Source organism: Vanessa tameamea, chromosome 3 (assembly GCF_037043105.1).
Source record: "Vanessa tameamea isolate UH-Manoa-2023 chromosome 3, ilVanTame1 primary haplotype, whole genome shotgun sequence".
In the NCBI taxonomy this organism is placed as follows: Eukaryota; Metazoa; Arthropoda; class Insecta; order Lepidoptera; family Nymphalidae; genus Vanessa; species Vanessa tameamea.
Genome location: NC_087311.1, coordinates 10,382,411 through 10,454,499, shown reverse-complemented (window position 1 = coordinate 10,454,499; position 72,089 = coordinate 10,382,411). Strand labels below are relative to the sequence as shown.

The 72,089-nt window shown below is 31.1% G+C and overlaps 1 protein-coding gene across 1 annotated transcript; it reads left to right on the top strand.

The window, feature by feature from the left end:
• Positions 1 to 34,263: 34,263 nt before the first annotated feature.
• Positions 34,264 to 53,156, top strand: LOC113397228 (uncharacterized). Its single transcript, XM_026635475.2, has 6 exons — positions 34,264 to 34,495; positions 40,741 to 40,952; positions 41,447 to 41,600; positions 44,618 to 44,738; positions 49,703 to 49,872; positions 53,092 to 53,156. The coding sequence occupies exons 1-6, from the start codon at positions 34,447 to 34,449 to the stop codon at positions 53,154 to 53,156; spliced, it is 771 nt and encodes a 256-aa protein (XP_026491260.2). The 5' UTR covers positions 34,264 to 34,446.
• The last annotated feature ends 18,933 nt before the right edge of the window (positions 53,157 to 72,089 follow it).

Genomic DNA, 72,089 nt, shown 5'->3' with positions numbered 1-72,089 from the left:
GTCATATCATTAAATATAAATAAATGTATAATTAACGTAAGATAAGATATTATTATATCCCCTATATACTATCTTAAGAAATATTACTAATATACAACAATATATATCAATACTTTTAAATTTTTGTTTAAAATGTACGAGTGACATAAGTTTGTAGATACGTGTTTAAGTTTATGCGTGTAGTTTTATAAGTTAATCATGTCTTATAATTGTATTTTTACACGTTTTATACTAAAAAAAATAATCAAAAGAAAATTAAATCCCGAATTGAATTACACCTGAGCGAGTTCGTAAAGATTCATATACCCAACAATCTTACTCGCTCAAAGTCATAGAGGAAACTATTCCGAGTGAAATAGCTCACTGATTAGAAGGTACAGTTAGGTCCAGGATTCAATTAAGTTAAATGCACTCGACGGACGCACAGAGTCGAGTGTAAAATGGAACCTAATGAAGAAGCGTGGAAGCAAATTTAAATATCACATTATGTTTGCCAAGAGCACATGACGTGTATATTAAAAGGCGAAAAACGTTTTTTAATTAACTTTCCTTTGATCTCTTAGAACACTAACAGTTTATGTGTTATATGAAGTTACAAAGATACAATTATATTTTTTATAATAAAATCTTATTATAATCTTCACAATTCTTTGATTTGAACAGTTTTTAGTATTCGATAAAACAAAATGTCGCTTTAATACGAAAATAGGTTCGTAATAATTGTAATTACATGTGTATATGTATGATAGATTTTTCAGTATTTGAATGTAATATATTTAATTTAGAAAAAACTAAAAACTCTTTTGAACGTTACGTTTCAAAGGTAACATTAACAACGTTAATAAGAGTTTTCTGAAATCCTATTTTGCAATTGGTCGGATTTAATGGGACATTTTTGAATTTCGAAACGCACTCTTTTACCGTAAATGCCGTATGTAAATTACAACGAATGTTTCGTGGAATTAACTGATTTGTTGTGGATTTATTCACACCACATTTTGGCACGAAAAGCGAAATGTACTGGAATGCTTTTTTATGTCCCGTTTATATATACAGATTATTGTTTGCTTCTATAAGATCCCGTTTAAACTACAAGTATTCTTTTTATAAGCCCTGTTCATATCCATACGCTATTGTGAGACGAAAGTTTCATACGAACTATTCCTTCAAACTGACAGAGAAGTTTAAAACCTTTGAAAGAAGTCGAAGCGCTTACGGCATTTGATACAGGGAACTTTACTCGTATAAAATATTTTTTACTACATTGACAACTGACAGTAAACTGCAAATTATTAACTTTTGCTTGAATTTAAAATGACAGATAACTTTTGATTAATAATAATAAAAATAAATCGTATAATAACAAATAAGTTCCATTATATTTTATATAATTTTTAAGCTAATTAATAAACTTATAAAATTATGAATATTTCGATTTATTTAAATTTAGCTAGCGTTACATCCTTGCAAGCAAATATATTCGACGACACAAAAATGAAAACTATCATTTCCATTTAATTCAGTCAGTGACGTAATTATTGCCAATAAACAAAACATAATGATATTTAAAATCGAAGCTGTAAACGGACTTTTTTCCATTCGTTAAACAAAAATTGCTTCTGTGTGTGGAATTAATGTATTTCATTGCGACGATTGCTGTTTTATTTTCGAAGTTTTACTTGTACTACATTCTGTGAAAGCAATTAGGGTGGGTCATAAAAATGCCATCGTAGGCCGCAGTAAATTCAACAAATTCTTCTTTATATTGAGTAATTAAAGTGGATTTTCTACAAAATACGACTTGATTTTTTTTTCATATTTTTCAGTACTATTAATTTTATTATGTAATATATATCTTATTTTTACTCTATACTGTAAAGGAAGTATTCTTAGTTCTCAGAACTTGTTTTTGTTGTTATTGTAATCTATTAACTTATAAGTTGGCAAAAAATACCAGCGAGTTGTAAAAATAAACCTTTGATAGATCCTAGACCTGTAAATATCCAGCGAGAGTTTCCAGTTACTTATATATTTCGTGTTCGGAATGAATAATCAGTCTTATTATGAAAATAATGACGTAGAAATTTCATTGTTAAACGCATAAAAAAATTATAACCAAAAAATAGCAAATGTTTCCAAACTCTATAGGATTAAAGTGAAAACGGATCTTAAATGTTAATAAGAAACTTAGATCCGCATCAAAGCGAGCTTATTCTGTGAAAATACAGAAAACAAGCAGTTTCAAGGGTCGAGAAATATGATTTCCCTAACCCCGGGGCAAGCATAAAGAAACGCTAAGATGTTTTTAGACTCGTTGTACGTCTGCCCAACGGCGAGACGCAGATTTACTGTAACGATTTAAGCAAAACGCCCAGTGTTTAAAAGAAATATAATTCGTACTAAGCAAAGAATTTCCATATAATATTTTTGGAATATTAACAATAAATATATATAATAAATAAAAAAGCATTATACACACTTTGCGTAAACGTTTAGATAATTGTTAATATGTGTAATACAATTTAATCTAACATAATACAATTTCGTTATTTGCAAAGTGAAAATAAACACTTTTACAAACAAGCTTGTCATTTGAATATTTCGGAATCACCGTTATCGACATATAAATTAGGTTCAAATTACGTAAAGTAATTCGAGTGTCCCGACGCTTAGTGAAATCAGTACAAGAATTGTGCGTTTACCAACTCATCAGCCGCGTGTAACAACAATACTATTGTTTTAAAAACGAGTTGGAGTTCGGAACTTATTAGTGAAACTAATTGGCACTGCCGTGGAAATACTTATTAATAATATATAGTGGTATAATAGTATATTTATATTATTAATATAGGTACTGGTATTATGGTATGTCACCAGTATACTAATAATATAATATATTATTAGGTAGGGCTTTGTGCAAGCCCGTTTGGGTAGGTACCACCCACTCATCAGATATTCTACCGCCAAACAGCAGTACTCAGTATTTTTGTGTTCCAGTTTGAAGGCTGAGTGAGCCAGTGTAACTACAGGCACAAGGGACGTAACATCTTAGTTCCCAAGGTTGGTGGCGCATTGGTGATGTAAGGTTATAATGGTAAATATTTCTTACAACGCCATTGTCTATGGGCGGTGGTGACTACTTACCATCAGGTGGCCCATTTGCTCGTCCGTCTACGGATATATAAAATATGTATATATATATTTACATTTAAGTATATGCTTTAATGCCAAGGACACCCAGTGGTTAGAACGCTTGCATCTTAACTGATGATTACGGATTCAAATCCAGGCAAGCATCACTGAATATTTAGGTGTTTATAATTCATCATTGGTAAAGATTCGTTAAGAGATAAATTTAAAGAAATTAAAATAATGACTGTCGCTTCTCAATTTGTTTTTGATAATGTTATGTATGTACGCAAAAACATAAACGATTTTCCCAGAAATTGTGACGTACATTCTATTAACACTAGGAACAAGAATAAACTTGTTACTCCAAGTACCCGATTACACAGGGTTAGTAACTCTTTTTTGGGGCAATGTATACGTTTTTACAACAGGATCCCAGAAAACGTTCAAAATTATTCAATTATAAAATTCAAAAGAATCGTTAAAGAGCGTTTGTGTGCTAAAGGATATTACAACACTAATGACTTTTTAGTTGACTGCACATCTTGGGAATGAAATGATCGCCTCCAGGCTGTTTCAAATAACTAAAATATAATAATTATTGTACATGCAAAATGAAAAAAAAAAAAATATCCCGCTGAGTTTCTTTCGCCGGTTCTTCTCAGGTCCGAGGTGCTAAATTCCGAACCGGTGGTAGATTTTTGACAATCAATAAGCAAGTGTAAACACTTCTATATTGAATAAAGATTTTTGATTTGATTTGATTTGATTTAAAGATAAAAATCGTGAGAAAACCTACATGAATCTAATTCCAATGACATTATGCCGTGTGTACGCAATGGACCGTGGTGGAATGAGCTCAAAACTTACTCCTCGAATAGAGAGTAGACTTTAGCCTGGCGGAGACACATTTAAAGGTTGTTACTTTTTACTTCACTTTTATATACTTTACTCAGAATGTTTTCTATTCATATAGATACAAATTCACCCTCAACCACATAGTAAAAAATGACTTACTACATTGAGCAGTTGCAAAAGCCGATGGCACCCGATTCAACCATGATATTTTATTAAATGTTAAATTATATTTTTCTAATAATGTTTTTAGTTAAATAGAGTCTTTTTAATCGTTTCTTCTCCGTTTATTTCCTCCATTAAATCCATGTAGTCATTGATGGTCATAGTTTATACTTCGAAAATCAATGAATAAGTGTAAACTCTATGTATAGAATACAGGGATTGGAATTTTGATGATAACTTACAAACTTTTTAAAAGTGATTTAGTGCAATATGACCTAAAAGTACTTTATCAGCAATTAAGATAAATATAAACGTATTAAATCAAAAGATTTCATCGTGTCAAACTCACTTTTCCTTATAAAGTTACTTAGTTTTAATTAAGGAAAGGAATGGCTTTCGAATATGAATAAGTCATGGGCTGAGTCGAGTCTACGTCTAATTACTGCTTAAAAAATCTCGTTAATGAATTAGGCGTTAATAAATTAACGAGGGAATAAATTTTTGATCTAAGCCGTGCGCTAAATGACCAATAAAAAATTATTTTAATTGGGAAGCGAAATTAAGGGAAAATATTTAATGGCTCTGCGGATGCCTGAACGAAAAATTCTATATGTAGCCTTTTTATTTTTGCTTGTAACTCGAATTAGGGCGTGTTCTAAATGTACATGATATATAAATATCAATGCAATCAATGAAATACGAATTGAAATGCAGCTCCATATTTACTCTTTAACGATTAATAGATTACACTAAAGTGAAATCTTAGGAGACTTATTTTCAAATACTCTATATAGCTTTGTATAGAATATTGTGCCTTGTATGTGTATAAGTGTATGATTTGAGCTTAAGTTATACTTACAAAATTTAATGTTAATTTATCTGTTGATATTTTATACAAGAATAACTTCCTTTTGTAAAATGTATCGACTTTATGGAGCATTTTTTTTAGCACATCAGAGTAAGTGTTTAATTGATGAAGATTAAAATTTTAATGTCCCAGCTAAAAAAATAAAATAATTTACAAAGGTATAAAATAATTGATACTTTCAATGTATACATAAATATTTCAACAGTGCTATTTTGTAAGAATCCATTTCATACCTCATTCGTGAGATGTTAATTACTGACTCAAGGGGAAACGCTATTTTGGTAGCTATAAATTTTGTAATTATTATAGAAAATGTCGCATAATACATTCTGACATTTAACGCTCGTGTTCTGCGGTAAGTATCAAGTTTCTTTTAGCAGAATGTCTCTACTATGCGCAAATATTTTGAGTAATTCAGCCATAGTACTAAATATTGGATTAAAAAAAAATATATACTGACAAAAATACTGCGTTCGTTTAAAAAACATGTACTTGGTATATAAAGTGAAGTGTCAAGAGCGTAAAAGTTAACAGGCCCTCTCCTCATTCTTCTACCCTTATTCAAATTTATTCCATTCCATGACTTCTTCCATACTTTTCGGTTTGACGTTAACTCACAAGTAACATTATTTCTAGCCATATCGTCTTTCACACAATCCATCTATCGTTTCTTTGGTCGTCCGCTACTTCTATATCCATCCACATCCATGCTCAAGACCTTCCTCACAACCTGGTTCTCATTCATGGTTAACAGGCCGTCTAGCGATGAAAAAATACTTGCAGGTTCGATCACCCTAACCTGACCCAATGGGCTATTGTCACACCTTCTCCTAGCACAAGCTTTAAGCTTAACTAGAGGAGTAAATAGGAATCTTAATAATTCCTTATATTGAGGCATTGCTACTTTTTAGGTTTCCGTAGCCAAATGGCAAAAAAACGGAACCCTTAGAGATTCGTCACGTCTGTCACTCTGTCCGTCCGTCCGTATGTCACAGCTACTTTTTTCCGAAACTATAAGAATTATACTGTTGATACTTGGTAAGTAGACGTATTCTGTGAACCGCATTAATATTTTCAGGCAAAAATATAAAAAAAAAACAATTAATTTTGGGGGTTACTTACTTACTTACCATACTTGAACTGAAACTCAAAAATTGTTTGACGAATACTTTGCGCGAGATACACTTCCAAAGTGGTAAAATGTGTGTACTGTAACTTCGAAAATAAGAGAATGATAAAACTAAAAAAAATATATGATGTACATTACCATGCAAACTTCCACCGAAAAATGGTTTGAACGAAATCTAGTAAGTTGTTTTTTTTAATACGTCATAAATCGTAAACCGCAATTTACCTTTCATTCAATCAACTGAAATACAAAAATAAAAAATTGAATTTCACAAACATAAACCTTGTTAGTTGCTGCTACGGAACCCTTCATGGGCGATTCGACTCGCACCTGGCCGCTTTTTTTTTAACTAGTTAGTTAATCTCCCAATATTTAACTCAACCTAAAACACTAAAATTAGACAACCTGGACTTTGGATTCCATTTATATCAGATAGACATATTAGGTACATAGCAAGGGTGCTATATAATATATCTATCTCTATAATATCGTTAGACCCATTTTCTTACTATTTTTAAATAAATGGATAATAAATTTCTAATAGACAAAATAACAACTGAATTAATTCACACTTATCTCTATACAGCACGGTAACCTTAAATATCAAACAAAACGATCAAGTACCGTGAAGAAGAATGCTCAGCAATTTTTAAACATGAATAAACAAAGCAAAAGACGTAAAAGCCGGTGAATTGCTTAAAAAAGCAATAAATAACAACCTCAAAATATAAAGGATATAAGGCATTTTCTATGGGCGTGGCTTGATTCTGTTGGGGACAATTTTAATGCGATATTACTTAGCATATAAATCATTTAGTTTAAGCCATGAGATGAAGCGATTTGCGAATGAAGCTTAATTTTTTTTTTAATGTTGTCTCCATTTAAATTAATTTTATGTTACGAATCATGCAGATTACCCTTTGAAATGTCTTCGATTGGGATCTATTTTTCGTGGTGAATTTCTCTCATGCTCAAGGGTTAGTCCGTTACTTTTGATGAGATGTGAAAATAACATTATGAATCTCGTAGAATAACTTAATGTTCTTTTTTCTCTCTCACAGTTGCTTTCTTACTTTGTGTTAGGATTTTGTGCGAGCTCATCTGGACAGGTACCACCCACTCACCAGATATTCTACCCCCAAACAGCAATATTTGGTATTGTTGTGTTCCGGCTTAAAGGGTTAATGACCCAGTGTAACTACAGGCACAAAAGACATGACATCTTAGCTCCCAAGTTTGATGGCGCATTAAATATCCAATGGTTAATATTTCTTACAGCGCCAATGTCTATGGGCGGTGGCGGTGAACACTTACCACCAGGTGGCCCATTTGCTCGTCTACCTACGTAATATATAACAAAACATTTCTATACCACCTCTCTCATAATCGGATACCATAAAAAGATCAAGTGCAGAACCAATAACGCTTACAATATTATATATGTACATATGTCTATCAAACTCGTTCTATATGCGAACCATTATAACATATATATATATATACAGTAGGTTTAGTAATTGAATCGCTACCGCTTGTAGCTTCGGACAAACTAAGGCTAGTATGCGCCTCGCGTGCTCCAGCCGTTATTTTAGTCCTTAATATGCGCACGAATGAAGAGATTTTCAATTTTAAGCACTCAATTAAAACTGTAATTTAACTCGCTGCATTAAATAGCATCCAATTACCTACTCGCTTTTGTAAGTACCATAATTACGTTCACAAGTACGTCAGTACAATCTATAACCATAATTCTACGGGGTCCCCTTGTGTGTATCAAAGTTATTCGCCGTTAATGGTTATGTAGACACCCTAGTTCGGGTGTTAGTTTGGGAAACTTCGTATAAAAATTAAAAGTATTATAATTAATTTATTATTATTAGTGTAACCTTTATTTGATATTTTCAAGATTTTTCAAGATCATCGTATTATGAACTCGGAAAGTAGTTTCCGAACCAGCACAGAGCAGAGAAATCTATTTAGAGCAGAATAATTGCACTTGTTAGATTTTTTATAGAGACTCAATATATTATGTCAAGATAATTTCTATTTCTTTATTATTTTATTATATTTTAAGGTTTTTCAGACAATAAAAGATTATATATGAAACACAAATATTTATTTAACCATTATAATAGCTGTAGTAATCGTAATATTGTATCAATTAATAATTAATAATATTAATAATTGCAACAACAATAACAATTATACTATATCACAAAATTATATCGTACCTTAAATGTTAGCACCTTTCTGCTCCAGAAAGAGTAAAGTGTCAAATCAAGTGTTCTGTACCGAGCTTCCATCACTTATATAAGCCTCACTACAAATCACGTGACTCACAATACTGAACAGAAAAGTCAAAGTACCCTCTTATTTAATATCAATGTTATCAACACAATTCAAAAATAACTTAAATTTAATTATTATTATTACAGAATTTATTAAAACATTCAATAAATAAAGTAAGCGTTTTTGTAATCATCTAATTATTTAATAATTTCTAACTTAATCTGACACACTCAATTGTACAAGAAGCTTATATTAATATCACAAGAAAAAATATTTACTAAAATATTGAAATATTTAAGTTATATACCTTTATTAGCCTTTATCAACCTATAACTTTAAGTTTGTAATCCAGGGAAATAGACAAAATTGTTTATTTTCGATCGGACTTTTGATTCGTACTGAAATCTTACCTTAAATAAGAGTTACTAATTATCGTGTCTTATTTCTAATTCATTTAATCAAAGTATCGTTTGAAAATGTTTTACTGCAGCGCTCCAGTTTTATGAACGACAATTAAATCATTTACTCCTCTTCAATTAAATTACTGTTATAAAATATAACAAAATCGGCTAATTGCTAAAAAACACACTAATGTCTGGAGGTTACCCAGGTAATATTTAATAAATATATACGAAGACAACTAAGGTACTAATGTTCATAAAAATGACGTTTTCTTAAATACAGTAAAAGTATTTTTTTGTGATGTTTGTGTAATAATTACGCATTTTTGCAAATAATTATTATTGGATCTACATCATTCGTATTCATATTCATACGTTGCATTTGCTTTTAGAGAACAATATATCTTGTTTCATGGCAAAAATAATAGTTGTATTTAAAAAGTCTTTACTGTATATCCTTTCGCATTGTATATTATATTTGTCGAATTTGCGTCTTGTTATATTGTTATAGAAATGTAAAGGTATGTTTAAATAACTAAACTATCTATCATAATTTTCATTCCGACTAAGCTGTGTCTGAACACGCTAAAAGCAACATACTAATTTAATAATCATTCTTGGTATGGCGTACTGTACCTTTGCCAAATTTTGTTTCATAATAGTATCTAACCAATCGTATACTTGGTACTAATATATTTTTTACACATATTTGTGACTGACTTACGTATTTAGAACTAATTTTAGATATGGAGGTTAAATATTCTCTTTTTGAATGTCCGATATATGTACAGTCTAGATAAAATCAAACATGTTTATTGAGTGTTCGGTACAAAGTTAATACAAAGAACAAGTCGAACTAAAAGTATTTTAAATAGCAAATAATATTCTGAACTTCCCCTGGAAGTTGGAAATTTCAAAAATAATGTCTTACATTATAAAACTTTCTAGACTATTTTTTTTTTGGGCAGTTTTTTTTTAGTGAATGAGAACAAACGATTTTATAAGTATACACTATCGAAACAGATAGATAGTGTTGAATATTCTAGTGTTTAGTGTTAAATAATCTACATTTAATTTAGCGCACAAAAAATCGTTGAATTTGATTATTGAAACATTGGCAAAAGAAATAAGAGGACGTGGTCTCCTAGAATACGCTTTTAATTGCGCTAATGTCGAATAAAAGTGACGCCATTTTCCATATACAATATGAACTATGCTCATCATATAAAGAGGTAAAATTTGTTTGTATGTTTCTAGGAGATGATTTTCGCAACTAATGATCCAGTTTTAAAAATCTTTTCACTTGTAGAAAACTATAAAAGGTATTATATTAAGTACTATAAATTATATCTGTATCATATTATTTTATTTATTAATAAATTGCATCCATGCGAAGCCGGGGCTGGTCGCTAGTATTATAAATCGTTTTATTATATCCATATTATAGTGTCAGGTTCGTTTTATCAATGAATAATTAATTAGTCGTATTAGTTTTTAAAAATTTATAGAAAATATAATTTTCATATATAGCGGGTCCTTGAAATTGTAAATGTTTGATGAGAAATAGCCAATAAAAAGAAAATAAAGTGACAGCATTCATATAAATACATAAATTCACATAAATGCTGTCACTTCACACTTCACACAAGGAGAGTCGGCTCTCCTTTTTGAATCGCTAGATACTCATCCGCCACATGCAGGTCGCCTCACGATGTTTCTTCACTATCGAGCACGAGATTAATTATTATAAACACATATTAAGCGCATGAAAATTCAGCTGTGCTTGCCCGGCTTCGATCTCGAAATCATCGGTTAAGATTGACGTCTTCATTAAAACCAATGGGTAATATATATTTATATCAATTTTAAGGGTTACAAGGTTTCCCTACCAGTCTGTAATTGTATATAATTATAATATGATGGTATTCTATTGAACCAATACACATAAAACTTCCATTCAGAAGACATAACGCTTTTCGCAGATGGTTTTATTAAATAATATAATATTATAAATAGTTGCGCTTTGCGAGTTAGCCCGCTTTAAACTTCGAGAATTTCATATTATCATTAACAAATAAATACAAAATATTTAAACGGGACTACTTCTATATATTATGTTAAGTAATTTATACGCCAAGCGCTTGACAAAAAATCTTCAAATGTGGCTAGTTCGTAACTTTAAATGGCTATTAAGGAAGTTGTTTACTGTTAGCCGCAAGCGAGTTACTTGTCGCTTTCTGAAACTATTTTTATCTTGAAATATTAAAATGGACCCAACAACAAAGGTTCGGATCTTCCATGAAACGATTTTTCCATAAAGTATCTAAGTTCAAGAAGTTAAGTCTGCTTCATTGATTCGGAAATATCAAACAAATGGGCCAATCGAATATACTTAATTTTTTTTTTTTTTAATATATAGCTGCGCGGACGAGCATATGTATAATAACGATGTGATGGTAAGTGGTCACCACCGAACATGCCGCTGTAAGAAACATTAATCCTTCCATACACCGCAAATGCGCCACCAACCTTGGGAAGTGGTAGTTACACTGGCTCACTCACCCTTCAAAACGGAACACAACAATACTGGGTACTGGCAGTAGAGTAATGAGTGGGTGCGAATTTATTAATATTTATACAGTTTTATTAATATTACATTCATTAAAAAACCAATTCTTATAAATTATTCCGGTACGTTATTCTTCAAATTTTAACTCTCCATGCAGCATAGTAAATAAAGACTGTGTAACCTTTCTGTTCTATGTGTAATTACATAAAATTATCTTTTACATAATAATATAGATCCACTAGTTTATATATTGAAATAAGCGTTACGTATATCTGGAAACCAATTCTATTCACGTCTCCTCCATCATACGATATTCGTAACACAACCGGTAGTACCGTTAGCATTATCCTTATCGGTATTTTTTATATTGACAGCTGTATATATATATATTTGTTATGTAATATATTACATTTAAAAATACTACTTAGAGCCGAGATGGTCAAGTGGTTAGAACACGTGCATCTTAATCGATGATTTCGGGTTCAAACCCAGGCAGGCACGACTGAATTTTCATGTGCTTAATTTGTGTTTATAATTCATCTCGTGCTCGGCGGTGAAGGAAAACATCGTGAGGAAACCTGCATGTGTCTAATTTCAACGAAATTCTGCCACATGTGTATTCCACCAAACCGCATTGGAGCAGCGTGGTGGAATATGCTCCAAACCTTCTCCTCAAAGGGAGAGGAGGCCTTAGCCCAGCAGTGGGAAATTTACAGTCTGCTAATGTAATGTATGTAATGTAAAAATACTACATAACGTAATACTAGAAACCACTTATACTGTATAGGATTTCAAGCAACTATGTGATACCTCTGTCATGTTAAACCTCATCTATATTGTGATGGGTATTAATACAACGTGTCGTTTCGATTAGGATTAGTATTTAGTTAGATTACTTAATCCCTATTACTCTGATGGACTTAGATGTACCTAGTCATGGTTTAATAACAAAGATCTTATTATATATATTTGTTTGACAAAATATGTCAATTGTGATATATATTTATATTTGATGTTATGTAAGTTGTGTCGCCATTTTTTGAGGACCATGTTGTGAGAAAGGTTTTGAGAATGGATATGGATCGATATAGAGGTAGGGGACGACCCAAGAAACGATGGTTGGATTGTGTGAAAGACGATATGGTTAGAAAGAATGTTACTTGTGAGATGACGTCCGACAGAGAAGTATGGAAGAAGAAGACATGCTGCGCCGACCCCAAGTAAAATTGGGATAAGGACAGGAGGATGATGATGTAAGTTGTGTCGCATCGTTATTAAAAACTCACTCATACACCTACTGATTAAAGATTTGAAATAGAAATTTCAAAGATTTTTATTGTTACGTACTCGGATCTATGTGTCTTATTATTACTTTATAATAATTTTGTAATAAAACAGTTCTTATTCGATCATATCCTGCTAGTGGTTGGATATATGACTGTACTAGCGTGGAAATTAAATATAATTACAGATTAACTTAAAATATTACGTTAATTTAAGACCTCATCGTAAGACCACATTGGTGTGTATTTCACTTATTCCAGCCCTCATTTTTAATCAGTAGCCCAAAAATAAAGTTTCATGCTTCTAACTTCGAAAGTGGCAGACTTCCAGACTAACCTATATACGAAATGTCAACCCTTATTTCACCCCCTCAGGGGTAGAATATCCAGAAACGCTTTAACAGGTATCTACTCATTTTTATCAGTATCCCAAAAATTAAGTTTAATGTTTATAAATTAAAAAATGATGGACTTCCATAAAACTTTCAAACCCTATTTCACCCCCATAGGGACAGAATTTCCAAAATTCTATGTATGAATGTCTACTCAATAAAACGATCCTACTTACCAAATTTCATGGCCCTAACTTTAATAGTATACGCTAGGCGATGATGAAACAGTCAGACAGGGCATGTTATTTTGTAAGTATAGATTAAAGATTTGATAAATATTCTGACAATGTTACGTATTACAGACATTGGTACACAACAGTTCCAAATTCAAATTATTTTCAATTTTATTTTGATATTAAATTCTATTCTATTCTAAAAGTGATTATGCGTGACATCTCACTAGTTATAAAGTTTCGATGAAATTCGACAAAAAGTAGCTAATTTAAATTTCGCTATAAAAATTATTATGATTTTCACATGCTCCGACAATATCGTACTTACTGTACGCATTATTCAGTGATAGACGGACGTCCTTGTAATATATTATTTTAATTCCTCTAAAGACTATAAAGCTAACGCACTGTGAATTCTGTAGAAATTTCTAAATTATCTTTTATTCCCGTTCTGATGATATGCCGTATTGTTATAGCATTGTTTGTAGGTAAAATCTACATGTTCTAAAGAATTGAGTACTTTTCCCAAATAGATAAATAAATAATGTATTCCCGTGTTTTCTTAATCAAACAACTTACGATGTAATTTCTGTTCGAAGTGAACTGAACACGAAGGTAAATTTCCCAATAGTGGACCCTAAACACTTGAAAGTTTAACGTTCTCGGACCAAATTTCGACAGAGGCCATGCAATTTAGTGAGGCGTTGGCCTTTCGTGTGGTTATATCAACAGTAGTGACGATTACCCTTCAAAAAAATATATTTATACAAATCAAATTCTATTTCCATTTGATTAACTTTATATTACTAAAATATTATATACTATTATATTAATATATTATGAGAGGAGATTATTTCCTTATAAAAGTAAACTGACAATCTCTTAATGTCCCACTTCTGGGTTAAGTCCACCTATACTTTCCAAAAAAAGGGGTTTTGGAGCTCATTCCACTGCGTTTACTCCATTAAGCATTGGTGGATGTAGCTGATTTACATCCGACACGTAATTATAAATATATTTCCATTTTATGTTATTCATTTGTAATCAAGACTAATTGTTTAGATTTCTGATATAAGCAGAAATTATTTTCTGAGTTTCTTATGAATTCTTCTCCGTAGCATTTACTTTCCGTCGGTATCTTTACCGTTAATTCAATACTGTAAGGTGATAATTCAAAAGTTCTTATATGAGCTACTTAAATAAAGAATATTTTGATTCGATTCGATATATTTTAGGTTCACTATTTTTCTTAACCGTTAAGCTCTTTATAAACCCAAATAGCATGGTTCTGACTTATGAACTTCGGTAAACAACCAATTTAAGTAAAAAGTGTATTAAATGAAGTTCTGTAATATAAAATCAAAATTTCCTGACTTATAAAAATGATAAAATAATATGATATTATTAGGTACATCATCATATATAAAGAGTTTCGTGACTGTTCTATAATAATTACATTTCTTAAAATGACTTATGTGCCCAATATCTGTTCGTGACAACGATTTGTGAACGGCAATGTCGAAAAACAACTCTTAAATATAATACAATAAAGTTGAATATTAAACTTGGGGAGATTCAAACATATTTTATACGAATAAAGACTATATTAAAACAACATCAATCATATTTATTATTTCTAAAAAAAATACAATTTCTTTTAAGTATTATTTTAGAATAAGCAGAATCTGCTGCTCATTGTCTTTGTTTCTTCATTGGTATATTTTCCTTCTTAAAAATAATGTAAAAATATAGATATACCAATCATAATCGTAACGCGCCCGAAGGCTGGTGTTATAATATTCGAGTCCAATATTCGAATGGAATTGATTTAAATGTTTCCTCGTTTAAAGATTCTTGTTATGTAAAACTAGGCGTTTTAAAATCTTTCATTAGAAAAAAATTTACCGGACCAAACCATGCCTAAACCTTTAGAGCTTAATTCATTATGAGCTCGCCAGTAAACTAATGAAGCAATAAAATTAGCAAATAATATATTAAAAAATATCCAACCTAAAATTATAGCACAAAATACGTAAAAACTTAGTTAAACATAAGTAATATAATATCAAATTTAAAGACGAAACTGGATATCAATCAAAAAATAAATTCACAAATTAGTTATATATATAATATATATGCAAATACTCTAATATAAAAGATTCTAGAATTAAAGGATTGATGTTACTGCTACTAAAATCCTTGTTCAAGTCTATACATGTCTTACCGAACAGTCGGTTAGGGTACGGCTTCATAGTAATCGGGTCGATTATAAAGACATATCGGAAATCTGTCACGGGGGCGTCATATCCGCGACATGTGTTTAAAATCGCAATATACTGGATAAAGGGGAGTTTACATTACATATTTATGACGAGATTGATGGGATAAATTATCCTTGTAGGCATTATTCGTGTACATTTTATATTAAAAAATGGTCGATATGCACTTGGGTCAATGTAACATTCATGAACGGTTTTATTTACGTTCTTATTTTTAACGGTTCGGTCATCGAAGAATATTTTGTGAGACTAGAGTATCAATAATTTTGATGAAAATCGTGAACTGTAAGAGAGGCTATAACTATCGTTCGTATAATGAGTTATAGAACTATGTTGAAGTATTTATTAATTACTCGTAAAAACGAGTTCAGAAAATAAGACGAAGAAATGCAATAAAAGATAAATATTATCAATTCCATTTTAAGCTTCAAATTATGATTTTTTTTTATCATCCGTCTACATTCAATACTAATAAAGAACACGAAAATACGTAATAGTTACAAGAATGCTAAAATCGTTAGTCAATTAAATTACAATTCCAAATACATGGAAAGAATGATCCAACAGAATAAAAAAAATAACTAAAGGCAATTTTAGACTATTATAATCTTTTTCACGTTATTAGTCTTTCCACAAGGACAGCTTGAAACGAAGCCGGAGACACTTTGAGAGCTGTCTCCGGCTATAATATAAAAAGAAAAACTTTTAAGTTACCGCCAAACATCAGTATTTGGTATTACTTAGTTGAATACCATCTTTATGACGTAATCTTAAATGAGAAAGCTAAAAAGTCGAAGGCAGTACAAGTAAAGTATGGTTATATAAAAAGGACCAACTTTTTTATGTAGATGTAACCAGGTTTAGGTTTCCATTTGCCTTTAAAATAAAACTTAACATTTACGAATACCACCTACAAGTTATTGAAAAACACTCGCGGTCAGATGAATGTCCAATTTTAATAATATTTTTGATTTACAGCCGACATATCAAACTTTTGACGAAGGATAGTAATTACATAAAATATCCACGTTATACATCATCAGATATTGAATTAAATCTTTAGATATGTATTTAATGTTTCAATAAAGATTTCCCTAATATTTCTTAAAAGGGTAAATAAATACGTAAAGAGTTCGCTTGTCAAGCCTTGGTTTTGTGCAAGACCATCTAGGTAGGTACCTACCACTCATCAGATATTCTATCGCCAAACAACAACACTCAGTACTATTGTGTTCCAGTTTAAAGGGTGATTGAATCCATGTCAATACAGGCACAAGAGAATCGTAGTTCCCAAGGTTGACAATGCACCGGCGATATGAGGAATGATTTATAAATATAAACATTCACAGATAAATACAATGCTTACCACATCAAAATAAATTCATATTTTTCTCAATTAAAAATAATACATGAATTTACTGATTATTTATTATTATATATGAAGTAGATAACATCAAACTAACCGCAGAATATGAGCGTGATAAAAGCAGATCAGAATGTTTTGTGCAACGTAGACTAAAATAGTTATAAAGTTAGTAGGACAAACAAACGCAGGGTCAGAAGTTTAATTTAATATTGATTTAATATTTATAAATGATGTGCCTTATTCACGTAACTTCATTTCTTTTCACGCTATAAAAATTTACTGTTAGTTGATTGTTATATAATTATTATAAATAATATCTTTTATCATCAGCATTTTCAGATTACAATGCTCGGCGTATCATTGTAAGTTTTATCCACCAGGATGGTTTGAAATCAAAAGATGGGACTCTAAGATGTAGGTACTAAGATTTAGTAGATTAATAACAACTTATTTATCAAAATATAATAAGTAACTTGCAAACTACAAAGTAGAGCTCAAGCAAATAACATTAATTCTCAAATCATATACTTCAACTACAATGCTCAAGTAAAACCATATTATATTTTACGAAAATTTCAGACAAGCGCAATAATCTGAAGTTGAAAAATCACAATATTAAACATTCCTATATTAAGCCTATAACCGTAAAAAAAACTTCTCCAAGTCCAATAAAAATCTTGGGCATTTCTCCTCTGACGGCAATAAAAAGTTTTTGATTGTGAGTTTTGTAAATACTCTTTTTACGACAAAATTGTTTCATAATTCATTCAATAACGACGTACATCCAAACATAAAGAGATAAATAATATTTTATTAATGGCAGAGCTTCTTGCAGGCCTGCTTGGGTGTGTACTACCTATACGTCAGTAATTTTACCACCGATTATTACTACTTTTTATAATACCTTTTCCGCTGATAACGTATAAAAATTGCGAATAGGTCTTTGTACAAGCTCTCGTTGTACGAACTACTCTAGACATTCATCAGTAAATTTATTATAAAGCCAAACATTAATAATTTATATAAATGTCTTCTGAATTGAATGATGAGTGAGCTAAGAAAAGAAGAAAGCGACATCTCAGTTCCATTTACTCATCTGATTTCATAAAAATAAAATGAAATAACATTAAATTTTGCATTACGCATTTAGAGTGTTTATCCTACTGAACTTCAGCAGTGTTGAATTGAGTCTTCAAATCAAACTTCATCTGTCTTTACAGCGGTGGTGAACCAATATCTAAAAACAGCATACTAAATGATAATGAGCTTTTTATGACAGCGTTAACCCCAAACACACATATATTTGTAAGGCAAACAAAGATAACGAAATATTATATTTAAAATCGTCTTCGAAGATGTGTTGTCCGTAACGTTGTTGTCTCTTTTTCCTATCGGTCTTCATCGGATACCGGATTTAAAGTCTTATCTGGATGGTTGTCAGTCAGCCTGTCCATAATAATTCATCTATCTTCATTTTGATATTCTAAATAACGTTAGCTCATACAATATTTACTTGTAAATCCAGTTACTGCGATTAATCGTTATACAAGTTTAAAAAAGTACTATTAACAAACAAAGAATATTAAATGTCATAAACATTGAATATATACATAATATATAGCTGACTGTACTCCCTCACCCTCAAGTCTAAAGTCAAATAATAGTTCCGTTAGTTTGTTCAAGTGATTATATCTTGTTGAAGCGAACTCGTGATTTTGCCTTAATATAATTGATTTATTGTTCGGCGGTTGATTGTTTTACTATTGATTTAATATATTCTACAAAGAATTTTATATAAATCTCGATTGCGTAAATAGAACATTTATAATACACGTGATTACAAGAATGATTTTAATCATATTTATTTTACTCGGTGCTATAAAATATCATCATCAGGAAGGATGATATAATTTTTATGATAAATTCTGACACATATAAATAATCATTACATAGTATAAAACAAAGTCGCTTACCGCCGTCTGTCCCTATGTATGCTTAGATCTTTAAAATTACACAACAGATTTTGATGCGGTTTTTTTAATAGATATATTGATTCAAGAGGAAGGTTTATATCTATAAAACATGCACAAAATAGAAGAGAAACACTGATAATTTTATGTACCTTAAATACATTGTGCATTTAATATAGACCAATATGGCGCTTTACAGCATGTAATTTAAATGAATATTTTCCAAGATATTACAGATTGAAAACGTAGGGTCAAAGCGGTTTATATTGTCTAACGACTGAAAAACTGTGAACGTTGTAAGTCATTCTGTAGTATATTTATTTTAAATTTTGATTCGAATTATTTTTATTACTTAATTCTATTTTTCAATTCGTTTCTATGAAACTTCTCATTCTTTCTAGAAGTAAGTTCGTAATCTCGTTTCTAAATTCTTCATAACTAAAAATATTTTTTTACCTTCTATTGGTACATTTAGGAAATTTTATGAGAAAATTTCGGACGTTTACGAGTACAGTTATGTACTTGTAAAAAATTCATCTATATTATACAAAATAAAAGGTAACCATGGGTAGCGAAAATATTATCTGAAACGATGATCCCCATGGGTCATTTTCGACTAATAACTTTTTTAAATATCGTCAGAATCGCTGTTTTCAATAAAATACGGCAATGGTTTTTTCCTTCTCCTTTACAGATAAAGATTAACTGACATTAAAAAATAGACTAACAGCATATATAGGAGTGTGTACCTTAAAGTGATAAATAAGATAATGGAATATTACAAGAAAAAATAATAATATCATGTAAAAATACTCGGAAATCGCTGCAAATCAAAAACATAAATCAAACGTGTAATTAATAAACATTTATCTCAATTATCCTTTTATCAATACTATCATATTATCTTGATACTAATACCGAGAAAAATAATGATATTATATGTACAATAGAAATAAAAGTTTCAAATAAGTTCAGAAATCTTAAATGAACTCATTCTTGCAATTATTGATAGATTGATTTCCTGACCGACAGGGAACCTTAAAAGGCATTTTATATTTTAAATATTAATTGACTGATATAAAACATAAAATTACTATACGACGATTTATTTTGGCAATGGAATTGTTAGAAGACTATGATTAAAAAATATTTCATCGTCATAAAGTTTAAGCAGATGTTAATTTATTAAAAAATACACTTCTATAAAAAATTACTAAGCCATTATACAAGCCCTCTTATAGGCACGTGCTCACAAGAGTCCCTGATTAAATCGGAAACCTTAAAGAATCATCGGTTAAACGATATTTGATCCTGCCCTTATTAAAACCACGGCATAAACGTGTGTGGTTGTTGACATAATGAAATTTTTAAAAGGATTGACTACCAGGAAAAATACTCTTTTATTTCTTACAGGAAGGTTGACGTAACCAATTTGTTATTACATTATTACTCAAGAAAAGTAATAGAATAATAATTTTCCTTGACGATTTAGAATGTGAATAAGTTAACAGTAAAATTTTTAGTGTAAAAGATTTTTTTTTCTTTTCAGCGCATTTAAATAAAAACTTGTTTTAAAATTTTTTTTTTTTTTTAATTTATATATGGTAACATTGTTTTCTGTACATTCATTTTACCCTCATATGCCTTACACACAATATAACAAAATATACGCGTGACATCAGCTTTCCAACTGGAAATAATTTATGGTGCACACTCGACACCAAAGTCACATTATTGCTCTCCGCGAATCTGTCCAACATTGTGAATGCAGCCCGAATAAAGACCTTTGTTATTTGTTTACACTAAATCAAGTTTATATCTATCAAGCGTGAATTATTGATGTTGATGATTTAGTTCGAGCCTTTGAATTACACCGTATTATTGCTAGACTACATCAGATTTCGAATATCTAATGACTTAAAAGTACGTATTACGTAATTGATGTCTTCTGTGTTTAAATAGAAGTTTGTTTTAAATTCTCTTGTATTTTCTTTGATCAATAACTCAGCAACCGTTGGAGGAACAAATTTTCATAGGCAATGGCAACCTCCCGTTTACTATTTACGAGTTTATTATTATAATTGAAGGTCAATTCGGAACTTCGACTGCCAACTCTACCAGTTTCACAGTTAATAAATTCCCAAGTAATTTTTATTTAGTCATGTGTATTGTTAATTTTATTTTGTATAATTAACGATTTTGTCATAATCACATAGTCATTTAGGTTGCTCAAATAGCTGTATATAATTAAAAAATAATTTATTATGATGATCAAGTAAGGCTAGCGTAACATCATCTATGTAGAAAGAATTTATGAAATTGACGATACGCTCGACTGTCATTCTATCTAATAAGCATACGGTATCTAACTTAATCTAAATCTATCGTTATATATGGGTACTTTGTACAAATTTTCGTGTACCTAAATATAGGGACGGCCCTGTGAAAAAAAAAGTATTCAAGTGTGAAATGCAGCTTTAATTTGACACATTGAGACGTACGAGTCAGTCACTTTTCTATCATTATTCATCATTAATATTTATCAGTAAATAGCAAACATAATTTTACTATTAAGTTAGTTACTCAATCCCTATTACAAATGTCTTAAGCCATCGACAGATTAATTAATACCGTTGCTCAGAACCAAAATGCACTCTGTTTTTACTTAGAGATTATACAATGAGATATTGGTATTACAAATGCCCGTGTACTAGTATTTCCTTTGTTAGAACTGACAACATCACTATGAACAAAGATACAAAGCCCAAATCGGATCAAATATTTACCCTGTGCGACCAATCGACTGAACCTAAGCGCGGGTATTTAGTGCGGCTAAACGGTGAAATTAGACCAGTGAACTGAATATTCGTTAATTATTATACACTAGCTGACTGAAGTATTTGGGTCGCTGTTTGGTGTTTAAATTTCTCATATTTAATTTACATTTTTTTTTAAAGATACTAATTGAGAAAAATGTCAAAAAAGATTCAAAGTCAAATTGATTGGAACGTTCTGTACATAATTTGAAAACGGTCTAACACAAACAGCTTCTGCTCTTGACAAATTTTATAAATAGAATGTAGAGTTAAAGAGGATTATCTTCGTGTATATATAACTATAATAATATAACTAACCTTAAAATGTAGTAAATTTATTTAGTACTAGTGGTGTTTAGAGGGCGTAAATTATAGGAACACGCTAGTCACTGACATATTGGTCACTTAACAATTTGTTCAAATCCTGTTAAGAGTTGGAACTTAAACTGCAACTATAAAATGTCATTATTTCATCCAAACAAACTATTAAAACATGCATTGATAGATTGCTTATAGGAAATAATAGCTAAATCGTTGTGAGCGCCGCGAATTTCATAGCGCTTACGCTTTTCATTCAACGTAGTGTTACAATAATTATGTCATCCCTGTAGATATGACAGATTGTAAGTTGGTGTGGTCTTTGAATGTACATTTTTATTCTATTTTAATATTATACTAATATTAGCTAGGTATTTAATAAACATTCTGGAAATTTATCAATCCCATATTTCATACATTTCGGTAGACAATTTTTCGTGTGAAGATTCATATGGGATACTTCCGTTACTCGTCACAGAGTTTACCAACTAATTATTTATTTATTTTAGTTTATATAAAAAATGGATATCGAGTAAGGGGACGACCAAAGGCGATGGATGGATTGTATGAAAGATGGATGGAAAGAATTTTAGATGATATCAGACAGAGAAGTGTGGAAGAAGAAGACATGCTGCCCCGACCCCAAATAAAAATGAGATAAGGGCAGGAGGATGGTGTGATGGGAGTTTATATAAAAATTCTAAATAAACTATATACGATACTGATACGAAATATAATTATTTTTGCCTATTCCTTTTCAAATAAGGTGTGAAAATCAGTTTTTCAGTAAATCCTAGCATTTCATGCATCAATATCGTGGCTAAATAAAATTACTCTCAACGCCGAGTTGATAAGATAATTATATTTATTAGCAGTAATGGCTGGCAGCTTAAATGAGCTTAGAGTTATTAGTCGGTTTGCTTCCAAAATCATTAGCCATCAATCTCAATTTGTCTAGACAATATTTTAGATTAGGTTAGACAGACGAGCATTTGGACCAACTTACGATAAATAAAACCTTCTTAATATACACAAGCATCAATACGAGTACAAGGTACGCAGCCCAGTTCTTACAAAGTCAATGCACCAGCAACCCTGAGATACTTTCCTTGTACCTCTGCACTCGATCACTCATCAAACTACAACAATACGTCAATACAAATTATCGGTTTTCGGTGCTTAAGTGATATTTTTGAGTGCGATGATAAGGAACCGAGGGGTCAGTGCCATATCCATGGATGACTACTGTCTAGTTATCAGGTGTGTTTGAAAGCTGTCATGCTGGATAAGACTCGTCATCTTTTTTAGTGTCTAAGACAAAAGTTCTTTTAGAATGGGTGGTAATCATTTAAACCCACAATTTATCTTTATGGAGAGACATCTTTAAGGTATTTTTTTATTTAAACCTCACTATTTTATTATTTTTTGTATGTATTTTTTTTATATCGACCGCACTGTTTAATAAATTTCGTGATTACTTCACCTAACGTGACATTAGCAAATTAATCTATATCCTGCTAGCACAACTTAAAGCCACTTTGCATGAATTTAATTAAACATTACATCTGCAATTCCAACTTTCAAATTAATGGATAAACTTACAGACAACATCGTGTCTCAGTATTGAAATATACTTTTGGACAGCAATGTCTCAAACATAATATACCAATAATGAAAATTTGGAATATTCTATCATTAATATTTTAAACACATTATATATCTAAGCATTAAGTTTTTTCGCTAAGTGAACTGTTATAACAAAGCAAGTGTGCAGAGCTAGGTGATAAAGTATTTTTATAATATGTACGTTTCCTCGTAGATAGATGGACCATTGACCTTACTAAGCTGGTGCGATCCAATTGGATGAAGAAAGCATAGAACCAGGAACTTCGAAGCTTTGATGTATCTTGAGAAAGAGGCTATGTCGATTAATGGACTGCGTTTAGTAATGATCAATGCTGATCAGGGTGGTATCTATTGTTAACACTTGCGGGTTTTATGAAAATAAAACACAGTCTAATAATTGGTACACTTCAATTTATAATATTCGGACAGCGTAACGTTGTGCCAGGAATTATTAAAACAATCGAATGTGCTCCTTTGGCGCGTCCTACCTTCTTTATACAAAAATAATCGGAAGTCAGTTTACGAACTAGTAAGGTTAAATTATTGTTCACAGCGTATCATATCATTGAGAATAGTTATTATATGCCAAAAAAGCTGGGCGTCTATGTACTACTTGTTAACACTATCTAACAGAGCACAAAAATATACAATTAAAAGATAAGTAAGATTTCATTACTTTTTATTATAAAACCTTTCCCGGTAATAATTATTCCAATTCCATTATTTGTTTTCAATCACACTTAATCTAATCATAAGTAAGGCTATTTACCGTTAACATTGTCATAATTAAAAACAATACTAAGATTTCTTTAAAAAAAAAACAATCTAAAAATGTTTCTCCCTTATTATTAAAGGGATGGCAATTTCTCATATTTAATTACAAACGGAAATTCGTCGTCCAGACTTATTAAAAATATTCTAATTGCTTAACTTCCATCAAAAGAGTATAGACCGTCTTAACACAGCCAGAAGAAAATAAAGCAAAACTATAAAATAAGAGAAAGCGCTCGGAATGGAAATTCGTTAAAGTAGTTTCCTGGCAAAGCTAAGAATATCATCAGTGGAAATAAAAGACTATTTACAAATAGCAATTAGTGTTGAGTGTCCTTTGAGATGAGCCCTGGATCCAACTAAATGGCATTATGAATGCAGCCGTCTTCTGCGCACTTAGGGCGTTGGAACAGTGATATCCTAATACTGATGTATATTCTGTGTTTTCATAATATACTTACCCTCATGCTGTCTCTTTCTTGCTCATACTCGTACTTATTAAAAAAGGATGTAATGTGTTTTGACGGTTACTATTTTAAATTAATTTATATATCTGATAGATATATATTCATGATATTATCGTCGTCAAGAGGGCCAACGACCGACGTACGAGATCTCTGGAATATCTCATTATGAGTGCGTATTAAAAGTTTTTTTTTTTTTTGTTTAATAAATATCGTGCATAGTGATAAAATCTATATCTTTCATATAATTTTATGTGATATAATCTCTATCTTTCCTTAAAAAATATTTTCAATCTAAAGCAATGAAAAACTAATTTTAATATGGTCAAACACTAAAAATCTGATTACTTTTGTAAAAAATTGATTTTTTCAAAATATAACAAACAAACAAAGGTTTCTAAAAAATCTTAAATCAACTTTAAGAATCCCAGTTAATATTTCCGTGTCATAAAGCATTTGAACTATTTTTAAAATGCAATTAGACATAAGTTTAGGCGGACGCTATCGCGATTTTCTAAGACAAATTCACCGCACAACTAATTAAAAAGAAAATTCTTTACATAAATACAGCGAAAACTGACGCAAGAGTACAAAGCCCGCTGTCTTGCTCTAAACAATATTTTACAGACAATCCTTATCTCGATATACCTTTTTTACTTATCTCGATAAGTAAGTACGGTAATAAGCGACGAGAGCAAAATAAGCATTTTTATATAATTTACGAAACAAAACTGTTTGTTAATATCCTACTGCAAAGATGGACCTTTCCCCTTTTAAGAAGTTTTGAAGCTAACTGGTGTATATGTTACTGTAAAAGCTCGAACTAAGGTAAATCTTAAGATTTTCCAGTAAAACCTAAGATTTACCGACAGGAGTTGGTAAATGTAAGTATTTATTATAAAGGGACGAATTTTTCGGACTTTTACCATTTCAACCTAACCTAACATGTAAATCCCAAGTGAATGATGGTAAAAGTTCGAATCCCAAAGTTTTATGGATATTTACCATTCATAATCGGTAAATCTTAGGTTTTACTGGAAAATCTTAAGATTTACCTTAGTTCGAGCTTTTACATTAACATATATACTTGGGAAATTATTATCATGTGCAGATATCCTCATGATATTTTCCCTCATGAGCACAAGAATATAACATAAAACATAACATAATCAGCCTGTAAATTTCCCACTGCTGGGCTAAGGCCTCCTCTCCCGTTGAGGAGAAGGTATGGAGCATATTCCACCACGCTGCTCCAATGCGGGTTGGTGGAAACTGCGGTGAAAGCGGCTGTCACAAGAATATAATAAATACAAATTAACAAAATGCAATCAGTGGTGCTTGTCCCTGTATTCACATATTGTAACCACTGAGCCATAAAAGCCGTTATCGACGATTTATAAATCAATATATTTTTTCTCTAACCAAGCTCGTATAAGTCTTTAGAATCTTTATTTTACAGTACTTCGTAACTATATTTATTATATGAAATGAATATCAACTTCACGCTGTTTTATCGTGCATATAATATAACTCAAACGCCTTTTCTCATTTAAAAACACCTAACGTTAAAAATGTCTTTGCGGAATCGGTAACATAGTATGATATAAATGTGAATTATACACGTTACGTAAATAAATAATAGATTGTTTCATATATTAACAGCAAATAGTGTTTCTATTTTCACAACATTAAGCATTATTGAAATTTATACTCGTACAATGGATATGATATATGACTAATATTTACTATGAATCATCAAATGGAAATAGCACGTTTTCGGTCGTTCTTGTTTCGAAAACATCGATGTAACATTTTTAATTTACACTATTATCAATAAAGTCTTCTTGTTTTCAGTTGATTGCTAGTGTAGCGAAAGGGTAGTTTATAAGAATGTCATCTCATTGGTTAGTTTTTAACTTATCGAATCGTAGCTTTTTTATTTATCATTCATTTACATAGAAACTCATTATATATTGTTAAAAACAAGAGGTAGCATAAATTGAAAAAAAAAACACGCAACTAATCCGTCTCTTATAGTTCAGAAACCAACACAACCGTTTAATTAATTAGAATAATTGTTACCAATTACGAAACTATTATAATTGAATTGAATGATAAAATAAAAAAGACCATGAATATGACAAAAGCAACTATCTAACGACCGCCGCTCGCAAGGCCCGCGCAAAAGTGACTCTGACGATGTCGCGATCCCTCTGACTTAGCTTCTTTCGTCAACCCGACACTGTCAAGCGTTGACAAATAATTAGAGAGTAGGAAATGCTGGCTGTCTCATATTTCCTTGCAAATTATCTAAGAATACATTAAATCCTCTATTCGTAGTATAATGTATTATCAAAATACAATATCTACATCATGGCCAACCTGCTCGATGACATTCAATCCACATAATATATATGTTTGATGTGATCTGTCCTCTCCCTTTCCTGGAACCTGTGGGAGTGATTTCGTGAAAAGGGATGGAAGGATGTAACAGGAAGCTAGGTAAGTACCTACGCGCTATTTGATTTTGACCAATGCGCGCGCGGTGTTAATGTTAGCCGTCAGATGTTACCAAAACATATGTTATTTTAATTCCAATATAATGTTAATGTTTGTTATTACCAAGGTGACATGTCGGATGTTACACATATTTTAATGCGTCTGATGTAAAGCTCGTTAATAAATTATTTATTAACTGTTGAATATTACGTGCAATAGTCATACAAATATCTAAGGTTGGTCATACTTTGTCTCTGCTAAAAGTACGTAGTATAGATGTATATTTTGTCTATGCCCTGTATCCTTTCTCCTAGATGTCGTTATGTGGGTTTAGAATACAAAAAAATCTTGATTACTATGTCTGCATTTCATTAGAAATAACATAATTAAGTATCTACATCATTTTATTTTTAATTTTTTAAGTAACACCACAAGAACTGTATTTTAGTTACCTTAAACTCCAGATTCCCTTAAATAAGACATGTTTGACAGAAGTATATATATAGCTGTTCTAAGTTTATTTAATTAAAGAATAAAAGTAAAATTCAAAAGAGATGAAAATAGTTTTAATAAGTTTTGTCTTATTTCAATATAAAGATGCCTTTGAACTCGAGCCTCGCAATATTCTATTGTAATTTGAAAATCCGTCTGCAATCAGAATCTCTTTGACTAGCGCTTAATGCAAAACATTATGCCAAGAGCACTTATTTACGTTACTTTTTCTCAACTTATACTCTTCGCATATATCTCTTTTCCAGTCTTTCTCTTTTACTCTCTTAAAGGAGCCCTAATGATGAGTTGGAATCTGTGGTTTTTGATCGTTTAAATCATACCCGAAGTACTCGAGTATAATGAGACATACTTTAACGGGGACGTTTTTAATTCAAAAGTCTGCATCTAATATCAAATCATCTAAGTAAAATTTTATACAGCTTTACCCGTAAAATTGCTGAACGTATACATTTTTTTATAAACTACCTTTTGTTCTCGGTATATAGATGTCAACGTTGATGCTAAAATATTTCATGCAAGTGTAAGAAATACACCGATAAAAATCTAACATAATATAATTAAACATTTATTGTCACTTCATCCATTAATGAGCTATGAACGCACAGATGACAGAACACCCAATCAATTAAGTCAATTAACGCAATCGCCCTTCAATACACTTGATGCGATCCATTATACTTATAATACCTACATAATTATAATATATCGAACTGCAACGCCGCCAGGCGGAATACTAGCCTGGCATATCTACATTCCAGTTAATATATTATACACAAAAAAGAAAAGATTACATAAATCACCACATTTAAAAATAAAGATGTAAATACAGATAAAAGTTTAGTGTTAATTTTTGAAATCGTACGCGTGGAAGAACTATTGTTTTATAAACTTACGGTCTCCTTAAGCGTTTAATTTACTAACCTATCTCAGACGTAAATAATACATATTATGCTTATAAGAATTTATTTTAATATATATTTATATTAGAAAGCAGATCAGTGCAAATAATTGTACCGGCTTACCTGCCCGGTAATAGGGAGCAGAAAAGTATAGGATTATAAAAATGTTAGCATGTCCATTATGCTATACAGTTTTGATTAAGTTTTCGTTCGTTAAACAAGTAAATTAATTTCAAGCATAGTACCTATAAATTTCGATAATTAAATATAATTATGCACGTATATTTATAGGCAATACAATGGTCATTTGTTTTGAAGATTATATCTGATAGAACATATATTCCATCTGGTAAGCAAATATTTAAAAAACTACCTTTTTTCGGATTTAAGACTTTGATAAATGTATATGTTTAATTAAATATTATTAAAAAATGTCTCAGCCGCGGCGGTCATTATAAAAAAAGATACTAACCTACTGTCCTAGCTTACAGCTCATTCCAATCAAAGAAAGAATAAACATATTCTATGTAATTTGCTAATACTCGTAGCTCGGCTTTATTGCGCACTGCTAACAGCTGTTCTGGATTAATATAAATATAATTATTTACAATACAACACTATCACTGAACTACTTAATTATATCTAATGTACCTAATTATACTTCTAAAGTTCCGATAACAGTTTCGTCGACATCAAAAATGTATTTTTTTTGTAAATCCTTAATAAATATTTTAAATCCTTAATAAATAAACTATTCACGCACTCGACCAATTCGATAACAAATGTTTTTTATTTGTATTTTATTTATTTTACTAACGTCAAAAATTACATGATTGTATTTTACTATATACTCGTTAAAATTATTTATAATTATCTCCATCGTGGTCCCTCTCCAGCCCTCCCCAGTCCAGCCCTGGGTACCCGTTTAATCCAATGACGAGACCGAAGAGAGTTCGTTTGCAGAAACAAACAACTTTATGCGCTTATCGAGGCACGGAGTCTAAACACTACCAAAACTCTGAATCCAAACTAATACTGACACCCAGAATTTAACAGAAATATGCCCAATAATTAAAAATTAATAACTGTCTCGTTGAATTTCTCTTCTACGTGAAATGCACGTACAGAATAAGTTTACTTGTAGAAACTGTTTCATTTTATTTAAATTCAAAAGTATAAATAATATACCTGGATAAAATTATAATCACCATTTGAATTCACGCTTTGGCTATTTTTAAATGTAATTAAAATAAAATAAATATCGGCAAAATCTGAAATTCAAAAAATCTATTTAAATCGGCCGAATATTCGAGAATGGGGTCACTTCGCTCCATTAACTGGACGATAAAATCAATATGTAAGTAAGCAAGCGAACCTTAATTGACTTGATACGGCATTACTGTTTAAAGTGATACTCGACGTTTTATTGCACAGACATTCGAAGCAATTTTTTATTTTTAAATACAGATACAAAATAATTCGTCTATAAATTGAGTATTTAAAATATTTAAGCAATTGTGTATAAAATAGTACGAACATTGAGCTAATAATTTAAGTGAAATTATGAAACGGCTTAACGTGCTCTGGGAGGACACGTGTAATATGTCAGTAACATAACTAACTCTAGCTAAACATAATTATACTAAGTTAATACACTTTATTGTACACTACAACATAAAATATAGAAATCTTAGGACATAACACGAAAAAAATTAAATAAAACAAAAATAGAAATAATACTAAATAATATAAACAAATACCTATTTGATGTATTGTACAACGGGCGGACTTATGGCTAATTAACCATCCCTTCTAGACTAAGTATCTATTTCTAGAAATAAAATTAATAATTTTTATTTATCCGACCGAGATTTGAGCGTGTCGTTTCATAATATGTGACCGTATATACCAGCACTGTCAAGGAATGAGAAACTGCACATAATATATCCGTGCGTGGTGCCTTTGGCAGCACAGGTAGACACTTCTACTCAAAGGCCGATGCCACGATAAAGAGTAATACTGCTAACTTAATGACACAAAAACGTTATTATTCATTATATAATCAATAATAGTATTATGACAAATACGAAAACATCTTACTCATGATAGGTAACGGCAGGATTTAGATATTCCCCTGAGGAAAGCACCACCGAGCCACGAGCGGTGCATAGCACGGGATGTGTTATATCGACATGATCCCACAGCCTCTTAGAAGACGGCCAACGCAGTGGTGAAAATACCTTCGTAGATATAATATATGTTCTGTACTTTGACGTTCTTAAGACGTGAAAGTGTAATAAATAAAACACTTACTTTCGCAATTATAATACTAATTGGGAGTAATGTATCGTTAAGATCATACATAAGCTTTAGTTGGTGGTAAGACTTTGTGCAAGGCCGTTTGGGTGGGTACCACCCACTCATCAGATATTCTACCGCCAAACAACATTATAACATCTTAGTTCCCAAGGTTGGTGACGTATTGGCGATGCAAGGAATGGTTAGTATTTCTTAGAGCGCCATTGTCTATGGGCGGTGGTGACCTCTTACCATCAGGTGACCTATATGCTCGTCCGTGAATCTATGCATAAAAAACAATTCACAGCCACACATATCTCCCATTATACATATATACAGAAAAAAATCCTTGAAAATTAAAGATAAAATCCTGCCAACAAAACTTCAAATACTTCATTATTGCTTCTGTACGTTTCGCTTTACGCCAAAAAAACATTCAAAAGAATGTCATCAGACTTTACTATGTGCGTATTTTAATTAGGGGCTCTCATTAGTAATCAAGTCTCAATGATACCATCGAGGTACTGTCAACAGTATTCATGTTACTTTGTAGAAGAACAAAGAGATAATCATCTATTACGAAAATATCTGAAAAAAGCTTTCAGGGCGTCACATACAAGAGTCTCGACCGAAGATAGCGTTTTATAATAGCATGTTTTTGCGTCTATTATGTACATAGATACGTTCATATTAACCCTATTTATCGACTTATTTTATTTTTGCTTAGAAGAAATAGTTATGTTTCTTTTGCTTACTTTACGTTAATATTAATTAGTAACGTATGTTCTCCATATTTTTTTTTAATTTATAGAGGACATTTTATTTTATAATATTTTATAGCAATACGCGGCAGATTTTATTCTGATTGTGTATAATAATTTTAATACAATCACATCTAGTGGATAAACATCTTTCATGAAAAAAAACAACCTTGGTTAAATTTGATAACAACCGATCAAAAGCCTATTAATCACAAAACATACATTATACCAAGACAACAATTTAACATATAATGTATTATTTAGAGTAACCTTTTTTCTCTTATAAAATCGAAAGTAGTTGAATCTATCGTGTATCGATGATATTGTTTGCGAGTGCGATACCGGCCTTATCGGAATTGAATTCCCTTCGTTAAAAATGTATGCCGCGTCCCAATTCCTTTTCAATGCGCCTTCAATGTAAATAGAAGCCTTTAAAAAGGCAAAGCAATGCCTGCAATAATGAAACGAGTGTGAAATAAAAAAAAATGAACGACATTTACAAATGGGCGCGGGGTTATTAATGTGAAATGTGTTTATCAACTTCACGTTTGGAAGGAAGAATAAGTAACATATGAACACAATTATATGCATATGTTCGTAATCGTTTCTTATATGAATTTATAAATTAATCCTATAGATGAAAACCATGTGGTGCTTTGAAAACTTGGTATAATATATAGAACAAATGCAAATTTAATTAAAATTGAATATGTGTGTGTGTGTGAGCATTTAAAAAAGTGCTTATGTATATGATGATTGTTTTAGAAAAATTAATTAATAATTGGTTGTAGAACCCGTCAGTACAACATATATATATAAATAACGGGACGCGGTTACTTTGGTTGATTTGGATAATTAAGGAATCGAGTAGTTGGCAATAATGTTTGATGGCTGATTTACTTTTAAGAGCGGGTCATCCCGAATGGAGTTGTAACTGTCATGGCAACGCGAATCGTTATGTTTTGACAAGCGACTCGAATGCGATGGTTGCTTGCAAACCCATTTGCTCTTAATCGAGATGAATTATTGTAATATTTTGATATTTTTGTGATGTACGATTATTGAATCAATTAATACAGTGATTAGACGATATTAATAAACGATATTTTCAATATAGCAAGCTTTTTTTATATATACATTAATGCCATCTTATCGAGATTCTAAAATTGTATGTGTCCATTGTATTAAAATCTGTTAATCTCCATCTGAAAATACAGTGCAAAAGTAAGCATACATGTACAATCTATTATGCCTTAATCTCATAATTCTATGGTATAACAATACGAAATAAACGGAGCGAGATCAGGCGAAGGACCGACGGATTTATTTCAACGCAATTGTTGCCTTGCTACAACATAGTAAAAAGTAAAAAATGAATTTACGATGATATAAACCCCGGAAAGGCCAAACGTAAAAATAACCTTAAAAAACTGGGACCCTGCGATGTTTGAGAAGCTGATTAAAAACGAGGGTTCCAACTTTTAATTCGATCTCTTATAGCGTAAAAATCGTTGATGTAAAATCCATAGCTTTATTACGAGAACGCAAGTGTCAGTGTATTCGTTATGACGATAATTCATTATTAAATAGTATTTTAGTAATGTCATTATGTAAATAAAGAAATATGCCATATAGAGCCAAATAGTTCGATATTTCATATCTTACGTAAGATAGTTAGTCTAGTATTGGAATAAAGGATTTTAATTATATTCATGTATAGTGACGTCATCAAAAAAGAAATAAATATTTTACAATGTCTAATGTTATATTAAATTTTCAAACACGGCAATGTTGAGGAACTGCGCCATGAAAGTGACTTGAGTTAATAAGTCGGCACTCCAATGTCCTCAGCTCTTGAATTTTTTAAGTGGCTACGTTGATCCGAAACTTTTCTTTAGGCGGCCATGATCTGTTTGAATATTTATGTCATTTTAAATACTTCCTCATAACTTCCGTTTGAAAATGTTTAATCCATTCGTCGTCGACGTCTGTTATTGTAAAAACTTTTTACTTTTTATTTTAAAGTATTTACTGTAATTTATATTTAAGTCTTTGCTATACACAAATATTTATCAAGTTATAATTATAATTATATTTAGTGACGATATCGTTCACTTGCGTGTTAAAAGTGGGAACAAATTATACCTTAGGGTAATCTAGACTTAAACAGAGAAGTTCAATATCAATACCATTAAAATTATTTGCAGGACCAGTTAACCTCAAACGTATTTACATATTATTAAGTATTGAACGTCAACTCAAAAACGCAAAAGATTTTAGTATTTTAGTGAGGACGGTGATAATATTAAAGAAAATTGAAAATAAATAATATGCCCATATTTTTAAAATAAATTTAAACAAGAGTGAAGAATAAAGCAGGTGGGGATTGCGCACGCGTCGCTCAAGCGTGCACTCAGTGTTAAGCGCGGGTGATGAACAAACGTAGCGTTGTGAGTTTGGCCACCGTGCCGTAACTTTATATACACGTATTATTGCGGGACTTTTTCGCAATCGCTCTACGAAGCGACATCGTGTACGAAGACTTGTTTAAGCTTGAAGCTCAAAACCTGAGCGAGTGCATTTGTCTAGTGTTTGTAAAATACTCGCACTAAGATGTGGCAGCTCAGTACAATTGTTTTTATTATTCTTAACATTTCGCAATGTAAGTATTTTTTTTTTTTTTATAAACTTTTATTCTAATATTAATTTTACTGATGTACTTTTTAATAAACTAATAATTAATTGTTTAATGATTTCATATGCATATTTAACTTATAACAATTATATGGAGTAAGCTTTATGAATGTTTTCATATGATTTGATTTTTCTCACAATTTTTTTTTTTGTTTCTTTCATAGTTAAAAAATATGTAACGTACTTATTATCTCTTTACTCTTACTAACAAATACAATAACATATTGAGTGTTATTAGTACATATATTATTATTAATAATAATATAAGTATATAAAAAGACCCATTTTCCAGTTTTTAACTTAAATTTTATTCAATAATGTAAGATGACGATTCGAAAGTGCTTTTATGAGCTTTCTTGAATGTAGACTAATTTGATTTGATTTGACTTTGCAGACCTTTGAGTTTGCTCGTGTTTGAAGTTTTTGATATGTGTTTAACTTCTATTAAAGTTCCACGAAATAGATATTTATAATTTACTCATACTGAAGAACTTACAAAAACAGGACCAAGAAATCCAAAAGTCAGACGATTTGCAAATATTCGGTTCGTAGGTTTATTTTTTAGTAGGTATTTTACACAAATTATAGCAAGCATTTTGTATGGCGTGTGGTTTCAGGCTGAGTAAAATAGAGTAATCCACAGATTATTAAGCAAAAGGCAGATGGAGTACGGAACATTATAGTGAAGCAACAAAAGCGAATACAAAATCGAAAGGAAGTTCATATTCCCAGAAGTGTGTGCAAAAAATTTGAACTGACTAAATTAAAAGTGACAGCATTTTTGACGCATACACAAAACGAAGTTGTTTCACACTAGTAGGAATTTGTATTTGCTTTTGTTGGTGCACTATAATATAACTCTCGCTACATCTGTATTTTATTTTATAATATGATGAGTAATCTTACTCGTATCGCGACTAGTTGACGTCCTTAGCCCAATAGAAGCGAAATTTATGGGAAGCTAATTTATAAATCAGCACTAAAACCTTAACCATTTTTATTTGGCGGGATAATAACCTAATAGCGAGCATGCCCATTGACAGTTCATGTCAGATTGCCTAGTCACCTTTTTCCTACCGTGTTAAACATTGCATCGGTCTCAACTGACAGAGTCGAATGATAACGATAATTATCCAGATTTTGCAGATACTTATTCGAATACGAGTTCTTATTAACTTCGAAAACTCTTTTATCTTGAATCGATACAATCATGAATAAATAATTATAGAACTGTACGAGTAGGTTTATTCTTATTTGTTGTGATAATGTAAGCATTGTCTTAAAAAAGGTGACAAGTTTAATATATGTTTCACAGTTCGGGAATGAAAATTAAGCTTAACTATTTGGTAGTAACGCTTGCACAAAATCACCTAGCGCTATTACCAAACAGTTTATGGTCTGGATAGGTATCACACACACACACACACATCATATATTCTAGCGCCACATTGTTTTGTTTTTATTTGAAGGTTGAGTAAGCCAGGAATAGGCACATGTGACATAGCCTAAATTTCCAAATATATTGCCAAAGGGCATTGGAGATGTAACGTATGATTATTATTTCTCGCATTAACTCTTTAGGTATAGAAAAGCAAGTAGTACTATCGGCTGGCCTGTCTATCACACTAGTAAACTATAACAAAATGCTATGAGAAGCTTTAATCGTGCCTCACCTGTTAGACCACGTAGGTTAAATTTGCGCTTGAGTCTACTAAGGGTTTTTGTAACTTGATTTAATATGTATAGATTAAAATGTAATTGTCAAATTTATAATTACTCAAGTAATCACACTATGTCACCGTTGTATAATAGAAATATGAATTAAATGTATGGATCTAAATTTCATGTACAAGAGACGAACCCTTCTTGCATTGTTTGCGATACCATATGGTAATACCACGAGGTATTGCACCGTCTGTGCTACGCTTCGCCGGTCACCTCTAGTCATGGTTTGTAAGTGCGATAAACGCATTTTAAAATGGCTTTAGACCTTATTACTAAAAAAAAGTTACCTTTTTATCCTTTTGTATTTTAATGTTTATAAAAGAAATAACTATAAATTATCTGTTTTATTCCAATATCGCTTTTTTAATGGGCAGATAATCAATTGTTTTTAAGCTATGCTCAACCGAATTGTTAATTAAATATTTCTGTACTGTGTAGAATTAAAACGTCCGATTTAAATGCCACATTCAATTACACCATTACAATTGATTTCACAAAGAATTACTAATAATAAAATTATATGAGTTTACTGGATAAATTGAAATATATTACATACCAAATGTTCATATAATATTTGAATAAATTATATTTTGTATTTGTATAATATATTCAATCTTAATTGAAGTTCAACACAAGAACTCAACAAAAAAACGATATAGTACATAAAATGGTGCTGCTTTTCACTTTATAACTTAAATGCTAAAGAATGACAAAACATACAAAACAACACATGAGTAAGCGAGGCAGAATCTCAAGACAAGTTAACAAAATCGTAGACCGGAACGACGCGTGCGCAACGCTCCACGTGCTTAGCAGACCTTTGTGTGCAATACACATCCATTAAAGTAGTTTGGAAATATTTTTAGGTCATTTAATTAAAATCCAGAGGTTTGCAAAATACATATAATACTTTCTATATATATACATATATATATATTGTCCTGTATATATATTATTCGGATTAATTTCTTGTAAAGAATGATATCACATTTGGGCAGCGTGTTAGAGCTTAACTATGCTGAATATTTAATAGTCAAACTTAATATAACACCTCGCCTTATTGCCTCCATTGGCGACCGAAGTACTGGTTCATTTTTTGAACAGAGAATCAGAATTGCGATTCAACCGGGAAATGCTGCTAGCATTCTTGCCACCATTCCACGCGGTTATGTTTTGCATAGGAACTATTTTTAATTCTTATTTGAATATAGTTAAGGATTTCATTATGTTCATGATTTTAATGTTACTGAAAATAAATATCTCATATTTAGCATGAATAATTAAAATGGGAATATCAAGTAATAAGTGAATATTGTCCTTAGAAACCTTTTTCTACGTAATAAAAACTACTGTTTTTAATTCATGAAGGTCCAATGCAGGTCCAATACGTATTTTGCGTTAAAAATTGGATATATCCCACTAACAAAAAAAATTATTATAAAGTAAAAGTTGTGATGGCCCTGGGGTAAGAACTCGTGCATCTTAAACGGTGATTACGGCTTCAAATCCAAACAAGCTCCACTGCATTTCTTCTCTTTCTCTAGATATTTATAATTCAACGAAATCATGCCACATGGGTGTCCACCCACATTTGAACAACTTGGTGGAATTACCTCTAAACCTTCTCCTCAATGGGAGAAGAGATCATAGCCTAGCAGTGGGTCATTTAAAGACTGTGATATTAGTAGCCATTTCGGGACGTTAAATTTAAGCTATATTCATATTATAGAAAGATTATATTGATGGATTTGTCCACTGATAAACATGAAGTATCACAGTTAACCCTTCGGTTATCTCTTAAATTTGACATTTAAGACTGAAGTCGAAGTCCAATGATTTCAACCAAAAATAATAATATCATGATTAACACAATTACTGAAATCGTAATTTTCATGTTATAATATACTGTAGATTAAGTAGTTATAAAACCTGATATTCAATAAAACACTTAAATTTATAACATTTTCCGTTGTCGCTTTCAAACAAAACACCATAAATTTGATCAAGAATTTAATTCCCCAAGTGTTTCAATGTTAATATTTCTGAGCATTGTAATGAAAAATTCGCTGACATTTTATTGAAATCAACCTCCAATGCTAGGTAAATACTGAAAGTAAGAATAATCTATTTCTTTGTTGATCTGTCGCATTTTTCTTATTATTTTTTTATTCCCATTTCTTTACTCAGTTTTGATCCATTGAGAATTTCGTTCGGTGTAATTTCACTTCAAGTCAAATAACGGGAATAATTATTCTGCGGCTTAAGAGGAAATTTAAATTATAATATCTACCATGCCTGAGGGCTATTATATCCTGTATTATATATTTTCATTTTGAAACAATTCAATATTTTTTATCATCTTTAATATTTTTGATTGGATAGTCAATCTACTTGGCTTGGCGGATTGACTGCCACGCATTACTGTGACATCCATACATGACTATTGTTACCAACTTAAAAAATGAGCGAATTCATCGCGCTCTCGTTTACTCTAAAATTGGTGGACAGATTCCTTAAAGGCCGGCAACGCATCTGCTAGCCCCCCGGTGTTGCAGATGTCCATGGGCGGTGGTAGTCACTTTCCATTAGGTGAGCCTCCTGCTCGTTTGCCACCTCTAACATAAAAAAGGCACAGGGACGTAACATCTTAGTTACCAAAGTTGATGGCGCATTGGTGGTGTAAGGAATGGTTAATATTTCTTACACCGCCATTGTCTATGGGCGGCGGTGACCACTTACCATCAAGTGGCCTATTTGCTCGTCCGCCTACCGATATCATAAAAAAAGTAAGAAAACATTTTGATAGGTTAAGTAAACGATGACATCTGAAAGAGTAAACACTGAAGGAAAAAGATATAAGTAAAATATTATTGTTATAATATTCGATGTTAGTGCAGGTCGAGGAATACTTAATGTTTTTGAACTACATCAATCGCATCGAATGTCACGACGTTCACTAAAGGGACTAATTACAATTATTTTAAACTAACAGAACCGGCCAGGCATTGCTGTGGCTACGTTACACGTTGAATTATATTTTATGATAATATTTAACTTAAAATCTTCTCTGAAAATTATGAAAAATTTCAATTTTTAATTTTCATGATGCGCGTTTTATAATTACAGTAATCTATTTATTAATATAAGACTAGTGATGGACAAATTAATTTCTTAATTTCATATCTAAATACAATGCAATATGACGAATCTAAAGATATAATATGATCGACTCTAATCTAATAGAGATTAAGTGTACTTTCCAATACGCCCAATTTCCTCGCTATAACAAGACAAATTTGAGATGATTATCGTAGCGTAAGCATTACTTTGTAAAATCCTTAACACCAATTCCTGTGATCGATAGCAAAATAACTCATCTGTGTAAAGTATTTTAAGCTTAGGGTAGAAACAGTCCGAACCATAATATCGATAGCCTAGTGAAACCCAAGCCTTATAATCGATATCTACATGGATTGAATCAGGCTTAGATCGTTTAAACATTATATTAATATTGTAAAGCACGAGGCAATGACGACCTCCGTGTATGTGTCGAGTAGTGTGTACACCGGTTTTCATGGGTACGCCACTCCGAGGTCCCGGGTTCGATTCCCGGCCGAGTCGATGTAGAAAAACTTAATTAGTTTTCTATGTTGTCTTGGGTCTGGGTATTTGTGGTACCGTCGTTACTTCTGATGTCCATAACACAAGTGCTTTAGCTACTTACATTGGGATCAGAGTAATGTATGTGATGTTGTCCAATATTTATTTATAATATTTATTTATTATTTATTTATTTATTGACACAATTGAAAACATGCATCTGAGTTATATCGTTTGTTGCAAGGCCATTTGCCTGGAACACTCAGACTTCATATTGCCCGGTGAAATTGATGGGGTAAATCGAGGTACATTCACTCTTAAAATGGTGCGTATAATTTGTAGTGAATATGAGGACAAAACATGTTAAATTGCCGAACCATGTTCCTTTAACATTTAATTTTCATTTCTTAACCTGGAGTTACCACCCACTTATCACTTATTCTAACGCCAAACAGTATAACGTGGTTTTGTTGTATTTCGATTTGAAGGGTCAAAGAGATAGTCTTATTACAGGTCCAGGAAAATATTTTTTACAACGCCAATGTCTATGGGCGGTGACCATTTAAACCATCCCGGTGGGCAATTTTGCCAGTCCACCTATCTACCTTGTAGGCTTGTGGTTTGTTGTCACTGTTATAAACAATGGTGTTATTATTATAGAGTGTGTTCCATAATTAAATTTGTATTTTCCCAATATTTCATAGCCTGGCATATTGTGAAAGCAAAGCATTAACAAAAATAAATACGATGTAGACGATTTAGTCGCGTGCGATGCGTCACAGTGCCATTAAGCCGGCTGTTTAATTTAATTTGGTGTGTGTATAAAATTATATATATATATATATATATACGTACGTATGTAACTAAATCCTAAATTGTTTGTTTTAGGCTTTGTGATGAATTCGCCAAAAATATATAAAATTGTAGGACCTGAAATATTACTATACGGCAGCAAAGAAGCTGTTACCCTCGACTGTCAATTTCATACTAACGAAACAACTGATCTAACTATAAAGTGGTATTTTAATGACACGTCCCACCTCGTGTACCGATGGAAACCGCCTAATAAACCACAAGCTTTTGGGATATTTAAGAAACAGGTATGTTCAAAATATTAAATAATTTTAGTCATATTTATGTGTGTGATCACAATTTTTTTTTGAAATAGAGGGCTAAAGGTAGAGCTATAGGTTAATTCTACATAAGTGTACTCCGGGCTTTTGAACAAACATGTTTCTAGAATTGAAGATAACAAACGATGGCAACCAAGCATGACTAAATTTGCAAAATCTGGTACGCAAGAAACAAATTTTATAATGCTTTTCTGTACATTACTAAAGAAATAAATTAAAATTATGGACTTTAATTATTCTTCTGGCTATAAATAGTATTTAGTATCGATAGGTTCTTGTTCAGAGAATATATAAAGCAAACAAATAAAGTAGCTACCCGAAATTGTACTTAAGATAAATGACGTAGATACGGATTTACAGTGTTTATGTCTATAGACATAATTTTCTCTATCGAGTGTCTCATCTGCATTTAATTCGTTTATCTAATTTTGTTAGCAATAAAGAAAAAAAATCATTTACAGTTTGACCTCTCACACGTAGCGTCGAATAATCCGTCCTCCCAATATCGAGCTCTACACATCAAAAATCCGACTCCATTTATGTCTGGAAAATACATCTGCGCTGTGACCAACCGCTTTTCTGAAGATAGGATGACACACTCTATGACCATATATGGTAAGGACATTATTTACAGATGTTTTAAAATTGCAAAGAGCATACTTCATTTGGACAAAAATGCAGACTAAATATTACGTATGTAATGTTTGAGAAGAAATCAATTTTAGTAAATATAATTTAATATATTACCAAGCATATTATCCACACAGATGTGAGATGTTATGTTTGTTGATGACTTAAGTGTGATGTCCACCTGACCATTTCCGGTCGTTACCACGGCAGATAAACTAGAAATAAACTTGATACTAGTGCTGGAGGTAAATATTTAGGCAAATTGGCTACCTGATGCTAAGTGGTCACCACCGCCCATAGACATTAGAAATATAAACCATTCCAACCAATATGATCAGTGGGTTGTATCCAGACTGGCTTAAAAAATACCCTACCATCAAGTTTTGCTAATCTTATTGATTTAACAGTATCAGAATTCAGTGAAAAATTATAATGTGTCTCACGAACTTTCCAACTACATTTCTAACCCACTTGCGTACAACACATATTTTAGAAAAAGGTTGCGACGATACCATCAAAGATTTTAAAAGATAAAGACTTTAAAAGGTTAATTTTAGAATACAGAAAGAAAGTCACAATGTATATGAAGATACACCTCCGTTCTCGTAAAATATTCTCGAATACCGATAAATAATGGCATTCAGCTAAAATTTCACGTAATATTAAGTACTCGTGTACTGAACGTTACAGCAACATGCTTTGTGAACTGAGACAAAACGGAAATTACTTTGTCCAAGTTTGCCCGTACTACAAACAGCATTTGATTGCAACATGTTAACGAGCAAACTCGATCGACGTGTTTTAAATTTCATATCAATTGAAAAATTAGACAATTTTTAAATTTCGAATGTATACTTTTTACACACTACAAAAATTCAATTCTTCTGCAATTAAATGATTTCGCAATGTTTATGTTAATTTATTTATTCGCCAATTTAGAACAACTAAATATAACTAACATATCTAGTTCTTTTAAAATATCCTATAGGATTCACTAAGTAAACACACATCATCATAATGTGAGAAAAATAGCTCAGTTCGATTAGTCAATCAGTATTTATGTAGTGGGCCATTCAGCTAGTTCAGTATTTTAATTAAATAATAGTTACCGATGCGTAATGAATATCACCAGATACATGGTGTTGAATTTAACAAATATCATGTAATGTGCCACTAATCTCAATGCTTTATAAATACCTCTGTATAACGCCTGGGTTTATTTGCGGGGCAAATAAAATTTTCCAGCTTTTGGTTAGCTTCCTGATTACCTAGCAGTGCATGAATAATTAATCGGCTCATTGATTACCATATAATTTATCCTAGCGTTTAAAACATTTAATATAGTCAATGTTGTAGTCGAATGTTTAATGTTAAAAAAAAATTGTTTTTGATAAATGAATAAAAGTATACTTTACATAATATAATATTTGTGTGTTGTTTACACCGTAACCTTACTGGGTAGTTATTTTGAAGTTGTCATTCAAAAGTTGACGAAATCATTCAAAACGACGACCTTTGTGGTCGAGTAGTGTGTACACCGGTTTTCATGGGTACGCCACTCCGAGGTCCTGGGTTCGATTCCCGGCCGAGTCGATGTAGAAAAAGTTCATTAGTTTTTTATGTTGTCTTGGGTCTGGGTGTATGTGGTACCGTCGTTACTTCTGATTTTCCATAACACAAGTGCTTTAGCTACTTAAATTGGGATCAGAGTAATGTATGTGATGTTGTCCAATGTTTATTTATTATTTATTATTATTTAATGTTTTGCCGGTGCCGTTCATGATAGCACGTGATGGCGTCGGTCAGTAATGTAACTATCATTCTTCTCAAAATAAAGAATACTTTTTATCATCAAGAGAATGAAAACCAAACGGAAATAAAACGCGATCACTACCGTTACACAGGGATGTGATGCGCTATCGATATGTTTAGTGTGCATACTTTATTCAGTACCATATCGTATCACAGGAGTTTTTTAAGAAGACTGTAATGTAAGCAAACTTACGTTAATTTTAAATATTATTACACATTTGAATAGTTGTGTGTGTCGGATGACAAAACAGTAATTTAATTTATCATTAGGCTTTTAAACTAATTTGAATGATAACTGGAGATAGATGAAGGAACTATTCTATGGCTTCGAATTGCATTGAATTGAGTTTTCTGAGTCTATAGTGAGTACGCATTAAACCAATATTGTAACAAATAACGAAAAAAAGCCAACTCTATGATTTCGTTCAAAGGAATAGCAAGCCCAACTTTATATAAAAAGTAAATGAAAAATTAACTTAAATTAATAAGAGCTGTGGTTCATTTTAACAAAATATATTTAGATTTAATATAAATCTTAGAATTAGGGCAAGGAAATCTTTGATAATATTTCATATTGGTATTTTTTCCATAATATACTTTTTAAAATATTTTCATTCTCGGAAAGAATTAACATAGCTATTTCCCTTGGTATTTATACATTTTAAGTCGACGCGTCTACTTTTCTTATACCCACATCACTATAAACCTTATTGCTAAGATTTCCCAACTAATATTACTTAATTGCATTTTACAGTAAATCTAACTGTCTTACATTAATAAATAAAACTAACATTTGTTCGCTATAGAAACATTGTGAAGCAACAATTTTAAATGTTCATTATCACAGACAAATAGTTATTTTTAATAATATAGGTAGACGGATGAGAAAATGGGCCACCTGATGGTAAGTGATCACCACTGCTCATAGAGAATGGTACTGTTAAAAATATTAACCATTCCATATATCAGCAATGCGCCATAAAAACTTGGGAACTAAGTTGTTATGTCCCTTGTGCCTGTAGTTACACTGGCTTACTCACTCTTCAAACCAGAACCAGAACCACTGCTGTTTGGCGGCCCACCACCATGTTTAATGAGAATTAAACTAAAGTAATTGAAATAGTATTTAAGTTTAAACATATTAACGAACTTACTGTAATTTATAAAACGAAAATATTTTCTCATTTCAGAAACTGAAAAAAAATCCAATTTAATACTTGATCGTCTTAAAAACAATACAATAGTCAACATAATATACAAAATAGAAGGAGTGTACCCATATCCGAAATTGGAACTATTTGCTGCAAATAGGTAAGAATTCAAGATGAAATACATATATTAGAAAAGAATAGAGACAGCAATATACGCAGTCTCATTCTCACCTGACATTCCGTTAAGTTATAGATGAATCTAATTATTATATAGTACATGTTATTAGACCCGCTTCGACTTCGCACGGGTGCTATTAAATGAAAAGATATCATTTATACCAACCCTATTTCCCTCAGGAATTATATGAAAAACAGTGAAAGAATATATTTAAAAGTAGATCCTGATAATATCATAACAAAATCCATTAATTAATTAAGTTTATAAATTAATAAATTAAGTTAACAAAAATATCATCCAAATTCTTTACGGATATTACTACTAGTTTTATTTATATAAAGTTACTAAAACTTCTAAGTCTTAAAAAATATCTGTATCAGTATTTTAAATGTCTCCTAATTAAAGGAAAACGAGATCGCTACAGCAATCATCATTGGACACTTTATAATTATGGTAAAATCTCGAAAAGAATATACCTAGAGATATATACAGGGTTGTTGGTAATTCGACGTATTCCTGTTAGGAGGTTATAGGGGCGATCATTTGCGATAAATTTTAACCCTCATATGCATGATGCAAAAGTGAACCATTTTTGAGTTATCATGTCTTTTGGATTTTTTCAAAATAAGTCAAAAATGCAACTTCAAATATTTATTTAAAAAATACGTCGAATTACCAATAACCCTGTAGGTATATATTTGAATGATTTTCATTATAATATATATATATAATATTGTATCACAAATCAGATACACATTAAAATTTGTTTGAAATGTTTTAACGAATATTAACCAAGAAGGATCGTAAATAAATAAAACCAAAACAAATTATACTGGTTGAAAAATATTTTAATACTTACGTCATTGTGTACAAAATTAATTAGTAGCATAAAACCGTTAGGTAATAACAACCAAGTGTACTATTGTAAATTAATTTCGAGATTTCCAAATTACACCACGAACATTGTCTGACAGAAATCCTATCAAACTGAATTATACCTGCTAAATATGTATATAATAAGTAACGTAGGTAAGCGTCAAAAAAATAATAACCCGTGAGTAAATTTAATTAATTGTTTCGTGCCGTAATTAAAATCCACCCACAGTTACTACGTAATTAACATACAATATTGCGAGTATCAGTATTCGGTGTCGAGATATTTAACGGTAATGTGGAGAGCAGTTACGACTTTGTCGTATTAACATATTATACCTACTATAGTCAGAGTCCTGTTCCAATTATTTATCATATATATTTTATTATATATTAATTCTAATACACTTTGAGTAATGTTTATATATTAAGCTTAAATTATTATTTGCTGGACATAGAAAGGAAAAGAAAATCATGAATAAAAATACAGAATATAGTATTAGTTAATAAGTTCTACAGAAGTTATAAAGATCAGTGAGATCTGAGAAATATCCATTTACTTTTATAAACCATTAGTTTTTTGTAATTATAGTTGTGATTTAATTACATATTCAACGAGTATTCTACCAAATATAAATTTCAAGGCATAAGAATAAAAAAAGCATTATTTAAAAACTAGGCTTTTAATTCGCAGCAGAAATAAAATAATGCCAAAAGTAATTTACTTTTTTAATTAATTGAAAATAGAGGTGTTTATTTTTTTAATTACTAGTCACTGGTTGCGATTTCGTTCTCCGTTTATTGTTTAAATTCTGGATCCTGGTCTAAATTAATATTATTGTAATTTTCTTTTAAACTCTCCACATTACAATTTTCAATATCTATTCTATACGCAGAAACAGGGCTTTTTTCCCTTGATAAATCATTCTCAGCGCACTATAATATTTCATTGCAATTACATTAATTGTATAGAAACGTATACAAACAAAAAAAAATCATGATTTAAAATAGATATTGTTACCGTTTTGAATTTTACCATAATTCAAAAATAATTGCTCCGCAGACATCGATTAAACTATTACACCCTAGAGAGCGTATGACCAATTTATTTGTGTAATGTTCACTAATTATGAAGAGGTGAATTTTATTTATCTGTTTGTTTTTAATCAACATCGACACCAACGTCAACGTTATACAAATTAATATATACTGTGTATTTAAAAATAAATAAATCTTATCTAAGCTAAAGCTTAAATACATGTGTCGAATGATATTATTTTCATTGTGTCTCCCGATCTCACCAAGAAGTTGTGTCAGCTTTCTCTGTGTGTCTAAAGAGAAGGATGTGACTGTGGCAGTACGATGTATCACTGTTCTTATTTAGATAGATCGAAGAAAAAGAACGGATCAGGGTTTTTTGACGGACGTTTTGCCACTCCGAAGAGCGTTGAGCCTATCTTAACACACAGATCAGATGCATTATGAATGAATTTGCAGACGCGATGGCACCAATATGCCCAAAACCTCAGTCTCAGGAAAAACGGACATAAGTAGAAAGAAATTGAAAAAATATTAGCTTTGTGGTAGGGCTTTGTGCAAGCCGTCTATGTTGGTACCATCCATTCATCAAATATTCAACCTCCAAACTGCAGTACACAGTATTGTTGTGTTTCAGTTTGATGGGTTAGTGAGCCAGTGCAGTTACAGGCATAAAGGTCATAACATCTAAGTTCCCAAGGTTGAAGATGCATTGGCGATGTAAGGAATGATTAAAATTTATTAAACCGTTTTCTTTGGGTGGTGGTAACCCCTTTAGATGGCCCAATTGCACCTTCTACCTATATCATAAAAAAATGTGTCTTAATTTCTTTATTGACCCAATTATATGTCCAATGTCTCTTATGAAAATCTTTATCATATAATAGGAAGCCATGTTTTATTTCATGTCGTCTTCTTCGTCTAAAATACCACCAGTGCTTAGATGTCATCGTCGTTTATCTTGTACTAAGACTGAACGCAATCTGGTCGGAGCCCGCCAGTGTGTGTGTGAAAACGCACTTCCGGGCGCCGTCTTTCGTTTAAATAGACAGTCCGTCTTAGTAAGAATAGGAGGAAGCAACTGCAATATAAGTTCCAAAACTTTACATTAAGAAAACGTGAGGCTTTTGCCAAGGAGTGAGAATATTTTCGGGCTATTTACAAAACACTCAATACAAAAGTACATGGTATGTGGTGGTATAAGGTATGTGTTACATGTTTACAAAAAATCGTAGCAGTTATTATATCTTCTTTTTGTTTCGCTCGAGTTATTTTTAACTCAACTATTCAATAATTGGTTTAAAAAGTATAAAAAATAAAATAACATCTTGTAAATGTCCCACTGCTGGTCTTAGAGGAGGAGGTGAAATGCGATTTAGCCATGTAACCGAATTTCGTTGAAATTAGACACATGCAGGTTTCCTCACAATGTTTTCCTTTACTAGAATTATAAACAAAAATCAATCACGTAAAAATTAAGTGGCGCTTACCTGAGATTGAAGACGCAATCATTAATTAAGATACAAGCCTTCTAACCACTGCGACTATCTCGGCTCAATCTATTGATTAAGCAATTGAATAATCGTTTGATACGATAAAAAAACATTATCCTTATTTCTCATAAACAAATTAACTTAACCTGAGGTGAGGAGGCAAACATGATAATAAAAAAAATCAGACGTTAAATTACTACAAAAACAAATTACAAACACTAAGACGCTTGCTAGTCCTGTTCTACCTCGTTTTGTATTCATCGATTCTAACAATCTGCTAGTAGACTTCGGAAAACTTCACAGGCGTCCCAAATCGGTCCTCGAATAATACTGGATGTTCACTTGAATGTTCCTTAATCTAAAAACATACGACAAATTATTAGTACTATAAAAGCAACGTAAAATATACCCTTTCATTTTCAATTTTCCGAATTGGACTCAAATACAGTTGGCGTTAGTAAATTTTATTTGAGTCAATTTCGGAAGTTTTATCGTAAAATGGAACACTTTATTTGAAAAGAAGAAATATTTAACGTGGAATAAAAAACGATTCTATCGATCGTATCTCGATTGGGAATAAGTGGCTAATTAGGGTTTTTCCTGTGGCGTTTAATTGCGGCGACGAGTCGAATGGAGAATTGGTCCGTGTATTTCCAATACTTTGGAGTTTCGAACTAAATAATTCGGATGTTTCTCGCGAGTTTGCTAACAACCCAGCCATATGCACATGAATGCATTTACATTACCAGATTTAGTTTGTCCCGTAGGTATTTGCATTCTTACCTCCTTATTGTTAGAAGATATTTAAAGAAAAATATTTATTATAACATCCATTATTAATAAAATGTATGTATATTAATTTTTAGAAAAAATAAATAGCCCGAAGGTTTTTTTACCAATATGTTTGACCGTATCAAGAATAGCTAATTTTATAATTATCTTCCACAATCCAAATAAAATTTTATCACATCTTCAATTTTTTAAAGAGAAACAACATGTTTGGTATTTATTTGATAAAACTTAATTAAATCGCGCCAAACAAGCGACCGCCTTGACTTTGCGTGGCACTATTATATAATAATAAATTACCGACGAAGTTTTCTGTAATCGATTAAGAGTAAGAATTCGAAATTATATTATTTAAATTAAACCATTTAAGCAGTTATTGAAATAGTATCAAAAAGCTTGTTTGTTTTTCATATATTCGACAATCATATCATCCTAAATTAATATTTTTTGTAAAATATTCATGAACAATATAAATATAACCTATATTTGTAATTTCTGACAATTTTATTTCTAAATGGGCCGAAAATAGTCATAATAATATTATTGTTAATTATTAAGCTACTATTAAGCGTGTGCTTATAGGGCTACCATAATCAAAATACCCATAGCAGTAATACCAATTTTTATTTGATGATATCGTGCATTCTGAGGCAACGTGATTATGTTTTTTTTTTTCACTTTGTATACAAACAAACAAATGTGGTGACGGACTTTAATTTATTGTACCTATGTAAATATGCATTTTTGTTTCAGACTATTAAATTCAACCTCAAAAATTACCAAAATGGATGACAGCCTTTATAAAGGCGTAGCATCGGCTTTGATAAAAACAAACACACTTGATACAACGGTTGAAATAATTGGTCGCATGGAAATTCCTGAAGCAAACTATGTTCACATACAAAGGGAAATATTTTACAGAGGTTAGAATTTTTTTTTAATCTTTTTCTTCATTTTATGTTTAACATTACCAGCTTTGCGATTTCATCTACATTTAGCCTACCTTTTGGGTTATGTCATGGATGTTTTATAGTCTATATTTTTTCAGTCATTTAAAATAATTTTCTTTATACAAATCCGTTCAAACACAAAAACTTTTCAACTTTATATATTTGTATATAATAAAATAATAGAATCTTACCCTAGATTAAAGGGATACGTTAAATTTATATTTTACATCTATGTCTTTTTTAATATGCTTGCTCCCACGGTGACTTTAAGGCCAGGCGTTTGCTTGGCACCATACTTAGGAAAATTTTTGTTGTTGAATTATTTCTGTTCTTTACGCAAAACTGTAAACTGATATTTTTGAAATTTTTATCCTCGAATTATTTTATAAACAAATTAGCTTATGTCCCCTTTAGACTTGCATGCGTTACAATGCCTCTTTATTTATTCTTTGTAAACATTGGACTTGCCCTTGTGTATAGACATTCTAACATTTAGTTTTGTAAAGTTAATACTAAATTATAAATTAATATTAATAAAAAATCCACTCATATTTTACACTTATCTATTCATTTGACTAATTTGAACAAGAAATACATATCTTATTGTATTGAATTTATTGAATCAAGTCTTTGGACTTGATACTTCAATCAAACCTTGTATGTGCATACAAAACGAATCCTGTGCAATTTCAAATACACCATAATATTATATATTATAACTATGTTGAACTAACTGTTCTGAAAATACAAGTATAAATGAGTTTTTGGTGGCAGTAGTTTTGGATGCACGTAGCGATATTAGTCCGTGGACAAAACTATCATTGTTGGTCTCTAGAAAACTTTTCACAACAGCCTCAAAAGCAACGTCAAATACATTTTCGTTAAACTCAAATTTCGCTATAAAAAAGATACTTTTATTTATGTTAGACGTTGGGGTTTTAAAATTTAAATTCATCGAAAAGATAGAATAGTCATATCATTGATTTTCATATTTCACTAAAAATTTCTCTAATTTCTCTAAACATTGCTAAAAGAAGATTTACTTAAAATAACAAAAAAAAATCCATTCTGAGTTTTCAATACTGGTATATTTCATTGGATCACACTTTATGCAATAACTCAATTTATCCTAATATTATAAATGTGAAAGTAACTTTGTCTGTTACTCGTCACGCTTAAATCACTGAACTGATTTAGATGGAATTTGGTATAGAGAATGTTTGAGTCCCGGTGAAACACAGGTTATTTTTAATTCCCTCGAGGCAAAGTTAAAAGGTAAAATTTTATAAATTCCGCGCGGGTATAGCCTGTAAGTTTATTATATCGTGATGTCTATACCAACATTACTTTTATTTATACGGGTAAGTTGTAAAATTATACAATTAAAAAAAACTATAAAACCGGTTGAACTTCTACGAATATCTGTCTTGCTGGAAGAAGTTTATGTATCCATATTTTTTCGTACGTTGTCTGTACTTTATCGTTGCAGACATTCAACAAACGATGTCAGACCATCGGACTTGGACGAAATGCATTTTGTCGTAGCAATTTCTACGTTCGCTATCTTTAACGATTTCTACGTAGCACTGACAATCGGTAGACAAACGAATCAAATAACATAAAGATATCGAAGTCGTTTGTCTGTACAGTAATTCGTCTGGATTTATTATGGAAATCACTGGAACACTATATATAATATAAATAAAATTAATTTTAGAACATAATATTTTAGGATGAAATAAAATATATCGAAAATAACTATCAGTAGGAATAATATACTGTGTTGTATATATAATGAAGCGATACGTATACCAATAATATAATAAGAAAATAAATCTTATTATATTAGCTCTGTGCCCGCTCGACTCGGTAGAAATCCACCACTCATCAGATATACTGCTGACAAACACCCATACTGAGTATTGTTGTATTCCGGTTTGAAGGGTGAGTGTGCCAGTAGAACTACACCTCAAGGGCAATAACACCTTAGCTCCCAAGGTTGATGGCACATTGGTGATGTAAAGAATTGTTAATATAATTTATTTGCTCGTCCACTTATCTATATCAGTAAATCTATCTCGTTAATGAAATTCAGTGTGAAGCAAGCTTTAATTCCATGGAAGGAAAAAGGCTACTTTTTATGCCTACTGATGACCAACTCCTAACACGCGATCGAAAACATAGACAACTCTTTTTGTGTGTTCCGTTTCCTGTCTCGTGGATCACATTACATATTTATAATGAACATATCGTCAGCCACTTCAAAAGCAAATCCATACTTCCATACTAAAATTATAAATGTCTGTCTGTCTCGCTTTCACGCCAAAACTACTGAACCGATTTAAATGAAATTTGGTATATAAATAGTCTAGAACCTGAGAAAGGACATAGGCTACTTTTTGTTTAGAAAAAAATGCTATAAAGGGTTGAAAAGGAGGATGAAAGGTTGTAAGTTGTTAAAAATATTGTCATTTTTAAACTTTTATTTTAGGCTGAGCACTTATAAACTAAAATATCATGACACCCACTAATTTTGGAAATTCTACCCCCAAAGGGGTGAAATAGGGGTTGAACGTTTCTATGGAAGTCCGTAATTTTTTAAGTTAGAAATATGAAACTTTATTTTTGGGATACTGATTAAAAATGAGTTGATTCGCATTTAAGCTTTTTTGGATATTTTAAGCCTTAGGAGATAAATTGGGTAGACATTTCGTATATAGGATAGTCTACAAGTCCGTCATTTTTTAAGTTAGAAGCATGAAATTTTATTTTTGTGCTACTGATTAAACATGAACAGATACGTATTTAAGCGTTTCTTGATATTTTACGCCTAAAGAGAAAAAGTAGGGATTTACATTTTGTATACAGGTTAGTCTGGAAGTCCGTCATTTTGAATTTAGAAGCATAAAATTTAATTTTTGGGATACCGATTAAAAATAAGTTGATTCGCATTTAAGCGTTTTTGGATATTTTACGATAAGCGTTTCTGGATATTCTACCCTAAGGGGTGAAATACACACCAATGTGGTATACAAAGAGGTCATACATTAACGTAATATTTTAAATTAATTTGTAAATATATTCTTATTCTACGCGAGCAAAGCCGCGGGTAACAGCTAGTGTACATATAAAAATATGCGCATTCTCATTCTGAAATCTAACATTACTAAAAATATATGTTTTTGTTCACAGATCCAAACCCATACAAACAAAACTTTGAAATTCATAACGGTATGAATAATTTTACAATATTTTAATTATTTAATCTGTAAGTAAATTAATTACAAACTGGAAATTTCCCTGAAATTCAAATTGCTATTTAATGAGGAAAAGCGTAAAACGGACCCAAAAATGCTATGGGTCGTTTTGGTCCATTCCATGTGATAATGCCATTAAATAACAGTTCTTAATTTTTATTATATATGTATACTGATTTAAGTTCTTTATGTAAATAGCTGTGATATATGAAATAAAGATATAATAAACAATTCATACAAAATGAAATAGAGAGTATCAATAATTTAATTGAATACGTTTGCATAATATTCTATTGTTTAATTTAAATATTCAAAATATCATCAACAATGCTTTAATTTCATATGAAATATTTAAATACGTATTTATAGTCATAATTAAAATTTTTTATTTCATATTTCATATTAAAGTCGTTGAATTAAGTTTCATTATCCTATTTTTATTAAAAAATAACCTATTCTATAATTGTCATTTTATTATTTTTTATTTCAGATCAACGAACAATAACACCGGCGTTAATATTAATTTTAATCTCCTTATTTATATCTTGGGGAGTAATACGGTATGGGTAATATATTTAACGATTGTTATTAATAATTAAATGTTATATTTTATCAAATTTAATTATATAAATAAAACTTTCGAACCAAATGTTATATGAATTGTATGTATTTGTGTTAAGACTGATACTTTGTAAGAGAAAATCTATAGAAAAAAGTCAAAAGCATTTTTTTTTTGACTCAAATATATTATCTGTTTTATTTTTTATTAATATTATATAAGCGTTACTACCACTTTATTAAAATTTAATATACATAATAACTAACATGACTCCGACAACGTACCTGCAAGCCCTCCAGTGTTTTGAATTTTAAAGACATGTTTTTTATAGCTTTCTATAGGGAGTATAATAACATTTTTGTCCTGAAAGTAGAATGATCTTGTTATGACTTATTTATTTTTAAATTTAATCATTTTGTACCGTCACATGATTGATGTAGAAAAGTTTAACTCTAAAACAAAAACTTAATTTGTGGTGACCCGGTTAGAACGTAGTTGATTTCACTAAAATATATAATGTATTAAATAACAGACACAATAAAATAAATTAATAGCATTTGTGAATAATTAAAATGAAAATGACAAAATTATTATTAAAATCGTGAATTAAAACTATAACAAAAAGTAAGTTTAAATAACATCTTATAAAGATAGAAAGAGAGAGACTGAGAAAGGTAGACTGGATGAGGTATACAACTTTTTCCTAATGTGACGATTTCTGCCATTTCACTGTACTGTAAGTAATAGAACTGTTTTCCTAAAATAAATATAAATAAATAAATGAATAAATATTATACATCATCACATACATTACTCTGATCCCAATGTAAGTAGCTAAAGCACTTGTGTTATGGAAATCAGAAGTAACGACGGCACCACAAACACCCAGACCCGAGACAACATAGAAAACTAATGAACTTTTTCTACATCGACTCGGCCGGGAATCGATCCCGGGACCTCGGAGTGGCACACCCGTGAAAACCGGTGTACACACTACTCGACCACGGAGGTCGTCAAAATACCAAAAAAATATATATAACGTTCATACAACTCGTTATATAAATATTTTATTAGCATCGATTGAAATCATGGCATTGGATACCACGTCCGCACTGTTAGTTGCCACGTATCACAAAGAGTGCTATTTTTTCAAACAACATCCAATCCAATCCTTTCGGCCCCGACACACACGTGAGAATTGGGAACTAGACCGCACCTGCTCGCTCGCCAATAGATGCAGTTCAATTTTGAAAACGCATATTGAGATTTATTACTAAAGTAATCAAATCAAGACTCGCGATGTTTTATTTTATACAAAGTCAAAGTAACGTATACAGTTTTTTTTTGCAACAATTCCATAATATTTTCCAGCTACAAATTTATGTTGTTAACAACGTCGATATAATTGCTTTCAAAGAAAAGTTTACATAAAACAAATACTAAAAATTTTTTTTGCTATTACATTTTTTACATTTTAGGGTAAAATGGCTTTTTAATACTTGGGGTGCAGTTCTTTCATTATATGGAAGCGTGTTGAAAGTTAGTTTATATAGAGGAAAAAAAATATATCCTCCTTTAGCCCACAAATACTCAAACTCAACACCAGTAGTGAGTTTTGTCATCTCGGGTTCTTCGAGTGTGTTACGGCAGCATACCCATACCCCGCTATATCCTTACCCAAGACATCAGTTTGCAACATAACTTCCCTCTAACTTCCCTTTGAATTCAGTCCAATGACATCACGGTTATACCTACCGATATCAAAGGAAATAATTGCAAAGCAATCTCATCCCTAGAGCTCGGTTTAGAAAAATATATTTTCATACTAATTCCGTGGTAGAAATAGGACATCGAAGGCACATTATAGAGGCTTACGGTCGTCTACCGCGAATAAATTTCCCATGAGGCGCGTATTTTACATCGTTTGGGACAGCCAAGATGCCATATGATCTGAAATATGGAAACAAGAGTTTCCCATATTTTCATAACACACACCGATTAAATTGAATTTTTACTTGTTACACGACCGATTATATTAAAGTATAATTTAACATTATTATAGAATAAAAATCCAAGACTTGCAAAGAATGCTTCGGATCATAAGTCTTTATTTTTAAGAAGTATTTATAAGTTTATTATTGTCAGTTCGACTGTAATCAAATAACCTTTACTCGTAACGTAATTATTGCTAAAACGTTTAAGCGTTATCATCATGCAGTTTTAGGTTTATATCGCTTATTATTTTAGCATATTATTATGATTCAAGTCAAATGTTACTAAGTATTCTTAATCTCTGCTTTAAGACTTGTTTAATTATTTTAGTACAAAGGTATACTCGTAGTTGCACGTTGTGTTCAATAGTGTTGTACAACTATTGTATTTAACTTGATTTATTTTGAATAATGAAACTTTAAGCAATCTTATTATATTAGTTATCAAAGTGTCTGAAAGTAAGATTAAAACCTTAAAATATTATTTTTTTATTATATTTAAAACTTTGTATTATTTTATATGACGTTTTGGTTATGCCACAGTTTTTTAATATAAAGTTTGAAAACGTATTTAGTTTTTTTTTGTTTAAGTACTTTTAAATTTATTTAAAAATATTATAAAAAAATGTGATTTGCTATTCAAATGATATTAATAAATATACATACATAAGCAAATAAAAACATTTTCAAGTTGTATTAATTATTTTATGTAAGTACGTATTTACTTCTTATCAACAATGCATCTACATTATTTTCTTACTTTCAAAAATTATTTTATGTATACAAAATATTATTAAAAACCTCAAATTAAAAATATGCGTACTGTGTCATTTTTACATTTATAACAATACTATATAAATATAAAATATAATAATTTATAAAAAAGCAAATAGACCTGAATTTAACTATACAACATTTTTTGCTAATAATAATGGCATCCTGCCAACTACCCAGTAGTCTAACGCAGATCCGAATAAAACGAATTGAAATATACGACTCTAAACTCAACTAAGTTAGAAAACTATTCATAGATCTATGAATAAATAATCAACTAGAAATGACACACAAAAAGGCTCTATAACCGAAATGAAAGATGTTTAGTTACAGTTTTGTTTTTTTCTGTTTTAAAGTAATTATAAGTTATCATTATTTTTAATGAATAAATGAATTTGTGAGTTTCGTAATTGTTCTATAAAATATATTAAATATGTCGGAAACATCTAACAGAGAGGCAATATCTTCGCGTGGGATGATTGCTAATTAAATATATGTAGGAGTATAGACATCACTTATATTTGAAACGGTGTCTTGTTAAAATATATAAATATATTACAATTAACATATAGATTGATATTAAACACACATTGTTGTTGATTTGTCCATAACACATAATACAGGTATATTGTAAAAATTGTATATTAATGTAGAAGTCGTATCACTTATTCGTTATTTTTTAATATTATATAAGACTAGCTGTTGCCCGGGGTTTTGCTAGCGTGGAAGTTGAATTTACTTGTACCACTTTTTGTACACCACTTTGATGTGTATTTCACCACTTAGGGTAAAATATCCAGAAACGCTTAAATGTGTATCTATTCATTTTTAATCAGTATCCCCAAAATAAAGTTTCATGTTTCTATCATAAAAAATGAAGGACTTCGATACAAACTTTCAACCCCTATTTCACCCCCTTATAAGCAGAATTTCCAAAATTCCTTCCTTAGTGGGTGTCTACTCAATAAAACAACCCTACTCGCCAAATTTCATGGCCCTAACTTTAATAGTTTGCGCTCGGCGATGATGAATCAGTCAGTCAGGACATGTTATTTTATATATACAGAAGATGGTGACCTATATTTAGTAACTATTAAAAGTCAATTATTAAGTTAATTTCAGTCAACGCAAGAACAGGAAAACCTATTAAGGTATGAAAACCGTCTCAACATAAGTAACTAACTAGATATTAAAGTTAGTATTTAAAAACCAATAAATAATTATATACGTCCCAATTGTTCTTATAAAATTTTCTTCGTCGTCATTAAATAAAAACATTACTATGTCAAACTACCCATTTTAAGGCCACTGATTTTTTAAATCTTAAATAATTGTATGAATATATGTATATTATATCTATAATTACAATTTAAACAAGGCAATACATTTAATATTGAGTAATTATTATAATTAACATTATTAGATATTTTAGCAACTATTCATATGCTAAAATAATAAAAAATCCAAAATCACTACAACTACAATCACTTTAATTAAATATTCAATATTATAACCAAGAATTAGTTTCAACCCCTTTTCAGAAAGCTTTAGTTCCATAAACAATAAATTGAAATTAATTATTAAACAAAGTTGACTAATGGACCAAAATAATGTTGATAGACCAATAACTCGGAAAGTTTTAATGTATTTTGCACATATTTCATTTTAAACTAAACATCAATAATGAAAATATAATGTTTAAATAGTATTTCATAATTTTACTTAGATGTTTGGCAGAGTAATATTATATTTAATCTACTACCATGTGCAAGACAAGAGTTTGTTAAGAAGTTGAATAGAAAATTGTCTGTCCAAATTATGAATGATTTAGTAAATTATTGAATAAACGCTTTGATGTGTTAACAAATGAAAAAATATATATATTTACAATAGTACAATTTTGTAGGTTAGTATAGTTTATTGTAAATATTTAAAACTCGCTAAAAATAATTACAGGTTATAGCCACCAGGCCTATTTCGCACCTTTTCTTTCTAACGGAAGCGTCGCCAGGACAGGAGGTTCTCTGGACCCCGGAAACCGCTCTAGAACCGCAAGCCAGTAGTATATAGCCGGGTAGGATGCGCAAGCGATCGCATGACGTCCCGTAAAAAGTGGCTACCACTGGAGTTGTGGGGGGTATTCAAGCACCGTCAGAATCAGTAAGTTCCACATGCACAACTTCCTACTTACGAGTAAGTAGGGGAAACACGTAAATGCCTTTTTCCAGTGAGATAAAAAAAGTGTTTGTACAAAGATAGTTTAGTCTGTCAACTAAGTTTTGGCAGGTATGCATCGCTGAAGAGACTCAACTAGCATCCGCATTGTTACCTAAAAAAATAATACAAGTAATGATGTAATCTAGAATTGGGGAACGGCCCATCAGCATACTGGCCTTGTAATATTATTTTATTTACAAATATTTCCTCTACAAGATTTTATTACATGAATATATAAACTTAAGATTGTTATAATGTCAATACATATTAATGTTATTATATACAAGAGGAATTTAGGGTTCATCTCACAGTTGACAGCGCTTTGGTGTGAGGCTTACTTTTGAACCGGAACACAGCAATAAGAAAATTATATTTTAGCAGAACAATCATATGAACCTGCACAGAACACTACCAACAGCTAAATACACTATTCCCACAGGTGTTTATTTACATACTTAAAGGATTGGTTATATATACTTCGTACTGAGCAATGGCAAAAGCCCTGGATATAGTCGTAACTGATTATTAATCATAAGGCGTTTTATTTTATGAAAATAAAAGAATATTTTTTGTTTACGTTATTTTCCAGCAATGAGGTCTAACCATAATTATCATATTAGTCGTATATATCCCAATAGTAAAGATAAAATAATAAATACGAAAATTTAACTTTAAAATTTCGTCCGCTATATTAAACTGTATTAACTTATTTGAATATTCAGGAAATAAGTTATATCAAGTGATTTTCAAAGTCCAATATCTTTTTCTTGCATACAAAACATCGAATTGGAATTCAAGTGGCTGATTCAATTCGATTTTATTGAATACATTTATATTCCCGAGCTAATCGTCTTCTTACTTTCAGATTCATAGACATGCATAGATCGTTTGAATCGCGTTCGAACCATAAATTAGCATATGAAGATATTTTTAGCCTTCACTTACAAAAGCGGATGCTGTTTTTATAGATACGTGGAATACGGACTGAAATTACTTTATTTTGTATTATTAATAAATTTATATTAAGGATTTAAGTATCTACGAATCAATAGCTACTGTACAAATCATGGTATTTCCCCGTTTAATCTAAATTCCGGTCCTCTGTGCGAAATATGATCTAACTCTCTCGGCTGCAGTGGAGGCAATAAGACGAGGATCTTATGGACTTATTTAGGATATGAGTATTATAAACGTGTAATCAATGTATCGTGCGTCACATCAAGAATTATGCTTTAATAATGGCTAAATAGAGTTTATTATTGTATAATATTGTTTGTTCCAGGTTTATAAAAACAATCCAAATACATATTTCAAAGTCTATATACGTTTAAAAAAATATGTGGCTTTTGCATATTAAATAGTGTCATGCTTACGCGTTTAAATTTGTAATTATGGTAATCGATGCCTCATTAGCTGCCTGTAACTTTCCCACAGCTGGACTAAGGCCTCCTCTCCCTTTGAGGAGAAGGTTTGGAGTATATTCCACCACGCTGCTCCAATGCGGGTTGGTGGAATACACATGTGGCAGAATTTCGTTGAAATTAGACACATGCAGGTTTCCTCACGATGTTTTCCTTCACTGCCGAGCACGAGATGAATTATAAACACAAATTAAGCACATTAAATTCAGTGGTGCCTGCCTGGGTTTGAACCCGAAATCATCGGTTAAGATGCAGGCGTTCTAACCCCTGGACCGTCTCGGCTCATATGCCTCAACACAAAAAAAAACAAAAATTTTTGAAAATAATTTCTCTTAGAGTTCAATATAACTTTATTTAAATTTATTTTTTCTGTTAATTTTACGAACGAATATAATTTTTGTTTTAATAACAATTTTATTTGTTATCATTTTGTTATTCTCAAACGTTGTTATTTTTTACATTGCATCTGTTATTTAATACGTCATACATAGCGAAAGAAACTTCGTTGCAACCCACCACCGTCTTACGAAATATTATCCCTTTTTTACAATACTTAGTATAACATAAATATACATATGTATAACTAAAGAATAAAACAACTTTCTGTTTAATCGATTGAATACCTTTTTTTCTTATAAAATAATAACTAAAAATTAGCAAATGTAACGTAGGATATTCCTTAAACTAATATCAATATGTTTTCATAATACTATCCTTACCTAAAATCTCACTACCTACTTGCACGTATCATATCTCGTCCAGTTCATCTTTATATAAGCCTTATAGCTTTGAAGCCATACATAATCGTACTAAGTATGAATATGGATGTTTTACTTACATAAATTTTGCACTCGATCCTTCCGTATACTAATAAGGACTCTTAAACTAATTTCAGCCACCGCGTCAAATCTCAAAAACCAACAAGGCAGTTATCATGAAAAAGAGTAAAAACTACGCCGATTGCTGTTAGCGCTATCATATTTCTTCGTTAATCCTCTACCGAGCGATGCCGGTGTAAGAGCATTGTATCCAATAAAAATGTTAAGCTCCCGTTCGTTTCAATCCGTATTGAGTATCGCGGCCTCGGGCAGATTTACATGCATATAGAGAGCCTCGCCGCTATTTGCTTTATTCCAATACACAGATGTAATGTGCCTAGATGGAGTCTTTTGAGCTGCAAACATCGCATCGAGCGCGATTCATGTTTCGTATCTTTTGTTTACGAGATTCACCCATCAGCCTGTTTAGATTCACAAAGAATTGAAAATTTTTACATATTTCGAAACGTTTCAGTAAACTAACAAAGTATGATATCTGGCTTTGTATTGTGGCCTTTTTCAATGTTTATCCACTTTATACTATATACTTAAAGTGTAACATATTTTATATAATGTTTTATGAATTTACTTTGAACATTTTAGAAGAATGGAGCTTATTATTTAATAGCTGCAGAAACAAATAGCTTAATTAAAAAATATATATTTTTGATGATGATTATAATGATGTTCTTCTCCGACCGATTTCATTTAAATTGGTTCAGTGGTCTTAGCGTGAAGTATAGATTTCATTATTAAGGGATACATTGAATATTTTAGGCAATCCATGGCCGACTCTTTTAAGCCTCGATCTATTAATTTAGGAACTTATTATTTCGTTTTATTATTAATTTGAATATTAATACTTACAATTTGAATACTTATAAAATATGTTTTTTATTTGTTAATTTATAAGATGTTAATAAATATATTTTTAAATTTATTACGTGAAAAGCATATTGCGATAAATTACTAGTTTGCTTCGAGTCGGGTAACATAAGATGTGTCCCAAAGAAACAGCGATAATATTGCATGTATAGTCCAGTTCATGAAGATCCAACTAAGCTCAGGAAAAACTAACTACTATGTCTATAAACGTTTGCTTGCTATACTCACTAATTTTTTCTAAAAAAACGAATGTTCCTGTTATGTTGTGTTGTAATAACCGTAACTAAAACGATGGAAATATTCATAGTTGTTATTGAGCTTTTACGATTTTACTGTATCGTATAACACATACAAAATATATATATTTAAAATCCGTATTGCACAACAGCTAAATACATATATATATTTATAATATCTTCTATAATATATATATTATACATATTTATTATATTGTACATTATTAAGCTCTTTAAGTATATTTGCAGTTATCTGTAAAATATGCCTTTAAATATCCTAAATAGTTTATTTTAATAAAATCCCATTATCTCGATGGCATACGTGGTCATGTTAAGGTTATAGAATATAATTTTTTAAGCCTTTCAATTAAAAATACATTATATTAAAAGTTAATTTTAGGCTTATTAAAATGTGCTACGTGGGTGATTGCTATTATTAATATCACAAACGTGATGCAAAGTAAAACGTCCACAGTGACCAGTCCTCGAAGCGAGACGGTTTGAATTATTAAATCCATCAGGTCTGGAGCGGTCCAGACATACTACAAATAGCCATGAAGTAACTATAATCTGATTTTCTATTAACAAAAGTTTTAATTTTGTGGAAATGAGAACAACAAATCTAACCAATTGAAATAGCTAATCAAACTGTATGTTTCTTTATCTTTAAGAAATATAATATACTTATACTCAATTATTTTTCGTAAGAGAATTGTTTAATTTAAATTAACGTGCTTTATTAAATAATATGCACGTTGCTATCGTCTGACAATGATTTTCAGTTCAGACGAGTGTATTCGGTTAAAGTTAGTTTATTAAGTAAACAAGTATATTTCTTTATGTATTCCTTATTGCATTCTAAAACTTGAGCTAAATATTTTTCTTGAAAATGTCTTAAAATAATAGATCTTCAGTTATTACTATAATGTTTCTTGAACGACAAATTTTAGTTTGTTCCCTTCGAGGTTAGTTCCAGTTTTCATTCGTCGAGATGAAAGATCTTTTAAAGGCTTGTATTTGTTTAATTTAAAAGGTTTGTTTCATTTAAAGCTTTTTTAGAATCAGCAGATTCGGAAATCGAATAATTTTTACCAATAAAAATTATAGTATTTTGTTCAAGAATTAAAGAAGTTCTATGTTAGTGTGTGTTCTATAAATAAATTAAGCTTAAAAAAATACTATTTAATACGAAAAAATATTTAATACATGAATTGAAGAATATTATTCGTGAGATGAATTTAATTAAAAATAGATATCGTATTTTTCTCCGCATATGAGAAGGAAAGAAAAAACTTTTATATCTATACTCGCTTCAAGCTATTTGAAGTCCCTTGTACAGTTACAAGTACTGTAAGCGAGGCCGGGCAGTTGCTTGTCTTTGTGAGCACAACTTAGAATTTGTGGTATCTCGATGCACGCTGATCGGTGGCACTTGAGATGGTCATTTCATTTCACTCTAACCATTGAACTATCTAAGGCTTTATCATCACAAACAAAAAATATTTTCACAATATCTGTTTACACTTTCCTGTATATATTTCCCTTTCCCTCTATTCTCTTGTTTAGGCTCAAGCACTGTTCGAACCGGAACACAAGAATAGTAAGTTTTCCTATTTGGCGGTAGAATATATCATGAGTAGGTAGTATCAGATACCTAGACTGGCTTGCACAAAGGTCTACCAACAGGTAGACATATATATATCTATACTAATATATAAAGCGGAAGAGTTTGTTTGTTTGTTTGTTTAAACGCGCTAATCTCAGGAACTACTGGTCCGATTTGAAAAATTCTTTTTTTGTTGAATAGTCCAATTATAGAGGAAGGCTTTAGGCTATATAACATTACGCTGCGACCAATAGGAGCGCAGCGACAGTGAGAAATGTTGCAAAAACGGGGAAAATTATTCACATTTATGGACTTTCGATGCGTGCGCAGCATAAACGTTTTAAGTTACTCAAAAAATGTGTATGAAAGATATATTCCTCTTTTAATAATAATAAAAAAGTCCGTGACACTATATGTCTATTTGTTAAGAGTGTGCTAGCAGGCGGGGCGCGACGGCGGCTGAGGGGGAGGCGGGTCAGCCCCGCCGCCGCGCTCGCCACTCTCACCCGCGGTGTAGTTCTGCGAAGTAGCAATGCACATAACGACTTAAAAAAATTAACATTCTTAATAGTTAAATTATTTATCAAAATTAGGTTTTGTTATCAGCTTATTTGCTCATTATTTTTTATCGTTTAAAATCGGTTACATTTAAATCATAATCTGCTGTAGTTTTAACTTACGATATAAGATAAAATTTCAATGAACATTCCTTCGTACTTTGCAAGTAAACAATTCAAACGTTTCACGGTATAAATAAGGTATAAACATTACATTACACACGTAAAAAAGTTCAAAATGGCGAGCGATACTTTCACCGATGCAGATTAATCATCACCGAGAAAATAAATTATGCAAATAAGCAAATAGGTGAATATCGTTTAAAATGACTACACAAATAAATTAGTAGTTCAATATTTCAAGTAATTTCTATTACGTTCAAGCATATTCAACACGGTTGTACTATAATCACCTTATGAAATAATAACACCAAAGGAGAAACAATCTAAACTTCTTATTGTTCGGTTTGTTTATCTTATTACGTTTAAGTTAATATTGTTTGTTTTCAACCGACTTCAAAAAGGAGGAGGTTATCAATTCGTCTGTATTTTTTTTTTATATGTCTGTTACCTCATAACTTTTCACTGGATTTTGATAATTTTTTTTTGTTTGAAAGGTAGTGCTTCCCGTGGGGCCCCATTTTAATTTTATCCTGTTACGATGATGGTATCCCTATGAAAACGATATAAGTCTTAAATGTGCATTATGTATGTGCGCGATAAATAGGTGAATAACTCAAAATTGTGCCAACCAATTTTAATGATTCTTTTTTTATTATAAAGGATATACTTCAAGGGTACTATGGTGAAAGTTTGGTAAGGTTCTGAGCATAGGATCCATGACAAAGTAACGGTACGGAAGGGAACGGAACAATTCTAAGGAGCACGTTAGCGATACTCGGCCGAATCTTTTAGAAACAAAAATTTTGACAAAAAAAAACCGACTTCAAAAGAGAAAAAAAATAATATGCTCTAAAAAGTAAAAAATAATTGCTTATTATTCTACAACTTAATAATCAAGTAACTTATTCTACTTACCAATATGTAGGTACGTTCTGTGTTTCCACGCAAGGAGATAAGTATGTACCTACCCACTTTAAATCTAACTTAACACAAACCTATGAATAATAAACAATGATCACAATATTTTTTAGATTTATACTATGTAAAATGAAATTAAAAATATTTAGACTATTTAAAAGTCAGCAAAGTTATTACGATAATATATTATAGTTAAAATTATTGTTATTTTTGGAGGCGGTGTCAGCCAAGGTAGGTTTGTAAATATATGATATACTCTAAATTTGTAAATCTGGTCTATCGATAAATACACTTCTTGATGTTTTTTTAAACCCTATACGTACATAGTGGTCCTATATAATGACAGAAAATTGGAATCAAAATTGAGTGTTTAAGCAAACATGTCTACCGTCAAGTATTACAATTCATGAACTTTTCTCCTAATCCAAGACAAAGAAAAGTCATTCAGATTTACTATTACATTTCCTGTTGAACGTTTTGTTTGTTTTGGCAGAGTATGAATTTTGTTTGTGATTTATTTATTTACAATTGACTTTTTCTTTTGTCTTACATCCAGATGTCGATACACCTGCATCGAATTGTTAACAAAAAAAATATTCGCAATCGGATACTATTGTACAATATTTCTTTTATGTTTAAGAAAAGGGTTGTCATAATTGACCGTATAACAATAAGCAATAAAAACACAGATGTTGGTAATTTATTTAGACAAACTTTACCGGTAATTTTAAGAGGAACTAGAGCAGACATTGTAAGGTCTTGCCTTAAAAGTTCACCGTTATGGACATTTGTCCATACCTTAAAACTATCTACGAATATGAGAGCACATTTGGGGGGAGGAAGTACAAATTTTCCTTCAAAGTTACTTTTAATAGGAGATGGAAAAGTACCTCATTCTGAAAATAAAATTGAAATTGATCGCGATTTAGGAGAAAAAGTGACTAGCATAGAGGATTTAATATCAAAAGTTTACCCTAATATCGTCGAAATAGAAAATAAAGATTACCAATGGATGTGTCAAAGGGCAATATTGGCGGCGAGAAATAGTAGCGTTGACGAAATTAACGACCTAATTTTAACCAAACTTCCAGGCGATATAACTACCTACACATCTATTGATAATGTAATGGATCAAGAAGATGCTGTCCATTACCCACAAGAGTTTCTCAATTCTTTAAACCCGAGCGGCCTTCCACCACATTCCGTGAAGTTAAAAATAGGTGCTGCGATAATTTTACTCAGAAATCTTAAACCACCAAATTTATGTAACGGGACCCGCCTTCAAGTAAAATTCCTTCGCAATAACGTGATCGTTGCAACAGTTTTGACTGGTCCGGCAGTTGGTCAAACAGTGCTTATACCTCGCATCCCAATGATTCCAAATGATTTACCTTTTAATTTTAAAAGAATTCAATTTCCCATTAAGTTATCTTTTGCCGTAACCATTAATAAATCACAGCGCCAAACATTTAAACACGTAGGAATCGATTTACGTCAAGACTGCTTTTCACACGGCCAACTATATGTCGCGTTGTCAAGATCGGGTTGCCGGCAAAATCAGTATGTTCTTCTACCACAAGAAAATAAAACTAAAAATATAATCTACGCTAAAGTACTGTAAAACATATTATTAAATCTTATTGACGATTATAATAACAAAAACCAACGTGAGCAATCAAACGATAATCATGATAGTGTTTCCGACAACTACGCGAACGAAGTCGCGGGCACAGCTAGTATATATATAAAAACCTAAAACATTATTCACGTATTTAACGAAACAATGACTTTTAATTTAAGCAGTGCTTTTGAAAATGCCATAGTTAGTATATAATTGTAACACTTATTGACTGCAGTAAATTAAAGAATCTATTTTCGTATTACAAGTTCCGACGTCTAAAAAAAATTAAAAACCTAAAAATAACATTTTCATAGTGTTTAAAAAACATGTATAAAGTATATTTCATACAGTTATTGTTAAATTAATATTAATAAATATTTCAATGTTTTTAAGGAATATAATAGACATGAAAATCTGGGACATTAAGAAGTATATCAGATCACAAATTTGACCGCGTGTAGTATCGTGATATCGATGCAATAAGATTACGCGCTACTGTTATTTTGCAATGCAACCAACTTACAATATCCAACTACATTTCAAATGAAATCCAACTGTTTCAACAATAACATAATACAACCGATAAAGAACCGTATCCCAAATAAATTACATCATAAATTCCTCTACCACGATCATGGATCAGCTACAAAATCACCTGGTGCGTATTCGTAGGCTTCCAGCATTACGTATTTGAATACATACACCTAATAATACCTTCGGTTGTGTTCGCTAAATCCCCTAATTCGCAATGTGCCATTTGCGAGACAATTCTCGTGTGGAATTTTGAAGAAAATCTTCGAGAGGAATATTCTGGATTATTCGTAAGGCATGCGGGATATGTCGTGTAGCCGTGCGTGATTTAACCAGACCCAAGTGTGATTTGCTATGCTTACACCGAAGGAATTTGCATCTTTTCATCTTTGTATATCATTTCAATGTGAATACAATTGTGTAACGAGTGTCTTATGATATCATATTAATTCCTTATGGTAAATTAATTGGATCGTATGATTATAAAACTAAATGAAGTACAAATACCAAGGATTGGTTACTGAAATGTATCTATCTTGAACGTCGTTTTCTTGAAACAGGGAAATTAGAGCTACTCTTTTCCTGTGACCACTTACCATCCACCGTATTAGATTGAAGGTAGATTTTTTTAATTATTATAAAATCGCCAAAGATACAAATTATTATTCGTACACATTAATACTTATCGTATAGTGAGTTATTTCAAACCAAACATATTTATTACGAAGGTCGTTAACATAACCTTGCTATCGTAATATATGTATACACTTGCATACAGTACGGAGAACGTTTTTGGGTCATGGTATACGCATATATAAAAAGACTAGCTGTTGACTGGGGCTTTGCTCGCGTGGAAGTTGAATATATTTATAGATTAACTTAAAATATTACGTTAATTTAAGACCTATTTGTATGCCACATTGGTTTGTAATTCACCCCTTAGGGTAGAATATCCAGAAACGCTTAAATATGTATCTACTCAATTTTAATCAGTATTCCAAAAATAAAGTTTCATGTTTCTAACTTAAAAAATGACGGACTACCATACAATTTTCCTTCCTTGGGATATAATATATACGAGTATATAATTTATTTCTTTAAATAATTACAACATTATATACCTACTAGTATATAATATCATACCTATATTTACTATAAAGCAGATATTGAGTACCTTATAAAGATAAAAATTTAACGGAAAGAACAGATATTATTGGTTCATTTAAAAAAATAATGTAACAAAGCAATTAATAAAATAAACAATAGCATACGTAACTGCTACACAAATTGTTCTCATAAAAATATGTCTTCTCGTTCGTTCTTGAATCCTAAATCCTGTCTTATCGTATCGATTAACAATTAGCGATAAATACTAAGACCCGACCAACCCTAAACAACTCTAATTGGTTCTCTGCTAGTATAATATACGGGGCCGTGAGCGTGACCAATGGTCGCAAACTGATGTTGCCCGTTTATTTACTTTGTAATGCGGTCTTAACCATCATAAATAGTTTCTGCCTTAATAGCCTTATGTATATTATTGTCTCGCTTTTATTTTAGATGTAGTTCTATTATATAAAATAGTTTATTATATATTAGTGAAATTGAATTCACTGTTTTACTCGTCAGAACAGAGATAGCTTACAAGAATGTGTATATAAATATAAATAAATAAATATTGGACAACATCACGTATATTACTCTGTTCCCAATGTAAGTAGCTAAAGCACTTGTGTTATGGAAAATCAGAAGTGACGACGGTACCACAAACACCCAGACCCAAGACAACACAGAAAACTAATGAACATTTTCTACATCGTCTCGGCCGAGAATCGAACCCGGGACCTCGGAGTGGCGTACCCATGAAAACCGGTGTACACACTACTTGACCACGGATGTCATCAAAATATATTTTTTGATGATAGTAAATTTAAATCCAAAGTAGTACTATTGAGGATTTATCTTAAATGCTCACTTATGGAGGAAAACATCGAGATACTTGAATTTATCGCATGAAATTCAACCAGATATAAAGTAAGGAAACTATTATTGTTTTAGTTAGTTTTGTTTTATTGTGTTAGTTGATATGAATTTTACACGCAAATGCACTATTCACACATATTCCATAACAAAGGCTAAATACCTCATCAATCAAACCGAAACTAAGTCCTACAGACGGACTATTTATCCTATCGATGAATTGGCAAGGCCCAATCCAAGACAATATATTACCATCCTACAATTCCTTGATATTATCTTTATTTCCAATTTTATTAATAATCATAAAATGTAAAGTAGCTCAAACAACCCATAAAACCGGATAGAACTGGTTCTCCAGCCAATATTGCACGATTTTTAATTTAATTTTTTTAATAATTTCACGAGTGATTTCAAGTAAATTTAGTATATACTAGCAGATCTTTCTTAATCGTAACAATTGCCCAGGTACCCTTATAGCAATTTCACCTCCACGTAAAAAAATTTTTCAGAAACCCCTTGGGCACATTACCGTTGATCTCAAACTTGACCATTATCAGAGAGGCGCGGCGCCCAGGTTTATTGCACTCTCACCTTGGGCTACGATGTCTACTAAAAGGATTACAGAATCAAGCAAACAGCTTCGTTTTAAAATACACCTTAATTTGTGGATTCCTAAGCTGGTTTGATGGTATTAAGACAGCCATCCCATGATAAGATTCATCTCTATTATGGAACGCTATTGTAAAATTTTAGTCCAGAATATTAATCAATTTTAGTAGATAAGAAACTTAGACATTTAAATACATTTTTGTAAATAAAATAATGAAATGTATCACGATTACATTAGGAAAGATAATGTTATATAGTTCATAAACTTTTTCAATAAATGAGCTATCCAACGCAAAAATATTTCCGATATCCCTTGAATCGTCATAAATCGAAATCAATCAAGAATACAAACAAAATCTTCAGTTCTATAAATTAGTAAGTATATATTTAAGTAATATCAATTTCGAAATGCATGCATTCGTAATGTAACTATTTGTAAAGTAAACAATATTATTAAGACTTGGGTCACATACATTTCCCCTGAGCAATAAAGGGTACATTAAAAATTATTTTCAATAACCTAATAACATTGCAACTCTTATCCCTGGCGGGTTTATAGTTTATTAAGCAATAATGCAATACCAACGCAATCGCAAACAGCCCTCGCCAATAAAGGTTTAACCCTGAGGCAACTCGACTAAACTATTCTATGCATTTGAGATTCATTCTATCATCGAACGTGTGTTTGATCGTCAATTGCCAATTACAGTTAAGGATTCACAATAATTTAAGAGATAAGTTAATTTACTAAAAAAAAAAAAACTTTATATTTGTACTAAAACCCTGAAATTCCGTAAATGTGAGTCTTAACCAATGATTACTTTAAAATATTTACGAGTTGTTACATTATCCACTGCCAGGCAAAAGCTCTTCAATCATCTGTAGAGAAGGTTTTGAGCTTATTCCTCTACCACACATTAGAACAACACCAAACGTTTTGGTAGATTCGCCGTCATATGGCTAAATTTATTCCGACATACGTGCCTTAAGACTTTTTCGTTCACCGTTGAATACGAGACGAATAATAATCATAAATCAAGCTGACAAGAATCTGTATCATTGAAATAACTCCATCGTCATCATCTACCATCCAGACCATACAAGCAATCCAAAATTCCAAGTATATCAACCCACAACAAACCAAGATAGAAAACTGACTTAAAATAAGAAGACAAACCAAAACCGCAATACGTTATTAGCAAGCTCGTCTACACCACACAATAGCAAGTTAAATAAGACCGCAGACCTCAATATTCGGTATTGGTTTTAACTTCATACTTTTAAGCTTTCCTGAGGAAAAGGGTCTTGAAAAATAGACAGGCAGACAGACAGACAGGCGGACAACGAAGTGATCTCATAAGTTGACCCGTACATCTATTTCCTTTAGAGGTACGGAACCAATAAAAATTAAAAATCACAAATCAAGCACATCAAATTAAGCGGCTTTGATAACCCAAGACCTTCGATTAAATGTAACTACAGGCACAAAGAACATAACATCATAGTTCCCAAAGTTGTTGATCCATTGGCTATGGTGTCGGTGACCACTTACCATCAGGTGGCCCGTTTACCCGCCAACCTACCTATCATAAAAACAAAAAAAAAACTTCAAGTGTTCAAGATTAATTAAAACAATTTTATACAAAGGATATTATAATATAATCATTATTTAAAAATACTGCCATATTTTTATAAAACGAAATTATACAATCAGTACCTACATTTTAATGATTTAATTATAAAGTTTGTTAGTAATTATAAGCTAAACCTCTATTTATACATAATTAAAACAAACAACATTTGTTTTAAAGTTTTTGGGTATTTTGTGTTCGAAAATTATTTAAAACATTTGCTCAATCATAACATTTCATGATTATCGTAACGAACAAAGTTTGACAAAGGATTACATTTAGATGTTACATTCAAAAATATATTTATTTCGATCCAAATATACACAATCAAGTTATAAAAGAAGATGAACCGAGATAACCCAGTAGAACGCACCGAATTCGATGACTGCGTGCTTAAACCTAGATCAGCAACACCGAGTTTACAGGTGCTTAATTTATGTTTAAAATTTATCATGT

Excerpts from the sequence above, each read along its gene's own strand:
- LOC113397228 (XM_026635475.2), top strand. The coding sequence starts at position 34,447 with ATGTGGCAGCTCAGTACAATTGTTTTTATTATTCTTAACATTTCGCAA. Across the intron at positions 41,601-44,617 it reads ACACTCTATGACCATATATG|AAACTGAAAAAAAATCCAAT; the intron begins GTAAGGACATTA and ends TTCTCATTTCAG. Across the intron at positions 44,739-49,702 it reads GAACTATTTGCTGCAAATAG|ACTATTAAATTCAACCTCAA; the intron begins GTAAGAATTCAA and ends TTTTTGTTTCAG.